This window comes from Podarcis tiliguerta (assembly GCF_965153285.1).
Source record: "Podarcis tiliguerta genome assembly, chromosome: 3".
In the NCBI taxonomy this organism is placed as follows: Eukaryota; Metazoa; Chordata; class Lepidosauria; order Squamata; family Lacertidae; genus Podarcis; species Podarcis tiliguerta.
This window is the reverse complement of record NC_139536.1, coordinates 78,461,540-78,533,628: the sequence shown is the minus strand read 5'-3', so window position 1 is coordinate 78,533,628 and position 72,089 is coordinate 78,461,540. Positions and strand designations below refer to the sequence as shown.

At 42.3% G+C, this 72,089-nt stretch overlaps 1 protein-coding gene across 1 annotated transcript; it reads right to left on the bottom strand.

Annotated features, from left to right (window-relative positions):
* Positions 1–32,116: 32,116 nt before the first annotated feature.
* TBX18 (T-box transcription factor 18) lies at positions 32,117–67,443 on the bottom strand. The gene is made up of 8 exons (XM_083434371.1): positions 66,739–67,443; positions 64,160–64,355; positions 60,864–60,965; positions 56,200–56,371; positions 44,979–45,146; positions 44,283–44,347; positions 42,134–42,228; positions 32,117–36,244 (listed from the first exon to the last, which is right to left on the bottom strand). The coding sequence occupies exons 1-8, from the start codon at positions 67,016–67,018 to the stop codon at positions 35,520–35,522; spliced, it is 1,803 nt and encodes a 600-aa protein (XP_083290497.1). The 5' UTR covers positions 67,019–67,443; the 3' UTR covers positions 32,117–35,519.
* Positions 67,444–72,089: the final 4,646 nt, after the last annotated feature.

Sequence of the window (72,089 nt, the reverse complement as noted above, 5' to 3'; positions counted from 1 at the left end):
ACAACTTTTAGAAGACATTTGAAGGCAGCCTGGTATTGGGAGGTTTTTAATGTTTGACATTTTACTATGTTTTTATATGTGTTGTAAGCCACCCAGAGTGGCTTGGGAAAGCCAGCCAGATGGGAGGGGTATTATTATTATTATTATTATTATTATTATTATTATTATTATTACAACAATAAAACAGGGACTGCAACACAGTGACAAACGGTAGGTCACACCCACAGCATATATATGGAGAACTATTATACCACTTCAACAGTCATGAAAAATCCTGAGAACTGTGTTTGTTAAGGGTGCTGGGAATTGTAGCTCTGTGAAGTCAGCACCCTTAACAAACTACAGTTCCCAAGATTATCCATGTCTGCTAAAGTGGTGCCAATATTGCTTCACATGTATGGCTATGACTTTACACACAGTGAGAAGAATCAAATGGCTCATATTTGTAGGCCAAGACTGAATTCCTTTTTGCTTTCCTGGCTTTAATAACAGAATCCAAATCTAAGTGGCAACTTTGCTTCTAAAGGGAGGTTGGTTCCCCCTCTCTACCACCAATTAAAATATATAAAGCCAAATCACTGCGCTTAGCGTGGAAAAACTGTAGTCTTTCATGACATACTTTTTCAATTCCCTGAGCAGAGGAAATAGCATGCTTTTCATTTTCTTAATTTCATTTTAATACGTTGTTACATTAAATCCCAAAGAGATAGACAAGCTTACCCACTAAAGCCATAAATTACCTTTGTGAGAGCCCTTATCATTTGAAGTTATAGTTTATGTAAGAATTTCAGCTGTAAATAGGGATTTGTAATCTAAGCAGAGAGTGAGAGGTGCCCTTCCAATTATTATTTTTTTAAAAAAATAATTTAAAAAAACACCCTGCAGCATTTGTTCGTAACTGCACAGCTGAGTGAATAGTCAAGAGTGGTGTAAAATATCTTTGCTCTGTTTACTAATTACTACACAGCTGCCAAAGAGACAAGCTCAGAGAGATATAACTTCAAGGGATGTGCTAGTGGTAGACTGCAGAGTCCTCTTTTGAAATAAGTGAACATGAAAGGAATGTGTTGTTGTGAGCACCTATCTCCTGTTTATCTCTGAGAACCGAGCAGATAGTGAGCTTGACAGTGAGATTCGAGCCCCCAAACTGACGAAAAGCCAATGTTTCCTTAGCCCCTGGGACCACACGGTGTATCTTTCCTTGCTTCAGAAGGGAGTGACTGGTATTTGAATGCTGATAAGAACAATCTTTCTGGTGGTGCCAAGTTAGGAAAAGACATTCCACAAAAACAAACAGCCTGCATAAAATGGGAGAGGGAAAGGGGGAGCACAACCTATGAATGGCATTCTCTCTCTCTCTCTCTCTCTCTCTCTCTCTCTCTCTCTCTCTCTCTCTCTCTTTCTCTTTCTTTCTCCCTCCCTCCCTCCCTCCCTCCCTGGAGCTTAATAAAATGTGTCAGTCTTTCGAAACAGAATGCATCAAATTGACATCTCCAAGCAAGCTGCTAAGGGGAAGTCAGTCAAGCAAGCCCATCTTTCACTGTCAGGACATTCTTTGGATGCAACATATGAACTGCTGTACCTATGCAGCATCATAAGCCATGATGCTATGTTGACACTGCAGGCATATGCAGTGGTTCAAATGCTTAGGGTCAGGGTGTTTATGTGCTTGAAGCCTGAACTGCTTATATTGAAGAAACAGCTCAATAAGCAGCAGGGAGACGATGAGACTACCAACATCAAGCTGCTAGCTTGCCATTCATTCATAAATACTGGAGAGCAGGGTAACGTTTCTGGACTTCACATCAGCCCCTGCCAGCATGGTCAATGGCCAGGGATGATGGGTGTTATAGTCTAGCAACAACTGAAGCATATTGCCCATTACTGAAGATCAGCTGCTTCAGATGTTTTTGTATTCATTGAGATTTGGTAACCTTCAGAGTAAGGTTTTGCCTTTATATATATTATGCATTTATTGTCTTCTTTATATGGTGCCTTTTAGGGCACAAAAAGCCTCCAAGGTAGTGTATAAAATACAACACCAGCACCCTCATCATTATCATTGCAGTGAAAGCACATTACACCCCTGAAACCTGAACAGTTAAAGCATCAGAAGCAATTACTAAAAAGCTCACAGAAATAAACATGTTTTAATAATAATAATAATTTATTATTTGTACCCCGCCCATCTGGCTGGGTTTCCCCAGCCACTCTGGGCGGCTTCCATAGAAACGAAAAATACACTAAAATATCACTCATTAAAAACTTCCCTGAACAGGGCTGCCTTAAGATGTCTTCTGAATGTCAGGTAGTTATTTATCGCTTTGACATCTGATGGGAGGGCGTTCCACAGGGCGGGCGCCACTACCGAGAAGGCCCTCTGCCTGGTTCCCTGTAGCTTTGCTTCTCGCAATGAGTGAACCGCCAGAAGGCCCTCGGCACTGGACCTCAGCGTCCGGGCAGAACAATGGGGGTGGAGACACTCCTTCAGGTATACTGGGCCGAGGCCGTTTAGGGCTTTAAAGGTCAACACCAGCACTTTGAATTGTGCTCGGAAACATACTGGGAGCCAATGTAGGTCTTTCAAGACCGGTGTTATGTGGTCTCGGCGGCTGCCCCCAGTCACCAGTCTAGCTGCCGCATTCTGGATTAGTTGTAGTTTCCGAGTCACCTTCAAAGGTAGCCCCACGTAGAGCACATTGCAGTAGTCCAAGCGGGAGATAACTAGAGCATGCACCACTCTGGTGAGACAGTCTGCAGGCAGGTAGGGTCTCAGCCTGTGTACCAGGTGGAGTTGGTACACAGCTGCCCTGGATACAGAATTGACTTGCGCCTCCATGGACAGCTGTGAGTCCAAAATGACTCCCAGGCTGCGCACCTGGTCCTTCAGGGGCACAGTTACCCTATTCAGGACCAGGGAGTCCTCCATACCAGCCCACCCCCTGTACCCCAAAAACAGTACTTCTGTCTTGTCAGGATTCAACTTCAACTTTAATATTGTTACTTACAATTCCAAAGATTTTTTCCTAGGGGGTGGTGTTCCATAGCTGTGGGGACACCACTGAAAAAACCCTGTCCCTGTAGTCGTTCAGTTCAATGGGCTGAAAGTTCTACATGGGCCAGAGATCACGGTGTCAGTAGCTGACTATAAAACTGAGGCAGGCTCTAATGAGAGCAGGCAGTCCCTCCGATAACCTGGTCCCAAACATGTTAAGGGCTATTGAGGTCAAATCCAGCACTTCAAATTGGGCCTGGAAACTAACCCACAGCCAGCGTAACTATTAGAGGAATGATGTGAAATGTTCTGTTCTGAATTGTTTGGCCTCTACCAGCATTTTTGCTGCCATATGCTGTACAAACTGTAATTTTCAAAATATATTTATAGGCAGTCCTGCATGAAATACATTACAGTAATCCAGCCTGGATGCAACCAGAGCATGTATAATGGAAGTGAGGCCAGTAGCAATGTGTGTGTGTGTGTGTGTGTGTGTGTGTGTGTGTCAGTCTAGCAGAATTGCCCTCCCGCCACTGGTGTTACTACTACATACCAATATACCAGGCTTAAAAGGACTCCAGAGTAAGTGCATGGATGCCTCTAAGAGTCAGAGTAAAAATGAAATCACATTGTTCTTTGCTGCAGCATGGTAATTAATGTCTGATATCAGAAGAACAAAAGAACCTAAGGAAAGCCAAAAACTGAGAAGAAGTTAGTCAAAGGCCCTTCCAATCTCCTAGCCCCAGTGCATTTGGCGATGTGCTCTGTTCCATTTGGAACAGTTTCATGTGTTTCATCATTGTGATGATTTTATCTGTGTTTCTTTTGTTGTTGTAACCCACCCTGGGACCTTATGGTGAAAGGCGACAGAGAAATATTGTAAGTAAATAAGTAAGTAAGTAAGTAAGTAAGTAAGTAAGTAAGTCTAATACTGATTTCCTACACAGTCTTGAAAGTGGAGTTGGAGAATGACTGAAGCAGAAAATCTGAAGCTTATAACCTAGGCACTGACCCAAAGCCCAGTTCATTCCTTCATTTTAACATCATTAAACAGAGAAAGCTAGTTGGTGCAGGACATCAGGAAGGAGGTGGGTGTCTGTAGTAAACTTCACTTACCATCAATCAGTCCTTTAAAAGCTAAGTCCCAATGGGCAACAAGGGAAGCGTTTTACAGCATCAGGCGTGATATGTGAGGCAACACAGGAAAAGTAGTCAATATCTACAGAATAAAACAATCCGGCTATAGTGTCTTGTACACAACTAAGAGGCGAGATATAACTTAAAAAACCAAGAAGGGAAGGTGTTGGGGTTTTTGCCCTGGTGTCTTTAATTTCTGCCAACTGAAATTCATTTGAACTCATTAAAATGGATCTCCGAAGTCAGAAGTGGTTGAATAATTAGGGGACAGCCGTTGAAAGCTTAGACACTGTTCTGCAGTCTGTCAGTGTCCGACACTGGTCTCTTAATGAGAAAACTCCCAGGAGTTTGGCAATTATGGTATAAGGAAGGAAGTGTTCAAACTGCCAGCCATAATAAAGAATTTGCAGAGCAGGTATGGGAAACCACAGCTGAGTGGTATTCAGTGGTAATAATATAAACAAAAACTGATAAGCAGGGTATTGATTAACGCTCCTGTCTCCTGGCCATTTTGTTTTGTTTTGTGGAACACCTTCATGGTTTCTTTTAAAATGTGCACGTTTCCCCTTGCATACCAACCTGATCACTGCAATCTGCAGAGAATGCCTTGTTAACTGTACCATAGCCCACAAATGTCCACCTCTACATTGTTCAGAGAAGGGCTTTTTCTACCTTGTAGAAAGATCTCCCCATCAAGATCATGTGGGCACTGACAATTACAAATTGACCTCTTTATTCAAGCTTTTCTTGATGGTTAATACCAGTTCCTTGCATTTCTGACTACTGGTGTTTTATTATTATGCCTTTTATTGCTATATTTTGTTGTATGCTGTTTGTTCTGTACACCTCCTCGGTGTTTCTTTGAAACAAAAGATACAGCCCTTGCATTCATTCACTAGTTTCCTGTACAGCTCTGATCTTTTTGGAAATGTCTCTTGACCAGACCAATCCTAGCTCTATTTACTAGTGCAGCTGCCAATATTTGTCAGATCCTTGAATATACACATGCATTACTGAAAGGTAAAATTAACTGGGTTAAAGCATCTTTAACAAAGAAGAATTAAATAAACCAAAAAATAAATCACTCATTTTCTTTTTCTTTCTTTTAGTTTGGAAACATCAGTATGTAAGTCATATGGGCTTCTTAATGGAAAAGGGCTCTTGTATTGAAAAGTTAAGGAAAGCAATCTCCCTGGATCCTGTCCAATGTTTCATCCTGAATCAGACACAAACTATCACATCTGGCGCAATAGAAAAGCTTTAGAGATTCTCTGCCTCATAAAACTGTGTAGCCCCTTAAGAAATCGAAGGGTGTGTGTTCTCCTCTATGCCCTCACAGTGTGTCCAGAATCATTTTTTCCATTTTGTTTGAAACACAGTTGCTGCTTTCTTACCACATGCACCTCTGTGGAAATAGGAACATTCAACCCTTTTGCACTTCTGAGACCAACTGTCCATGTACAGTTTCCAGAAATTTGCTAAGGGTTACATAGCAGTGGGTGGAATCTGTGGTCCATTAAAATGTCTGTGATTCCTGAAGCACTCTAAAGGCCCCCAATGCACCTTGATTTATGTATATTACATATGTATATTACATGCATAGTCTCCTAAACCTGTAGTGTCAGTGTAACAGCCCTGAAGGAGCTACCAAACTCAGTCTGCCCTCCTCTGGGTAGTATTAACAGTCACAGCACATAAAGTACACAAAAAATAGATGTTGACAACCTGTGTCTTTGTGTTCTCTGAGGGTTATTTCTCAGGTCTTTTCTAAGGTCCTACTCAAAGGGAATTCTACTACTGCTTCTCGATAAAAACAGGTTCCTCGATTTCCTTATTACACTCTTGTTAAAGTGTACAGGTGCAAAACACAAACGGCAACATCGAGCAACAGTTAATCAGGACCTTCTGAACTGAAAGCATTTGAATGGCTGCAATTAAAATCCAATGGATTTCAGTGGGATTTCGCTTCACCGTGGCTAGCCTCTGCTGGATAGTGGCCAATAGATGGGGGAGGGGGGACAACAACACCAGTGTAATATGTGCGCACAGGCAGCCAAATATCCTTAACTGCCTGGAAATACAACAGAACAGCCAAAGTTCCATAGCAAAGCACACACTTGGAATGCAAGATGTTCCTGGTTCAGTCCTTGCCTAGGGGTGGAGTGTTCTGAAAACAAACACTTTAAGGTACATTAATACTGAGAGATTATAACTAGCCCAAGATCACTCAGAACACATGGTGTCTGAGCAGGGATTTGACCAGCTCCATTAGGTTCCTCCCTCAACTAGCACTGGGTAGCAGCCATTCCATCAGGCTGCAGCAGATTTGGGAAGCAGGACTTCATTAGATCTTCTGAGACATTGGGCTTCTCATCTCCCTGAACTCTTTCCATTCAGTATGGTTGCTATAATAATTTTGTATTTTTAGGAAGTGGTGTCTGAGTTTGCTTTCTTCCTCTTCCTTCCACATCACTTTTTTCTGTCATGTCATGTCTTTTAAATGGTAAGCTTGTTGACAGAGGTGGTCTTCTTTCTATAGATAATATGTAAGCTCTTCTGAGAGCCTTTTCAGCTAAACAATTCATTAAAAGGATTGGTTACATTCTACTGATTACAACTCCGTGACTCCTGAAGTCTTCCCCAGTGAATCTAGGAATGACCATGGATTCAAACCCGTTTTCCACTGGCTCTGATATGGTGATGGTATAATATTGCTACTATTGTTCTTCTCTTCATTACATCTCACTGCTGTTCTCTTTCACACACTTGCCCTGACTCGATAACTCCCAAATACTTACATGTCACATCCCTAGATAAACGAGCTTCACTTTTAACATAATTGTTCTTCATGTCAAAAACAGACTTCCAATAATGATGAATTTTGACTGCTGTCACCCACCTATCTCAGTGGTTGGCTTGAAATCAGTCCATGGATAAGAAAATGCTACTTCTCGATAAGCTTATTTCGGTCTGGATTTGCAAGGATTAGCATTCGGAAGGTGTCAAATATGCTACCAACTACCATTGGCAAAAGTAGGTTGTGAAAGGAAGCAAATTTATTATTTTTTAAGGTGTAAACAGGCATAAACAAAAAAAAATCTTTAATTTTTGAAGGGGTTTTTCTATGCACTGTAACTTAGCCTCCACCTTGCATCTTTCTGCTATTCGCTGCATTCACATGAACATAAGCAAGCAATATTAGACAATCTGTGTGGGTTATTTCTGCACTTTTCACACACATTTTTAAATCGGGATCACATTGGCACACAAATTTCCATTGGGTGGGTGGGTGTCATACTGAGCAAAGATTTTAAGAACAGGAGTATACTTCTCTCTTCAGTGAGTTATATTCAGAGAAGTAACTGGGGAATATCTGCTTCCTACAATGCAGTTATATTTTCAATGGCAGGTGGAACCACTTGGAAAAGGGCAGACTTCCTGCTTGAAACCCCAGAGAGCCACTGCTGCTAGACAACACTGAATCTGATGGACCAATGGTCTGACTTGGCCTAAGGTAGCTTCCTGTGTTCTTATTAGACAGGATGTGTTACAGAATGAGGCAGCCATTGCAGGAGGGGAAGCAGTGTTGGGAGAAGTGGCCATGAGGAAAGTGTTGTGTGTGCCACACAGCCTGCTCTTCACCCCTAAGCAACTCTGTGACCCTTAGTTGCTGTCAAGAAAGTCATATTGGCCCCAATGAGGGAGTGGGATCCAACTGCCAGTTGTGCCAGCTTCTGTACATACTGTAAGAGGATGCCACCTTGTCCTTTGCCTCAGACAGCCAACTGCCTTAGGCCTCCCCTGTTCCAACTAAAACAGCACCTAAGTACATACATCATGATTGGTTCATATCCATCCCTATTTGCCTTCCTTTGCTATCTTCATCATTGCCAAAAGTGAAAGCTCACTGGGGCCGACCGCTGTCTTTTTAGAAATGTCCTTACTTGTAAAATGACTGAACAAACAGAAACAATTATAATTTTTCCTGCTCTTATGATTACAGCCCCATTCCCTGAGCAATCTCCCCCCCCATGCAATATAGCTATAATTTAAACATGGTACAAAGAAAATCAGGGTTTGAAATATGCAGCATTTTGTGCTGTGGGAAAAGCATGCATTTCAAAGTGCAAAGTGTGCAACAATTGTTAGCACACTAGAAGAGGAACTTTTTTCCAGCATATCTACAAGAGACTGTTTTTGTTTCCATTAAAGGAAAGAAAATGGGATGCTTGTTTTTCCACCTTCTATTACTGACTTGTTAATTGCTAAGAGAGCCTCAAAGGTGCCATCAATTAATTGAACCCCTGGCCTTCCACAATTTGATTGATAGGCAGGTGACTGAAATACTGGCTTACTTTCATTACTCTTTACCCTGCCTGAAATGCTGTCATTTACTCAGCAACTCAGAAGAATAACCAGAGACGATAAAAGGGCGAGTCTGCTGTTTGGTAGTGTTTGTGTGAACCTCTTGTCATTCACTGAAATCTTTTATCTTTGAGACTATGGTTTTAAGGAGAAGTAGGGTGGTCATAAATCCACTTCTTCAGGGGGGGGAATGAAATCCCCCCCCTCTCAACATGGATTTCTACAGCATTAGTTTTGCTGGAAACAGGTCTTGGGTCCTCTCTGAACATCTATGAATGCTCAAGATGCGACAGGTAAAATTCATTCTGTGCATTTCCCCATCTCTGCAAGTGGCAGCCATCCGAATGGATCAGGGATGGCAAAACTCATGTTGTACACTAATTATTTCCACTTAACAGGAGAAAGAGAAAACTGCAGATAGATATAAAAAGAGAACTTCTGTCGTGCCTAGTTCAAACCTGGCATATGTCAGAAGAGTGGTTGGCTACTGTGGCGATCACACAGGGTCCCCGGACGTTTAACGGTCTATTGATCTCTGTGCCACCACTGTGCTCATTTCCCCACTGTCACCAACCAGTTACTCTCTGGTAAAACACTGAGTCCAGTCAGTTGTTAAAAGTGAACAAAAAAAAAAAAAAGAGTTTCTTTTACAAACATTAACAAGTTTATGGTTTCTCAGACAATATTCCTGTCAGTATCTTAACTTTAGTTTCTTTACCGGCCTATTCCTTCCTAATACCTTCTGACTGATTATCTCAACTGTTTGACTGACTCCTCTTAACAAATTCTCTCCCTCTCTCACACCAGACTAGCCCAACCCACAGACTTATCTTCTCTGTGTCTCCTAACTCCAGTCTGTCTTCTCAACAACCCTAACACTAACTCCTCTTAGCAAATTCTCCCTGTGCTTAAACCTTATACACAGTTAACTCTGCCCCCTTGGGTTCCCATTGGTTAGTCATTTTACAATAAGTTAATCTTTTCCTTATGAACCCAGTGTGATGTCACACATCTAGGAGGGCAAACGTCACAGCTACCAAGGGCTTTGCGGTATGGAGCTAGATTGTCTAATAAGCAAACCAGTTGCACTGGGCCTTGTATCTCATACATCTCCACCAAAGGATTTTTGACGTACCAAGCACAGGTTGTATTCTGCAAGCACAGATACATTCCTGGTTGCTACTGTCAGCAGATGAATGTATTATAGCTGTGGAAATGGAGAAATAATGGAGATCAGTGATGTGGTCATTGCTACACAGGAAATATTCAGTAGAACAAAGCCATAACATTTAAAGCCAAGCAGTAATTTAACTCGCATTCTTCTACAAAATGTGTCTTCCCTTTCCTAAAATGTAATTTCACTTCTATATATAACTTAAATTAATGTGTTATTTATTAATCATATCTCTAGTATTTATTATGTCTGTCCTCACAGTAATTCTGCCAGATAGGTCACTAGGATTCCCATTTCACGGATGGGAAACATGGAGGAAGAATCTTGCCAAATGTAACTGATAGTCTACATCTACAGGGGTACTTGAAACCATAATTTCCAACTGTATATTTGATAGGCCAGTGTGCTAGCCAGAGATCTTAGGAAAGTTTTAGCTGTAACTATAGATGATACCATCCATGGTTTTGCTAGCGGTGGGGTGAGGGAAGAGTCATGGAATACATAATTCCAATAAGCAAAATCCCTCTGAGACACCGTTCAGAAATCAGGAGCAACTGAGCCACTGTAAATCATCGGATGCAGTGGCAGAACTGAGCTGTGCACACAAGGAGCCACCACTGATTCCTTTTGCAAGATTCTAAGTGTGCACTTTAGCCCCCAAACATATGAGCAAATTTTGCCACCTATGCAAGACTAATCAGGTCCAGTGTCTTCCCTCTGCAAATGAATGTGCAGCCAAACCTTATGCATACTCACTTGGAAAAATACTTCAGGCAGGTGTGCAAATGATTGCCACCTTAATTTATTTAATTTATCAAACCCTTTGTATACAACTTTTACATCCAAAGGAATGTTTATTTTGGAATTGATGCTTCTCATGCATGCAGTGAGGTTTTCGCAACATCCACACAATGTCATTGCCATCAAAATGCCTGTCCACCATTTCCCCCCATTTAACCCTGATGTACCTTTGCTGAAGGAGAGCCTGTAAGTTAAAAACAAAACCTGTTGCCAATGACTCATTTGCAATTTATCAATTACCGGTACCCATTTATAATATTAAGCCTCTGACTGGAAACATCCTAAGTTTTCCCAGGGTAGATCCAGGAACTTAGTGGATTCCCAACAAATATAGCTCTCTTACATTTTCTCAAATGCTTTAGAAAGCATTTAGGGATGAAACACCCAATGCACGCATCCCAGAACCTCCATACTGTGTATTTATTACCCGGGTCAAAGGTGAAATCATAAACCTCTCCAAAGGCCTTGTATGCAGCAAAAATGGTGAGTGAGAGATGACTGCTGACCTCTCATTCACATTAAACACACACTCCCTCATCTCATCAAATGTTGGCAGGAGAACATAACTCAAAATGGTGGCACAAACTGAATGGAGCCCCCTGTGCTAAGAATGTAAAGGGGCTCAGCACAAGCAAGCACAGCTTCTGGAAAGCCTCTGTTTCGTTTAATGAAAGGGAGAAGCAACCACAGCAGAGAGTTCTTGGTAGTTTGTACTGTACAGCTGTTGTGGCCAGTCATAAAGATCTGCTTTAGCTGTAGGGTAGACAATGGCTTATACTGCAGTTGTTGAAGAAGTGTCCTATTTCTGGCAAGTAGGGCAGTCCTATGCAGTGATGCCCGTTTTCTATTTTAAAGTCACTCGTGTCGTGATCCAAAGTTCCACACAAAAAACCTGATGTATAACTGGACCTACGTAAGAACCATCTCCTTTCTCATGGGTGTTTTGGGAAGCTATGTCACTATGGTGGACATGAAGCATATCTTCCCTCTTCCTTCCGTTTGGAGGTGGGTTTCCTGCCCACCTCAAACCATTCCCACTGGCTCTCTTCACACCCCCCACAGCTCTTTCTGACTCTGAAAATATACCCAACTGGGGAATTGGGAATGGGGGTCAGGCTACATCAAAGAGTTGCAGGGGGGCGGCAGTGGAATGACAGGTAGGGGAAGTTTTCATTGCCATCCCTCACTGGTAATTGTTGTTGTTGTTGTTTAGTCATTCAGTCGTGTCCGACTCTTCGTGACCCCATGGACCAGAGCACGCCAGGCACTTCTGTCTTCCACTGCCTCCCGCAGTTTGGTCAGATTCATGTTTGTAGCTTTGAGAACACTGTCTAACCATCTCGTCCTCTGTCGTCCCCTTCTCCTTGTGCCCTCCATCTTTCCCAACATCAGGGTCTTTTCCAGTGAGTCTTCTCTTCTCATGAGGTGGCCAAAGTATTGGAGCCTCAGCTTCACGATCTGTCCTTCCAGTGAGCACTCAGGGCTGATTTCCTTAAGAATGGATGCATTTGATCTTCTTGCAGTCCATGGGACTCTCAAGAGTTTCCTCCAGCACCATAATTCAAAAGCGTCACTTCTTCGGCGATCAGCCTTCTTTATGGTCCAGCTCTCACTTCCATACATAACTACTGGGAAAACCATAGCTTTTACTATACGGACCTTTGTTGGCAAGGTGATGTCTCTACTTTTTAAAATGCTGTCTAGGTTTGTCATTGCTTTCCTCCCAAGAAGCAGGCGTCTCTTAATTTCGTGGCTGCTGTCACCATCTGCAGTGATCATGGAGCCCAAGAAAGTAAAATCTCTCACTGCCTCCATTTCCTCCCCTTCTATTTGCCAGGAGGTGATGGGACCAGTGGCCATGATCTTCGTTTTTTTGATGTTGAGCTTCAGACCATATTTTGTACTCTCCTCTTTCACCCTCAATAAAAGGTTTTTTAATTCCTCCTCACTTTCTGCCATCAAGGTTGTGTCATCTGCATATCTGAGGTTGTTGATATTTCTTCCAGCAATCTTAATTCCGGCTAGGGATTCATCCAGCCCAGGTAATACTCTCCCACAAATATCCCTTGGTCCACATTACTGTTCCCTTTTTGTGAAACAGATATTTGCCAGTGTAATGCATAATTCCAGCCTTGAAGCATCGAACCTTCCAAATTTTGCCTTTTAATGAATTTTTCAACCTAAATTTCCTTCGGGGTATTATCAGTGCTAATGAAAGAAGATGGTGGATCTTTACATACATAGAAGTGACCCTTCCTTCAACGACTGCAAGCAATGAAAAGCCAAAAGCCAGATCTATCTAAACACTTCTTTCCAGAGGACGAAAGCAAGATTATTACAAATATGAAAAGGTGCATTGTTTAGCTTGGGTGGCTCTTTAAAGGAGGATTAGACAAATTCATGGAGGATGGTGCTATCAGTGGCAACCAAGCTTGATGGATAAGCTTCTGGAGACTGTATGCTTCTGACTACTGGTTGCTGGAAACTGCAGGAGGGAAGAGTGTTTTTATGCCCAGATCCTGCTTTTGGGCTTTCTATAAGCATCTGGCTATTTTTTGGATCCTCGTCCAGCAGGCTCTATTTGTTGTCTTATGGTATTTCCAGTGGCTCAACAGCAATTTATTCTCAACCTGAGGATTTGGTTCTGGACATATTTTTCTCATCTTTGAAGAGTTCTGAAACCAGTTTTGATGCACACTAAAAAGGCACTTTGATATTTGCTAAGTGTTCACTCCTAGGCCTGTCAGCATGCTCATTGGAAGTACATTCCCTTTCCCCCATCGGGTTACTGTTTCACGCTACAGAGAGACAAACATATTGCTGTGGTCATGCGCAGCTTGCAAAAGATCACGGGAACTGTGACTGTCAAACATATTTAAGATACCAGCCCGTGCAAAAGCAGTTTATGTGTAGCCTCCTGTCCTGAAGTTGATGGTTTGCATTAGATTGATTACATGCAGACCAAGAAATGTATCATATGTATCCACTATGCACTGTGCTGAAAGATTAAAAAATCCCATTTGCTGGCTTTGTATTGGTGGACTTTGACACTGGTAATGCAGATCTGTATGTTCCTTGTAAATCACAGATATAATGACTGCCAGAGAGCATCTTTCTTATCTATGGAAAAATGTGGTTCTTTGGTGCTCAAAATTTGCAACCTTACCATATATGCTATCAAAGATCAAGGATGTAGCAAGCACAACATTAGGAGGAATGCCTGGATTTCCAAAGCGCTATCTATGCTCCCACCTAAAAATAAACCCTGAGTGGCATTTTCTCCCCCACTTTGGGCCAGGACTCCATGGCCTACCAGCGAGGGGCCATTTTTTCCTCAGGGATCTCTGTGAATGCAGAGCCTGAGCATTTCCATTATATTCTGTGATGGAAACATGGGATACCCAGGATCAGACTGCAGCTCATTGCCAGAAGGCCATAAACAGTCCCCACATCTGATCTTTAAATGTATGTGCTCCCACGGACTGGCCCCACTCAACAGTGGGTGGAGCCAGAGCTAATGATAGGCAGAATCAGAGCTAATGATGGGCAGCATCACTCTCTGGACTAGTTGTAAGGGGAAAGGTACGCAGGTGAAGTGAAGATGAATTTGGTGGGGCAATACCTCTTTCACCCTAAAGGACCAGCCTCTGCTGGCCTCCAGCAGACATCTTCATGTTCTCCTTTACACTCTGATTTGCTTTTTACAGCAATGAAAGCCAAGCTAGTTTCTGTGCTCTGTGAGGAGCACCCATGCATTGTGTGATATCTCAAATGTGCCTTTTAGGGGCCTGTGATGGAACCGTCTGAGGGACGCGGGTAGCGCTGTGGGTTTAACCACAGAGCCTAGGACTTGCTGATCAAAAGGTCGGCGGTTCGAATCCCTGCGACGGGGTGAGCTCCCATTGCTCGGTCCCTGCTCCTGCCAACCTAGCAGTTCAAAAGCCCCAGTGGCGTAGCGTGGGTTGTCAGCACCCGGGGCAAGGCAAGTAATTTGCGCCCCCTAACCCGTGGATTTGCGCCCCCTAACCCGTGGGTTTGCGCCCCCTAACCCTAACCTCCAGATGTTGCGCCCAGTGCGGCTGGCCCCCCCTGCACCCCCCACGCTACGCCACTGAAAAGCCCATCAAAGTGCAAGTAGATAAATAGGTACTGCTCCGGTGGGAAGGTAAACGGCGTATCCATGCGCTGCTCTGGTTTCGCCAGAAGTGGCTTAGTCATGCTGGCCACATGGCCCGGAAGCATCTTAGTCCGACTGAGTGAGTGTGGCTTTTATTTGGCCTTCCTTTGTGTGCATATGAGAGTGAAGGGATCGCCGTATGTCTTGCTCTGTTCCTGCAGCAAGACTCTGGATTGTTTCTAATGCAAAGGAAAGTATTTTATGAACCTACCTATCTCTTCTGAGTGCAGACCTGGCAGCAGAACCTATGAGCCTGAGTCAGCGCTTCATCCCTGGGACCCAGCCACAGACAAAGAGGAAATATGTGCAGGGTATAGGCTCTGCCCAGCATAATTTTAAGAGTGCTCTTTCTTTACCTCCAGAGGGCTGCCTGTTGAAAACGGTAATACATTTTTGTTCCACTTTGCTATAATTACACTCAAGAGCTTACTCTTTCCCAGTCACAGATTGAACCCAGGTTTCCTGCTGTGCAGGGAATTGACGCACACTATTTCTAGCACACCCAGAAGCTTTTTTGGAATGATTCCCTTGGATGATAGAAATTACAGCCCCTTTCTGTTTGCAACTCTTTTCACTCCTTCCCTCACCATATCACAAATTTTTCTCGCGACCTTTTTCATTGGGGTTCTTGTATGTGTCAAAACTACAACATATCCACCCCAAACAGATGAACTGCTTAGATTTATATACCAGGTGAACTTGGGGAATTCTTGAATTTAAAGAACATTTTTTTGGCCCCTCGAGGCAAGCTTAAACTGATACCAATAGAATCAGTTGGACGTGCCTGCAATAGATGAAGTAACATAGTCATAGAATCATAGAATCATAGAGTTGGAAAAGACCACAAGGGCCATCGAGTCCAACCCTCTAGTCATTCAGTTGCTAGTTTCTAAATTAACAGCTTTGCGTCAAATGTCAATGAGCTGTGAGCAAGCTGGAATTCTGGTCACTAAGATCCAAGACAGTACTTAGGGATCGCAGAGCAGTGATACATCTTGTTTCTTCCTTCTTTCCTTAGGCTTCTGGACTATAACAGTGAGTTGGGATGAGATCCAAATAACCAGAGCAAGTAAGCTGAAATTGATTTCTTTGTATGTCTCCATCTGCTGCCAGTATTGCATGAAATGAAAGCAAGCACTTAAACCTGTAATCTTTCATAAAGGAATTGTCAAACAAAAACATCCATTGTGCTGATTTTAGGCCCACTTCCCAAATTTCATGCATGTCAAATATGACTGACAAGTAGAAAGGCGGGGAGCCTGTTGAGAGCTCTAAATAATTGTTGGATTCCATACTTTTTCTGCCCAGCACATGAACCGAAGTAACAAAAGTTTATCAGGATTAGATCTTGTACAAGCAAGACAGTGATGCGTGAATCAGCTGTTATTCTATCTTGACTGGTGTGTAGGGGAACTGGCAGCGCAAGGAGTTAAGCACAACAAGCTTCCTGACCCACATCAGGGGGCATGTGGACACTTGGCTTATGGAGACAGGCTGCCATGTTTCGATGACAGCCCAGGAGAATGATGGCATTCCTTTCACCACCCTTGTGAGTGACACATAAATTGCCTCAGTATTTGGGTGCTTTAATATATCTCATGAAACCACCCTTCCTTGACCTTGGTTGGTTAGTATTTGGCCAATGTACTCAGCCCAGACTTTTTCATTTTGGGGGGGAGGGAGTTATCAATTGCCTCAGTATTCGGGTGTTTTGATACAGCTCATGAAACCATCCTCCACCTTGGCTGGTCATCCAGCATTTTTCATTCCTTTTCAGGTGTGAGGGGGGAAGTGCTTGAGTATTTGAAAACTTTAATATATCCCATGAAACCACTCTCCATGCCATTGGTCATTAAGCATTGAGGATTGGGCCAAAGACTTGTCATTTCTTTTCAGTGTTGAATGAAAATATCCTCCAAGGTTGAATTCATTTTGGGAGGTAGACTTATCTTGAAGACAACATGGCTTTCTTAACAAAAATGCTTTGTTACTTGCTGAGCCTCAGGAGCTGCACAGTGGAATGACCCGTGGGAACGATGCTGAAGTAGACTCTGCTTCTGCCTAGTTTCAAATCTGCCATTTAAGAGCAGAGTGCTGGAGCAGGTGGTAGCTTCCCTCAGCTTTGGGTGGTTTGGGGTGATGGAAATTGTTTGAATTCATTACAGTTGAGATTTCTACTCTACGTCTCATTTTCATTCTCTGAGCTAAAGTAGGGTGGTTCTGGAGTGGATGAGGGTGAAAAAACTGAGTTCAGAGTGCTGTGAGTTGGGAAAGCAAATGGTGATTTACTTGTGGTCTTATACAGAACTGCACCCCCACTTGAAAGATGAAGTCCACAGTTCAGCAGTTCTTCTGTACTCTGCCTTACCACATTGGTAAACAAAGATGGATAGATATCAACCTACAACAGCTGTATGTGACAGCCCAGGGATCTTGTTCCTCTGGGTCACTAGGTTTGCTGTGTCTTAATTCTAAGAATGGGACGCCTTATTTGAACTGGATATCTGTTCCAAAATACAGGGAAGTTTCTTCCTTGGGTGCTTTAATGCCTTATCCTTAAACCTTTAAGAGGGCAGATATAATGAAGTTCCTGTAAACAATAGGTACCGTGCTTGGAATAATGAAGAGGTAGAGTCCGTTTTAGTGCTATTTTAAAATGCAGTTTTTACTCAGGACTGGAGAACCTTCAACATGACCCATTAATTGCCATCTTGATCTTCAGCAGTGCTATTTTTCTAGGGGGAAATGGTGCTGGAGCTCACAATGAACTTCTCCCTTGTTTTCTTTGAATGGCAATTGTGCCCACCTGAGAGGTGCCAGAGTTGAGTTCCAATGAGCTCTGGCAAAAAAAAAAAGCCTTGATCTTCAGAGTCTCGGTTGATTATTTTATAGGAAGGCTCTAATTTTTTAATCGCAGAGCAATTTGCAATATTTCCAAAGGCTCTAATTTTTTAATCACAGAGCAATTTGCAATATTTCCAAATGTATCCATTTCACTTAGAAAATAAGAACATAAAAAGGGTTTGCTGGATCAGGCATGTCCTATCTAGTGCAGGATCCAGCACTAGCTGCATTGAACATATTTTACTAAAATAATAGTAACCCTGCAAAAAGTAACGACCATATCCTCATCATGTTGATGCTGAAAAAGAGGTGCTTGTAAAAATCACTCCAGACATGGAAGCAACTGACAGTAAGCAACACATTTCAATAGTCTTAGACCAAAGAGCTGGAAAAATAAAGAGAGAGAGAGGAGGTAACTTCTCGCTTCAGATAATTTGTGGTAACTCTTCCCACAGCCGTGGCCCATCTCATATTTATGCAGTTGTTGGTCATCATGCTGCCACAACCCTTGCTGTGCTTTGGACAAGTGCCTGGCCCAATCATTCTTCATATCATCCCAAGGCTAAAATTAGTTGTCTCTACACAACCTGCAAAGGATTTCTATCCTGTTCTGGCTCAGATTTTATGTCTCTGATTGACAGCCAAACATGGTAGCTGCCTACATGGGTGGCCCTTTGGATATTTAAAAAGGATATGGGGGGAGGTAGAGGGGGGGGTATTGATTATCCTTTTCCAAAATGAGAAGGTGGTGCTGCAGCAGCTCTGGAATTTCTGCTGCTGCATAGCTTGACAGGACAAAGTCATCCAGAGCTCTGACATCTATGAGTGTAAAATACCCACAATCTATGTATTCAGGTTTTTTAATGTCAATTTTTCCCCATAAGAAAACAGTAAGCTAAGAATAAGAAAGAAAGAAAGAAAGAAAGAAAGAAAGAAAGAAAGAAAGAAAGAAAGAAAGAAAGAAAGAGTTGATTCGAAGAACGAAACTCCACTGGCTTGTAGACCACCCCCACTCTGTTCTGCTAACCTAATTAAGAGTTTTACCACCTTAACTGGCAACTCTTTCTTTCTGACAGAGCTCTTGTGTGTTCTGCAACCCTTAAAAGGAAATGGCATTCACAAGTGTAAAAGGCTTAGGCTCTGCCATTTTGGTCTTTAGGGTTTTCTTAGCTTATGCACCATTTTATCATACAATCCTAGCTCCACTTCTTTGGGAACAAGGCTCACTGATCTCTTAATTTCAGAATAGTAGGCATTGTGCTGTCAGTAATTCATTAGGCAACCAGAACTAACTTCAGGGCCACTTAAATATGCCATCTGGGATTGCATGTATCTTGCATGGACACTTTGCCAAAGCTGCAATGGAAAAAGCAGGAGTGACTTGCTGCTTCTGGAGCTCCTTCAAGGAAGCACAGCCCTGCAGGAAAATGCCTATCTGTCCATGCTTTGGATAATCTCCCCATATAATGCTACATAGTGTGCTACATTATACCAAGTCAGGCTAATGGTCCATCTAAGGTCAGCCTTGTCCACAAACACTGAGTGGCAGTGGTTCTCTAGGGGTTTCTCCCAGCTCTGTCTCCCAGCGCTGTGGTCTAAACCACTGAGCCTCTTGGGCTTGCCAATCAGAAGGTCGGCGGTTCAAACTCCCACAACGGGGTGAGCTCCTGTTGCTCAGTCCCAGCTCCTGCCAACCTAGTAATTTGAAAGCATGCCAGTGCAAGCAGATAAATGTGTACCGTTCTGGTGGGAAGGTAAATGGCGTTTCCGTGCGCTCTGGCTTCCATCGCGGTGTTCCATTGCACCAGAAGCGGTTTAGTCAGGCTGGCCACATGTCCCGGAAAGCTGTCTGTGGACAAACACCAGCTCCCTTGGCCTGATAGTGAGATAGTGCCAGAACCCCATAGTAACCTTTGACTGGACTTAACTGTCCGGGGTCCTTTATCTTTTACCTTATGCTAGGACTTTTGCATGCCAACACAGGCTTCAGGATTGAGCTAAAAGCTCTTTTCCTGAGCTACAACCACCCTCTCCGGACACCTTTTTATTGTGGGTTCATGATTGCAGTGGTACCTTGGGTTAAGAACTTAATTCGTTCTGGAGGTCCGTTCTTAACCTGAAACTGTTCTTAACCTGAGATATGACTTTAGCTAATGGGGCCTCCCACTGCCACCATGCGATTTCTGTTCTCATCCTGAAGCAATGTTCTTAACCCGAGGTACTATTTCTCGGTTAGCGGAGTCTGTAACCTGAAGCATCTGTAACCTGAAGCGTCTGTAACCTGAGGTACCACTGTATTTGTACTCATAGTGGTAGTTATATCTTTAGAAAGGTTAAGCACTACCCTACTTTCAATACTGTTTGTGCTTGCAAAAGTTGGAGGGTGGATATACTACATTCCCTATGTTCCTGCTGAAATCCTGTAACTGTTTGTACCACAAGCATTCTGGATTTTTTGTTTCCCCCTCTGCGTTTGTTGACCGTCCTGGTTCCAATAATGTGGCAAAGCTGGGGGAGCATCGCTAATGCAACTAATAAAGCATAATGACATTTGAATGATCCAGTATAAATCCACCACAATTGCACTGTTGTATCTGTGCCCTGTTGCAGAATGCACCCACCAAAACACCAGTCTGCAGAGGTCCCTAGATGCTCCAAAAAACTCAAAAGCTATTTGAGCAAGGAAATGGACACCTCTCTTGAGATATGCTTCTTAACAATACATGCTGTTAACAAGCAATACTGGGTGTCACTCTGAAACAAATTGCCGAAAGATAGTGTCAAAATGGAATCTTTCAACTGAATCATGAAATCTTCACTGTATCTTTACACATTCATCTAGCACCAAGTGAGTTGTGCTGAAGTCAAAAGGCAAGGGAACTGCAGCAAGATGAGTGGGCTGTCTGCAGAAGTTTCTATTTCTGGTGGCGACAAATCTCTCCACATTAGTGTATTCTGCTGCTCAGCTTGCTAAGAAGCACATCGCAAATCATGCCAGTTATCCACAGAGTCATCAGCAAATGTCGAAGTGCTTGAAGCAGGGCAGGGAAGAGCATTGCTGGAACCTATCAAGTGACATTCCAGGCAGGGACAGCGCATCCTAATCTCAGTATGAACATGATCTCTCTCCAAATGTTGATGAGATGTTGTCAAATACATATGCAGACACGAGTTATATGAGAGAGACAGAGACATTATCTGCACAGGAACATTCAGAGTTCTGAAATGAACCAATGTACCAGGAAGCCAGAGCCACTGATTTCAGTGCCTCTTGTTCCATGTAGATGTGTTAAGCATAATTGGCTTAGATTGTAAGAAAGCATGCTCCTAAGAATCTACTGTGGCTCCTAGAAGTTGTTAGCATGCAACAGCGGCTGCACCCTGGGAGATGACTCCGACTGGCCAACTGCACCAGGTGAGGGAGCCAATGGGTCTCAAACGCTTGCATTTCCCTGCATGCAAACATAGGCTCTGGCAGATTGAGCAGATGAGACCAATAGTGAGTCCAATGGTCATTAAGGCAGTTTCTCTACATGCTGTAGAGGGAAGTGAGGGGCAGATGGGGCTCATCAACCTGGAAAGGTAGCCCATCTAGGAGAAGGAAAACCCTGACCTTCACATTCATTGCCTTGTGGGCTATCCTTGGTAGAAGAAAAGGCTAAGGAATAAACTCTACACAAATCCATAGTGGAGTTTCTAAGGCTCCTACAGCCAAGCTTGTGCCAGACATATTTTTCTACTGTCCTATGGACCACATCAGCAAGGCCGAGAGAGGAGTCTTGTTTGGGTAGCCAGGACCTCCATACACATTACCCAGGCTTGCACCTCGGAGAGGTCACTTTGGCGCTGCCAACGCAACAGTTTGGCTTCACCCCCAGAGGCACACTCCATTGTCTTTCAAGACAGACAGATGCCAGCAGCAATCTTTCTCCCACATCTTTTGATGGTTAAAATGTCTGACAGTTTTTGAAAGACTGTGGCCTTAAGAATTCGCCCATTCATGAAATAAATGTGCTCTCAATGAAGGCAAACAAACCCGTGTGATACTTTCGGAGATCTTTGGATTCCTGTGACTGCATTGGTGTAATGAAGTAGCAAGAAGGATGGCGCAAATGTGCACATCTTTTGCACATCCCATGCACACAGCTGTCATCTTATGTGTATCTATGAAGCCACACATAACATTTACTTCAGTATAACCAAGATACAGAAGAACATGCAGCCATAGCAAACATGCTTTGTACTATGACGTGAACTGTATTTATGGGGGGAAACATTCATGTCCCTTCTGTGTTGTATTTTAAATTGCTGTAATCCACCCTAGGCCCTTAAGGTGAAGGGTGGGCAATAAATTAAAATAAGAAAACAGGTTCTCCTTAGGTTTTCTTTATTTTCTATTCATGTAATGTGGCATTGATTGCTGACTGGTGCCTGGATTCTGTCTAATTATCCGCCTGCTGAGAAATTCTTTATCACAGCCAAAGATCCTTTTGTGTCTAACAGCTGCTCTGGGTTTCTTTCTTTTCTCTCTCTCTCTCTCTCCTCACCCTCCTTCTCATGTGGAAGTGTTGTTATCTCTTTAGCAGACTTTAGCAATCATGTCTGTCATTTCAACAGCTCTGCTTTCTTACTTCTGTCAGACAGCATAGTGTGTTGCTGTTCCCTTTTGTTGCAAACTCTGGAGCATGGCCAAGCTATTCTTACTTAAGTGACAGTCTCTCCATAACCCCAAGTCTTTTAGGCACTCCACTTTCACAAGCAGCTCATAGGACTGGGTGGGAGAATCCCCCTTGTGTCGTAAGTGGAATCCAATTCAGCTCTAGTTAGTAACCCAGGAACAGCCAGAGGCACATGCCTTTCCCTCTCTGTTCATCACATCTATGACATATGAGGTCTTTTGCCACTCTGAAGTGGGACATAGTCAATTCTGTGCTTCATATGTAATGCTCAAGGCTATTAGGTTGAGCAAGGGTGATCATTGCTGCAGACTATGGCCCTTAATTTTTGACAACAAATGGTATGAGGTGGTGTTCTGGCATACAGCATATAACTATACAACTCTGTGCAGCCCTTCCCACCTCATTTAAGGTTCAAGTTTAGCCTCAGTGTCTTAAATTTAGAGCAACTCTTGCTGTTCCAATATTACTAGAACCATTTATAAGTCTGCACATCTATTTTATACCACAACCACATGAACAATCAAGTTGTGTTACTGTAAACAGTGGAACAATTGCCAGCAAGCTAACACCAAAAAGTAGCTTTGTGTTTATTCTCCAGCATGGAAATTAGGCCATGAAGTGTTGGGGTCATTGAGTGTGAGTGACTTCCATGTACATAGTAAATTTCAATGATTCTGTCAGTGCTATCAAAGTGCACCGTTTTCAGTTTGGTGGCTTGGTTAGAACACACACAGGCTGAGTACACATTCCTATTTACTCCAGTGTGCTCCTGATACTGATTTAGGAAGTGGTGTACATACACAATGTTAGTCACAATTCATTTCTTCCCTTTATCTGTCCAGGTGTTTTATATGAAAAAATGTTTTGATGCGCTCCCTCTCAAACCTGTTCTGATACAAGTTGATAGAAAGAATGCCCTAGCTGAATTTTAAGTCAGTAATATGTACACAATCATTGGTAGGTGAGCTGTGCAGACATTTGCAGGATTGTCCTGCCGAAGCTTAATTAACAAAAAGGTCAACTCTGATATTTCCTTTCAGTGAAGTATGTTAAGGGTGTAACTAGATAAGACAGTGGGAGTTCACACATTTTTTTTCAAAAGGGCAAGGTGCGATTTGGATCAGGGTTGTGCTGCTGGGGGAAGGTTAATACGTTTCTCCTTCTAGTTTTCCAGATCCAAATCAATGCCCACACCCCGTGAGTACTATCTGCCCTCTAAATAAAAGTGGGAGGCATGATAATAGATCTCCTGTCATTTTCTCTCTTTTGGCCCTAAGATGTAAATTGCCCTTTACATGCATGCATGTATTAAAGTCCCATCAGTTTTGGGTTTGTTTGTTTTTTTACATCAAAAAGCACACTCAGAAGACTATGGATTTCAGTTGAAATGCAGTGGTGGAAAAGTGTCTTAACCTTTTTCCTGCTGGTAATCCCCGCCCCCCAAGAAAATCACACCTGACACTGCAAACAAACATCTGGAACCCTTGCAGGGTTTTGGCAGCTTGGGGGATGATTTTGAGAAGAAATCAGAAGAGTGGTTAATTGGTATTCAGTTTTACATAATTTTGACCCTGGGACCGTAATAGAATTTTTACAGAGGTCCTGTTGTACTTGCGAGTGTCTGCTTCAGGAAACTATGCAAGAATCAAGTGCAATGGTGCAAGGGCAAATTAGATAGATGCACCTCTAAAAGTGAAATGAATTGAATTAGTCTCCTGTCCCAAGTCATTGGACACAGAAGCATGAGAACAGAATAGCATCCCAGAATAGCAGGTAGTCAAGCAGTCACAGATATTGCACAGGCCAATGTCAAGCAGCACAGAGGAAAAAGCAGCCACAAGATGTGAACCAAAGCCATTGCTTTGCAGCTGCCACAAAATATTGCCTTGAAACAATGCTGGCATTTGCCACTCACCAGTGCTGGTGAGTGGTTGATGGCTTTTTGATGGTGCTTAATGGCCAGGAAATGATTAGACATCTCTCTGGAAAGTTCTGAGTGCAAAAATATCTTTCAAATGATGCTGATACAATGGTGTGCATGTGCTTGTGTGTTGCCACTAGATCACTTTAAAGAAGAAGGCCATGGTTCACCATAAAAAGAACTATGCTGGAACAGAGGAAACACCCATCTAATCCAGCTTCCTTTTCCCCACAGTGGCCAGCCGTTGCCTATTGGAAGACCACAAGCAGAATATGAGGGCAATAGTATTCTCCCCCACTATCTTACTTTTAGAAGACATCTGAAGGCAGCCCGGTTTAGGGAGGTGTTTAATGTTTGATGTTTTATTGTATTTTTAATATTTTGTTGGAAGCCGCCCAGAGTGGCTGAGGAAACCCAGCCAGATGGGTGGAGTATAAATAATAAATTACTACTATTACTACTCTTGTTCCCCATCAATTTGTATTCATGGGCATACCATATCTGATTCTTGAGGTTTACATATAGCTATTGTGACTAGAAGCCATCGATAGCTTTATCCTCCAGGAATTTTTCTAACCCTCTTATAAAGCCATTGCTACATTGAGTGGCAGAATGCCAGCCATGCCCTGCGACATCCTGGATTTCCTCCTTGAAGTGACAGAATCGTCTGCTGCATTTACTGAAGCCAGCCACAAAAAGCTGCAGGTCAGTACAACTGTGCCGCATGATTTGTGTATTAGTCCACAGTTACCTCATCGCTGATTTTAATTTAGCAAGATAGACTACAACGGAAAGTGGACGTCAGTGCATCAGCCACAGCTGTGACAGATGTTGCACAAAACCTGCTTATGCAAAACATAATGTTGAGCCACGTCTTTGAAAGCACCTCCCCTCCCCTCCCCTCCCCTCCCCCACCTCCACCCCCCCCCAGCCCCAAATACACAAGACTTCAAAGAAATAAATTCTGGCATCTGTAGCAATGACCAAAGATTGTCAGTCAAAGCCAACGCAGAACAGGCTACATTGGAGCGCAGTGTAAGTCATACAGTTACAGAGGTTTGTAGTTCCAGTTGATGGAGGAACATATGGCTGACAGGACTGGGGCCAGGATGCCTTAAAGGAGCTCCAGCCGGGTTTCAAACTTTGATTGTACAGAGGTGTCAGAAAAGAAAAAGGCTGCGTTCATGCCGTGTATATGTTGTCATTTTGGTGATTGAAGGGGCACCTGCGGCACACACGCCACTTATGGGCACCGATGAGTGCAATTAATTTACCCTTCACTGAGGTCATTGGAGAAAATCTGTAGGTTTGATTGGTCCTGGATCAAATGGATCGAGCTTCAGATATGTGGGGAAAGTCACAGGAAGCCTCTTTTTGCCAGAACTTCCATTCCTTTGCCAGACAAGGTTAAACTGTAACATAACAATTTACTTGCGACAAAGAAAATATCCTGTAAAGCTGCATATGCCTTTTTTCTAAATTAAAGACACCCTATTACCTAAAATGTTTGGGGGTTTTCTGTTCTGTTTTGTGCTATATTGCTGTAAGTTGCTTTAAGGTACTTTTCTTTCTTAAAGACTGGCTTATAACTTTAATTACTAATGATACAAAAGCTATGCTCAAATAAAAAAGTAGAATAGACAATGGTAAAATATTAAGTCACATTCAGTCAAAGAAAAAGGTGAATGGGACTTCTGCACCTTTGCTGAACTTGTTGACTGGGAGAGGAGGCTTATCAGTAATTTGTATTACTTATGTGTACCTGTAATTTCATCCTTCTCTTGTCGCATGGACACTGTCCAGATAATGTTATAGAGTAAATAAATGGACGGCATGAGGCCCCACGTAATTCGCAATCTGGGTGACCTTAGGCCAGTTGCTATGTGACTTCAGTCATACATATATGGAGCAGTGAATCTTATTTCAGAACAGGGGCTGCATTCCTCATGGCCAGTCTTCTGAGGGCTGCATGCCAATATTGCGTGGAGCCGAAGACGAAAGTGGGTGGAGAAACAGATGTGACTCTTACCTTTGTACAGTAAGGTCATGCAAAAGTCACAGGTTGTCGTTGTTTTTAAATCCCATATGCACACCTCTACATCCAGGCAAACAAAAGGCATTGACAAAGGTCAATGAGACACATCCCAGCCAGCCAGAGGCACTCAAGGACAATGCAGAACAGACCAGTGGAATCTGTAGCCTGGGAGAGGGGCGTGTGGCCAAGGGAGAGTCCTGAAGTTCAGATATAGAGGTCTGGAGGGCTGCATTTGGCCCCAGGTCTGAGGTATACACACTCCCTGGAAGTAAGCCCAGTTGAACACAGTGGGATTTGCATCCAACTAAACATGCAGAGGATTCCATGGGAATGTAGTTATTTTTGCATTATGCATTTTATTGTATGAACATATTGTGCATTTTTGGATCTTATTCATATTTCTCTTTTATGTTTGTTTGTTTTCAGTGTCTTTGGGCGCGCTTCTGATTTGCTGTGTTCCTTTTTCTCTCTCCATGGTGGTAGAGGAGGAAGCAACTCAGAGTCTAGAATAATTACAGTGGAGTTGAAGATAAAATAGCAAGCATCTTAATATGGTTAATAAATCCAGAGCATGCCCTTCTGTTGTCTTCTTAAAGAAGGGGGCCAGTTACAAACAGACACTTTAATTAATTATTAAATGTTAAAAGGAGGGGGTGGGGAATGGGAGAGCCTAGTATTTTATATGGGTGGACCATGCTTCCTGATAGCCAAGCCAGATGCATTTGTTTGCTGCTGTGCATATCTGTGTGGGGGAGCTACTATGGGCAGCCGCGGAGTGCAGTAGTGCAGGCAGCCACCGCATGGAGTTGTGCATTCATCTGAGCTGCTGTTGTAGATGTGTGCATGGGCAACACCTGTGCCTGATTCTACAGGCAACTACTGTAGGTGGGTAGATGCTTGTGGGTCACTGTGTGCATGTTTCTGAGCGGCTGCACCACACCTTGGGGTGGGGCAGCTGCTGTGTGCATCTGTCCAGCTGGCTGCCAAGCATGTTTGTGCAGCTGTCTATCACGGACGCTGTGCTGAGCAGCATGCTGTGGTTGGTTGAAATAGGTGTGGGCATCTTGTGTGCACATATACGTAGTCTGCTTCTGTGCACACCTCTGCATGTAGGAGCTGTATGCATGTCGGTGATCTGCGTGTCGGTGCTTGCGTCTCTCTGCAAAACTGTGTTGTGCAGGCTCCAGGCTGGTGAGCAGTTGCAGTGTGTGGGCCTCTCTTTTGCGTTGCCTAGTGGGCAGCTGCTGTGAATAGTTGCCATATTTGCAAGTCCACCCCTGTGAGCAGCCATTTTGTAGCTTGGTGCTGGATGCATTTGTACATTTGTCCCGGCCACAGTTCTGCTTTCTGTGGGTAGCTACTGTGTGTCAGTCAGGGAAAGGGAAATGGTTTGTGGAAAAGCCTGCCCAAGAGCTGGGACCATTGAATTAAACTAATGTCAGCTTGGGTTAAAAAGCCTGAGCCTTTAACTGAGCTTTGGGTGCTGTATAAACCAACAGAGCCAATTTCAAGCCAACTCTGGCCTTGGGAAATTCCTTTTTGTGATGCTTCTGGTTGATATTATTGTTCTTAGGGAGCTTATCTACTATCTTGCTGGGAAGGACAGTCCACTTTAATAAAGTGCCTAAAATATCGTAATAAACACAGAGCTTATATCAATAGCATCGGATTTCTCCATGTTGTATTTGTGTGTGGTTTAATTAGAGGGAAGGCTCACAGGAGACGTGTGTGTCATAATGATTCTTTAAAGTGAAACCATAGATCAAAGTTCATAGCTGCCAAATATACAACTTTCAAACTAGGCTCAAGTGCTGCTATTAATCATGGCTGCTGGAGGATTTGATGACAAAGATTAAACTGCTGTAAAGGATACTGCTGTGCATCGGATTCTTGCAACTGTCATCAAATACTCTGCCAACCATTAACAGGCCAGGAAAGCTGTCCAGAATCCATTCCTGGTGCTCCCCTGCTGGACTCACCTACTGTAAGCCTACGCGACAGTCAGCAGCATAGGAAAAGTAGCTGCGACCACCAACTTGATTCGGCTCAGAGGTTCTCTGAGCATGAGGAAATCATCACATTGGAGACCATTGGCTCAAAGCAAGCTTGCCAGAAGCACAGTCCATTGGAGCATGGTTGTGGAAAATTTAGACAGTGTGTTCTGTTCCCAGTTCTTCGCTTCACAAGCACAAGAAACACGGCAAGGGCGATGAGTGTAGCTGCCTCATGCAATCCTACATGGATCACTTTGTAAAGCTGGTGCAACACACGGGGGTTCCTCCAGTTGCCCTTCTACTGCAGATGCTTTGGACTACGGTTCTCATCACTCCTGGACAGCACAGCCAATGGTCAGGCAGTTGCAGTCCATGACATCAGGGGTGCAGCAGGATGGTGAAACCTACTGAAGAGAACCCCTCTGTTGTGACTGTGTAATTTCCTGATTACCATAGTCTACAAGAACCACCACAATAATAGTGCAAAACATGATATGTCCACAAATCTGTTTATTTGTACACCTCTTCCTCTTAAGCTGCTTTACCAAACCTGGGCAAAAATGTTAACGTTTGAGAGGGAAATAAAGTAATAGGCCAATTTGCTGAACTCTTAGAGAGGACTCTCCCCACCCTGATGTCTCTTTTCCTAATGCATAGGCGAAAGCAACTTCAAGGAAACCTTCCATTTTCTGTGACAGTAAATAATACACACTATCCATCCCATACACTCATGAAGCAGGGAATGGAGCGCTGCAGCATATGATAGATAGTATATTAAGGACTTGGTGATACAGGGCAGAATCAGAACAGCTACCATGGGGGATAAAGGTAGGTAGTTTATTTTTACGCCTGCCTTTTGACCAAAGGGCCCTTTGGCCCCCAAGGTAGTGCACCGACACACATACATAATTATTATGTCAGAAACAGTGCTAGGCAATAAAAGACTTGAGGAAATACTGTCAGAGCAAAGTGATCTCTGAGGAGATTCACTAGCTGCCTTCTATGAGACACATGATCATGTGTAGAAATTCCTATCAGAATCAGGCCTATTTACCCAGTGTGGGATACCTCTACTAGCTATTAATTTGTTAAATTATTTAGATACATCCCCCCTGATATGCCCAAAACAGCTTACTATAAAAAATACAATTTGAAATCTACAGTCTAATATTATAACTCAGTAGTAGCAGACACAAAAAACTAAATGGAAAGATGTGTCATCAAAAGACCAGAAGTTGTGTGCTGTATATTACACTAGAGACCACAAGATCTTGATTCAACACTTTGGGAAATGGCTCACCTTGATACTGAGGACTTTGGAGGCTGGAAAAATTGCCTTGGGGGCCAAGGCCAATTTGGGGGGTGGGGATGAAGTTTCACTTTCAGTATTTGGTGGGTTTTTTGCAGAAGTAGATGAAATTTGCAGGTCATCAATTAGGTAAGATAAAGCCTACAACCTCAGATATACAGATGACACAACCTTGATGGCAGAAAGTGAGGAGGAATTAAAGAACCTTTTATTGAGGGTGAAAGAGGAGAGCGCAAAATATGAAGCTCAACATCAAAAAAACGAAGATCATGGCCACTGGTCCCATCACCTCCTGGCAAATAGAAGGGGAGGAAATGGAGGCAGTGAGAGATTTTACTTTCTTGGGCTCCATGATCACTGCAGATGGTGACAGCAGCCACGAAATTAAGAGACGCCTGCTTCTTGGGAGGAAAGCAATGGCAAACCTAGATAGCATTTTAAAAAGTAGAGACATCACCTTGCCAACAAAGGTCCGTATAGTAAAAGCTATGGTTTTCCCAGTAGTGATGTATGGAAGTGAGAGCTGGACCATAAAGAAGGCTGATCGCCGAAGAATTGACGCTTTTGAATTATGGTGCTGGAGGAGACTCTTGAGAGTCCCATGGACTGCAAGAATATCAAATGCATCCATTCTTAAGGAAATCAGCCCTGAGTGCTCACTGGAAGGACAGATCGTGAAGCTGAGGCTCCAATACTTTGGCCACCTCATGAGAAGAGAAGACTCACTGGAAAAGACCCTGATGTTGGGAAAGATGGAGGGCACAAGGAGAAGAGGACGACAGAGGACGAGATGGTTAGACAGTGTTCTCGAAGCTACAAACACGAATCTGACCAAACTGCGGGTGGCAGTGGAAGACAGAAGTGCCTGGCGTGCTCTGGTCCATGGGGTCACGAAGAGTCGGACACGACTGAACGACTAAACAACAACAAAAAGCCTACAAAATTACAAGCAAAAAGTCCAGGCTTTTTTTGTGCTGGCAATCTTTAAAGAAAAAGTTTGAGATTAGATATAGAGGAACAATCTACCTGTATACCTGTATTTTTGGCAGACTTGTTTGAAATTTGCAGGCATATTCACCCTGCCTGATGGGGGGGTTGAATCTTGCCAGATTTCAGGAGAGCTATATTTAGTGTAGGGTTTACGCCTTAGCCTTTTCTTCTCCTGAAGATATTCCGCATGACAAGAGAAGGATCAGAGCTTTCCTTCTCCAGGTTTTTGAGCCCCATCTGCCCCTCACTTCCCTCTACAGCATGTAAAGAAACCACCTTCTGGACCGTTGGGTCCACTATTGGTCTCATCTGCTCAATCCATGGGAACCTAGCCTAAGTCCCTAAGTCACTGAGAATTTGAGAGCCATTGGCTACCCCCACCTGGTTTAGCCAGGTGAAGCAATAGCTGTTTTCAAGGGGTTTCCAAGGACCACACATATTATAGCAGATATTTCTATTGTGGTTGCCACCATGCCATTTTCTACCTCCTCACCTCAAGTGTGGTGCAACCATCAATTACTTACATTTGCCAGTGAATCAATATATTCTGCAACATTTAAGTCAGGGGTAGCCAACATTGTGCCCTCCAGATGTTGAGGACAACTTCCATCACTATTGACCATGTTCTTGGCCTGATGTGACCATGTTCTTGGCCTGATGTGGTCTAAATCATCTGGAGAGCAGAGTAATATCTTTCCCTCCTTTTATCAGGCAGCAAAAACAGACCATATACTTGGGGGGTGCAGAGAGAGAGAGAAGCCAAGTGGAACATATATGTAAGTGTTAATTTTCTAGATCTGGCCGATAAACAGCTCTCATCCTATCGTCACATCTTTTGGAATGAGTTCAGGCATGTGGCAAAATAGCAAAGGTCTGTCAGGGGCTAGTTCAGCTCGGCAAGCCGTTCATTCCTGTGTTCCAAAATAAAAACGTCGCTGGTTGGCTGCCTGCATTAGACTCTTCATGTGCTCAACATTTATCACAACCTTCACCTTCAAATGACAAGAGGGGACAGATAGCAACAGGTTTAAATTTAAGCACGTAAAAGAACTCCACATATATTTCTAACTCCGCAAGCCTACTGACTGTGTGCATAATGACATCCAAGTGGTACTTATCTCCTCAACTTTTACACCTGGGACAAGTGTTTTGAGGGAAATGGATGGTGATGAGACCTTTAATAATGCAGCCATTACATATTCTACAGCAACATGGGGGTTTTCCTGTCTTGTGTGACTGCAAACCCCCATTCCTCTGCAACTTGCAGCTGGGTTGCATTTATACCCTAATTTTAGTAGCATATTGAGACCGGATTATGAAAAAAAACCCTCTCCCATGGTTTGCTGCATGGTTTCTTTACACCAGAATTTTCCACTGCCCATGCCTAGAAGGCTGTAGAGTCAGACCATGATTTCCTTGTACATAATTCCTGTTATGAGTTCCAATTGCCACCTCTGAAGGTAAGCTTGTACCAGGTGCTTAAGGTTTTGTTGTTTCACGCTATGTTAAAGATAGCTAAGGAGGCGGGCAGTTCCACTCCTGTATTACGTTTACCATATTAAAATGTTAACACCCTGCAGGGAGAAAGTGACAGGAAGATATATCACATTGAGAGTTCCTCAAGAAGAAATGTAACACGCAATCAAAATGCACAACACTTTTCTGAAGAGGACGGCTGTAGGTTTAGGGTTGTTGTTGGTTTTAAAGGATTTTTATTTTCAAAATTTAATAAAAAGTGTTTTTAGGTACACACTTTAATATCATTTCTGTGGCTTTAAAAAACAAAATACAGCTATATATAATTACAGATATACTGCATATTTGGCATTCATTATATTCCATGAAAAGCTGGACTTTGTAATCATACACCATTTACTATGTACAGCAGCAACTGCATTTTAAGAGAAAAGGTGTTTCAATTATAATACCATGGCTTTATTAATATATGAGGGGGGAAATGCTGCAAAAAAGGCAGGATAATGAAAATCCAGTAGAAATTACAAAGCAGATACTGTTATAATTGTGCATATATACCCAGGGGGTTCGGTTGTGCTGCATTTTTTTGCTACAAGACAGCATGACCTTGACCTTCACGGTCCATTTTGCCCCATCACTTCTTAGCATAGTTTCCTTTAAGGTGGCAGCATATAATTCATTTGCGTTAAAAAATTAAATATAGCATCATGTCCATTTAAGATTTCGTGTAACTTAAATATTAATGTTTTCAATTATAGCAGGATTCCTTGTAACTGTGTTGGAATCACAGAATTGTAGAGCTGATCATCTAATCCAAGCCCCTGCAATGCAGGGATCTTATTTAATATATTTTTGTTATTTGAAACTTCACTGCCTTTGTAACAGCATTCATGCAACAAATAAAACAATTGTTCAGGATATCTGACAACCTTAGAATAGAAACGTGTAAGACACTGATATGAGACATCCAAACTCAAGGAGAATCTCATCCAGAATCCTAAATTCAAATTTTGCAATTCAGATACATGTTTAACATCATTTGCGGTGCCATATTTGCTTCCACTTATTGGCACAACCATTTTTGTCATGCCAACACTTTTAAAACTACGATCCTACATTTTCAGTAGGAAATCCTACTGAAACAAGGGTTTGCTGCTACAGTAAGAGGGTCCAGAACTATAAACCTAATGTGCTTTTATAACATTGTGCTTGCTGAGTGTTCACACAGTATACTTCAAGATTTACAGTTATGCAGGTTAACCAAGTAGACTTCTAATGCGTGAAACATAAACCTTCACAAGCAAGGTTGATATTATGGGTTTAAGGAACCATACAATATTGGCCAGGATCCAAAGAGCCGTGCATAGAACACTGTGCATATTTCCTGCCCTTCCCACTGTAGCCACTCACAGCCTTCAGAAAGCCAATCTTGGAAGCTGGTGGTCTCCCCAGAGTAGGGTCCAAAGTGTTGTGAAAAGATGCTGCTGAAAGGAAACACCAGCCCTATGCACCTGTGGAAACACTTCCTCGTCATTCACAAGGCTTTTTGGATCCCAACCTCTTATACCAGAATGTGGCTTGAGTTTAAAATTGGGCACTCAAATTCAAAATACCAGGTATAAAGGATACAAGAACTTCTCAGAACTTATCTGACAAGAGCCGCTGCTTAAGTCTGAACAAATCCTATCTGCAACTGGAATAGCCAGACACAATATTTCTGGACCTGAATACTTCTACTCTCGTTTCACCGCTCTGCAGATGTAAGATTGCTAAAAGGATAACGGACAGTTTATTCTGCAGTTGCAGTTCTAGTATTCTATATAGCACAGCGGTGTAGTTATTTTAATTGTGTCTTGTTGATGTTTTTCTTCCTTTTAAGGTCTACGGGCAAAACAAATATTCAGAAAACAATCAGGAGAAAAAAATTATAATCAAGTGTTTGTTGGGATGGGGGCAGGGAAATGCTAAAGTTTTGTGTATTGAAGGGGAACAACTGTTGCCCATGGTGGTGCAAGCAGAAAATGTGTACAGTTTAGGTTTCTTACCCCACAACTAAAAACATCATACTTGTAGGGTTTCGAAGAGGTTATAAGAAATGTACACTGCCGCTTCTGCACATCTACTGAAGCATGGCCATTTTCCCATTCTGACTGAAGCTCCTTGCATTACACCAGTTGCCAGTGTCACCACAAGATGTGGCAGAAGTCTGTCAACACACTGCCAGGCACTGTCCCTGGAAAGAAGAGGCTTCAGATGACCCAAATCTATGCAGTATGTTCTTCTGCTCTTGGGAACACACTCAAAACAAGCTAGCAGTAAGGTTTATAGTGGGATATCATGCATGTCTACTCAGAGGTAAGCACCAATGTGCAGTGGAACTTCCTTGTAGAAAAGGGTGTACCATATAGGATTGCAGCCTTAGCTATATTGTGACAAAGGTGTGTGAGCAAATGATTTGTAGAACTACTGAAACAGAAAGGGTGATTTTCCACAGCACCCTACCCTGGAGTGGATGGTGGGAAATAGTAGTGATGCTTACTTGACACCCCGGCGGGTAGATCATTGCTGCTTACCGGGAGGGAGGGGCAAGGCAGCAGGCAGGTCACTGGGCAAATGCAATGGAGGAGCCAATATGGTGTTCCTGCTGATACAAACTGCAGAGTGCCAACCTGCCTAGCACCTTGCCCCTCCGCTTCTCCTTCCTCTTAAGCAGCAGTGAGCCACCTACCAGCTCAGGCAAGTGCCACCCTCCCTCTCCACCATTCTGCTACTGTTCCTAATACCATTCTTAAATAGAAAGCTTATGGAAATATGTAGAAGACCTGCCTTGTCTTTTATATTTGCAAACATATATTTAATATTTTAAAATATAAAAATCTCTATCATCTTTATACTCTCTTCACATGGAGCAAGCCTCCTTTAAATTCATTCTGTACAGAAAAATAGGCTGTGTTGCTTGTTCCAATGCTTAATTTAGGTCGTTGTCTCTTCATAGTGCTCCTAGGTGTTCGCAAAGCAATGGTGTGCCAATGAAAAGCCATACACACCACAAAGATTGAGAAGGGAGATCATCCTGTCCCTTTATTTAGAAGATTTGACAGACTTCTGAACTAAGCCTAATGCAAGCCCACATATGTTTATTATCTCTCTTACAACAGAGAAGTAATGCGTGCATTGTGGCACCAGCACGTTGTGGTAAGAACGCTTTAAGGACAGCTGTTACAAAATGGTAGTTATATATATTTTAAAAGTGTTTTTTGTTTCATCTAAATCAGACCTGAGTGTTGTTTTGTTCTTTAAAGAGGGAAAGATGTGGGGGGAAAGAGTGCTGCAGGAAGCCCTTCTTAATTTGTTGCATATGGCCAAACGTGTTATAAAATGAAGTCTATTGCTACCAGGAAACTAAATGGGCTGCTCTGCAAACAAACTCGGCTTAACTCTGAACACGAGCACATATTCAAATATCTGCCGATAGGCAAGTCAAAAGATTAAGTCAAACTTCCCTTGATGACTTTTTTTTTAAAGCATAAACACCTTACTAGGCACATTAATCACCTTAGCATAATCCCGAAAAGGAAATACATTGTAGAAACCAATGTACTTTTGTTTTAAAAAGGCTTTATCAAACCATATGTGCAGATACTTGAGATGATGACAGCGTTAAGCTTCCTAGGGTCCTGGAGTCAAAGAAATTCTGCTGCCCCCCGCTGCTAAGTAAGTGCACTCCTTCTACAGGGGGCAACATCTGCCGATCGGTCATGGTTCCACTTGGCGACGACCCCAAGAAACTTCCTTGGGAAGAAACGATTTTCTCAGGACTGGCAGCCAGTTTGGGGGACGTGGAGAAGTTGTATCCATACAGAGCACAGGGGCTGTGCAGCCTGAAAGTGTTGTAGGAACTCTGGTGGGTTTGATTTGCAGCGAAGGCGTTGCCCGACGGCGAGGGCATGATATACTGCAGCTGCGGAGACATCCCTGAAATCTGCATCGATAAGCCTGTCTGAGGGCAGCCGAACGCATCGCCGTCACTGCCTGCCACAGGCATGTTCACGGTCGAACTGCCCGACACACCAACATAGGAGGGAGTCCTTGGGGTTGCAAAGGTCTCGCTGGATTGGTTTGTAAGCCTGTTGTAGGTTTCGGCCAGGGAAGTGCTGTATCTGTTAAGGGCTAGACCGGAACGGGCACAAGCTGTGTAGTCAGCTGGAGCGAGGCTGCAGAGCTGGCTAGTGTTGGGAGCAAGGTGGAAGGCAGGAGAAGAACAAGGGGACCCTGGGAGCAGGTGGGGGTGAGTGGTTGGTACTCCATTTCCGGTTCCCTGGAGCAAAGAAGAAGAGCCAGCGTTTCCTAGAAGAAAAAACATATCCAAGTATAAAATGGCATCCTAGGAAAAGAGAATTATTTATTACATACGTATTTGAACCTCATGGTGGCTTGAATAGGATTACACTCTTTTCTTTTGACAATACCACTATAAGGTAAGTTAGACTGATATAGATCTGTCGAAGTAACCCATCAAACTTCCTGGCTAAGGGTGGATTTGAATCCAGATTTCCCCCCTTCAAATGGTACATCTACAGTACAACTATACTTTAGCACATAAGTATTAGTTACTTTCGTTGAAGACAACCCATTCCCCCCCCCCCCCGCAGACCCACATATTTCTACAATGCAATTCTCAAAGAGCAATACTGAAGCTCCAAGCAAGATGACTGATAATAAGCAATGGAAGAAGGGTCCTGTTGGTTCACACCAATCTACTTCAGCATCTTCTTCTCACAGTGGCCAACCAGAGGTCTCTGGCAAGGCCACAAGGAGGACAACCTATGGGTCCCAGAAATTGGTATTTGGAGGCATAGTGCCTCTGACTTTTCTCTAACTCCCTCTGAACGTCATCCAAGATGATGGCCATCGCTATGTCTTGTAGGAGCATATTCCATAGTTTAAAAATGGGAAAAGTTCTGTGTGCCCCGAACCTTCCAGGATTCAGCATCTTTGGGTGGCTCAGGTACTATGAGAGGGGGAGAAAACCTCTCTGTTCATACATAATTTTATACACCGCTTTAAGTCCACTAAAGGCAAGGTGGCGAGTGGACTGCAGTAAGTTTCTGTTTAGAGGAAGCTTCCCCCCTAGGGGTAGCATGCATTTAAAAATATATATACATATAGAAGAATCCATTAATCCAAATAGCAAATCCAGATTTTAAAAATTATTACTATTTAGGTACACCGCTTAGAAATTCTAATGATTAGGTATAGGTAAAGGTAAAGGTACCCCTGCCCGTACGGGCCAGTCTTGCCAGACTCTAGGGTTGTGCGCCCATCTCACTCAAAGAGGCCGGGGGCCAGCGCTGTCCGAAGACACTTCCGGGTCACGTGGCCAGCGTGACATCGCTGCTCTGGCGAGCCAGAGCCGCACACGGAAACGCCGTTTACCTTCCCGCTAGTAAGCGGTCCCTATTTATCTACTTGCACCCAGGGGTGCTTTCGAACTGCTAGGTTGGCAGGCGCTGGGACCGAACAGCGGGAGCGCACCCCGCCGCGGGGATTCGAACCACCGACCTTTCGATCAGCAAGCTCTAGGTGCTGAGGCTTTAACCCACAGCGCCACCCACGTCCCATGTTATCAATCAATCAATCCTGAGGCTGGAGTGTTTGTCAAGCAGGGTCACGGAGCTGTCCAACTCTTGCTAGTCACACCATTTCACACTGCTGCAACTATGATGCATTTATAGGGTTGGGTGGCTTTCATGGTGCTTCTCAGCACAATCCCACACCCACAACACACACACACGTGTGATTGGACTGGGGGAAGCTTCCACTAAACAGAAACTGACTGCAGTCCACTGGCCACATTGCCTTTAGATTGGTATACAAGTCATTAGCAAGCTGTTGTCAGTCTCCTCCCCTTGTGCAGTACGGCTGGCCAGTTTTGGAGCTCTGTGCTGACTCCAATCTGTAGCCACTCTGATATCTATTTTTAGTTCACACGTGTAATTCATACCAAGGTGTGTTTACATGGGTTCTGCTAGGTAACCTGCCCTTGAGCAAACTTTCCGAGTCTTCTGCCAGACCAATCAGCTCAATTTTACCTGGCCTCAGCTGGTGAATTTCGAAGTTCAACACGGAGTGCCCATTCACAGGCGACACATTTATTGTTGCTAAGGACAGTACTTTTTAGGAAAGGGGAATCCAGTTGTTTTGGGAGGTGGCAGAAATTATTCAGAGGGGGATACTTCCTACGGCAGTGGCGGGTACTTTTTTGTTTTAATTTACTTTTTAAAAGCCTTAACTCCACTTGCATCTGTCCACGTCTGCCTTAGGCTACACTTTGTATCAGCTATGCAAAGTCACATGAAGCACTTAGAACTAATTACATGAACATGTTTTTCTCATTAATTTTGGAATCCGGATCAGTGCATCTCATAAGGAGGAGTCAAAGGTCCTTTCCCAAGTCCCAATGCCTGGGCAATTAGAATCCCCCCCCCCATTTCTTTTAAAGACCACAGGACACCGGTACACTCTCTAAAGGGGATGTCAAGCCAAGAAGATGGGGAAGTGTATCATATGGAAGAGTTTTCTTGGGCTCTCTTTCTAATGCTAAACACCTGCTAACACCAGCTTGTGTGGCCCTAAGCAAGAGGAGGAAATACAGAGAAGATTCTTTTTCACAAAGCCATACATAGCTAGTAGGAAACTTATTAAAATGGTATCTCTCTTCTAACTCTGCTCCTTGAGGTATTAAGGAGGGGTATTTATTTTACATCACCATAATCCCTGGCAATTAATATGGAATGAAAAACACCAAGCAAAGTCCTAAGGGACTTCTACATCAGTATCTCTATAATGCAGATTTCAGATCCAAAACTAACTTCCTATCAAAAAAAATACTTCTGGCACACTCATTTTCCCCGCATAGTTTTCACAAAATTGAATCACCCTGGAGTTTTTGCCTATGCTTACATTATAGTGCAGGATTTTTATGGAAATTCTGAAGCAAATGATTTTAGAAGAAGAAAATAACTTCTTGCCTTATTGTCTATTATTTTGCTGTTGTTGAATATAACTCTGAAATGACTTAGCATGGAAAGCAGAAGATTGGAGTTCTGGTTATGTTAAAGACTAGAGCATTGTCTTTAAAAGGTGTTGGGGGGGTTGTTACAGGGCTAAAGAGTATATGTATGTATATATGTGTATGTATATATGTGGGTGTGTATACCACAAATTATCTTGGGATGCTCTGGGACTGACACACTATCAACAAAAATGTCTGGTGCCAAAACAGCTATCAACAAAAATGTCCATCCAAAGTTATCATTTTTAAGTCACATTAATTTTGATGAGGAAAAAATTGAATGTATGCTAGGTTAATGCATGTAGGGTTGGGTGAATATGCCAATTTTGGTTTCTCTCTGTTTCACGTTTTCCCATCTTCAGTTTTTAACAGATTGTGGCTCTTTTATATAAACTAAAATCCACATGAATATTTATCAGCATTATAGTACTAATTCTGCCCAATAGTCACAGTTTTGCCAGGCAACTTCCCTTAAAATATTGCATTCTGGTATGTTATTTCATAAACAGGTACATTTTTGTGGACACTTTACCCATGTATACACGTTTTTCTACGCATTACTTGACTGGAGAACTGCACTGCAAAATTCATAGAAAGGCCTTTATAAGATTTGCAGTACATCAGTTTTTGCAGTTTACTGAAGACACATTTACTAAAGTTGAACTTTCAGCTCAGACCCATTTTTTAAGTCAATGTGTAATATCTGAATTACGTAGCAATTCAGGCTTAGAATTGGCAAAGTTTCGTAATTTGTTCCACTAGCCAGCAAGCTAAGCAGGACATACTAAATTGAGAATGTTAAAACCAGAGTGAAATAATACTGACTCTGACACCTAATCATAAATGCAACAAAAAAATTAAAATATCAATCAGGAATTGTTTTGTTTGCATCTTGAGTCAACTGCTGGCAAAATAAAGGTAACCTTATATCTTCCCCTTCTTGAGGGAGGTAAGTGGCTCAATATGACTAAATGCTGATACCCATGACAAAAAAACTAACCCAAAGCACATGGAAAACTCCAGGCACGGTACAAGTTACCAGTGCAGTGAAGCAGTGCTCTGAGTGCTCCCAGATCAATTTTCAGCATTTGGTATGGACAGCAATTTTTCCTGCTCATCTCATCATGTTCTGAACATTAATCCAGAGATGCCTCTAATGAACTCTGAACATACCATTTGCTTAGGGCCAGTTTAGCTTTTTCACTGTTTTGTTTAACTGAAGAGGCTCTCAAAATATACAAATGGATATTAGAAATCCATGGTTAATTTATTTGTGTTTTTATTCTACCCTTCCATCTAAGAAAGCTCAGACTGGTAAATATGTCTCTGTCTCTCTCTCCCCACCCCCCCACCCCGCTGCTGCCTTTTAGTTCTTACAAAAACCCTGAGGACAGTTGACAGAGTTTAGGGTAAAAGAGAGCGAGCAGCTGGCCAGGTTCACTCCATAAGGAGAGGTTTGAACCTGCATCTCTCCAAGTTCAGCACTAGTCTAGCATCAAAAATTGGGTGAACCACATCTGTATATAACTGGTCCCAATTACAGTGGTACCTCAGGTTACATACACTTCAGGTTACATATGCTTCAGGTTACAGACTCTGCTAACCCAGAAATAGTACCTCAGGTTAAGGACTTTATCTCAGGATGAGAACAGAAATCGTGCAGCGGCGGTGCAGAGGCAGCAGGAGGCCCCATTAGCTAAAGTGGTGCTTTAGGTTAAGAACAGTTTCAGGTTAAAAACGGACCTCCAGAACAAATTAAGTACGTAACCAGAGGTACCACTGTACCTACTGTCCCTTTTTCCTTCTTTCTGTTTAGTTTCAGATTAAAAACTGCTTTTGGGCAGAGACCTGAATTAACTGTTGTAGAGTACTAGTATGTAAGTAAGTAATAGTATAGATCCTCCCCCCCCCCCCCCGAAGCGTGAGGTGTTTAGCATTTTACAATGGAGCAATGAAGCCTGGGATTAAGTTGCATATACCTGGCTTTCTTGTACCACCACAGCTGTAGCTGTAGCTCCAGGTATCAATTGAAGAGGCAATTGCAAGACAGAGATGGAAGAAACCTGACATACTAGATCCATGGTGCAGGGCAGAGAGAGACTTCTTGCACCAGGTGTAAATAAGTCCACAAGGCTTCAGTGGCTAGCATTCTGGGCTGTTTTGGATGACTTGCACCAACTTTCCCATGCCTGGCATCATATGCTGTCAGGCCCAGGAAAATTTGTTACTTGCAAAAGAAGAATCAGGAGTGCAGCTGAAGTGTACTCCCAATTCTTCTTTTGCAACTGCAGCTTGAATTTTAAATCTCGTAATATCCTATGTCAGGTGACTGACATGTGGATGAGGACACCCAACTGTCAAAGTGGCCCATGAAGGGTTGGCCACTTCTGGTACCCTACCCCTGAAGTAGATGGGACACACTGCAAGTCATGCTGTTTCTGATTTTCGCCATAACTGTAGCCTTACATTTATGTGACTTGCAGCTAAGCTAGCCATGGATTGAGATGAGGTTATGTGCAAGAATGCAATTTGCATGGACCGTTTTTTTGTGTGGCTTAAATAGCCGCTAAGGAAAAGCATGCAAACCTCAGAGATGTATGAGGTGGCCTGGAAAGGGAGAAGTTTTCTTCCTGCCACAGTCCAGAGAAAAGTCATCTCCTAGAAGGTACTATTTGCAGTTCAAGGAATGTTTTCACCAGCTGCCATGTACAGAATGTGACTGGTTGACTCTGGTTTGGCCCACATGTCAAGAGTGATGCACGAGCACATCAGTTAGTAAGCCCTGCAACATGGATTAATAATTTTGAAATTAAATTATAAGAGTACAAGCTATATTTATGCCCATAACAGTGAAAAGAGCACTGTTATTATATTTAGGCTGAGGTCCTATGCACACTTGCCTAGGAGTAAACCCCATTACACTCTATGGAGTTTACTTCCGAAGATGCACAGAATTGCATTGTTAATGATAATCACAGATGTTTTTTTTCATGTATGAAATTGCTGGAATTGCTGAGTATTGTATTATTGCGCCATTGTGCAAATAAAGGTGGAATCTGTTCAAATCAATGCAAATTTTTCCAATGACCAAAATGGGAGGAAGACTGCACCCTCAGTGAGTAATCATTAGCATTCTTCAGGTACCCAAGTGAGATTCATACCTTGTTTTGCGATCCCAGGTATATCTTCAAATGTAAGTGTCCTCAGTGAAGGTCTCCAGAATGCATAAGACTCTACTAAAGCTTCTAATCCCATCCTAAACAACATAACAAAATCATGAGTTAAATAATAATTTCTTATTATATTTCACAGTACTTTATGATTGCTCTCTGTCTCTGTCTCTGTCTCTCTCACACACATATAGTAGAAGGATTACATTAAAACAATCTGGTTCCAAGACAATATTTTCAACCAAACAGCAGCCAAACTGTGGTTGTTTGGACCTCACAGCTATTTGCAATGAACTTGCTTGTGACCCGCAAAAAATATGCCAAAGACACATGATTTTGGCTTTCTTCCTTGTTGCTGCTGCTAATCAAATATTTTAAAAGCTAAAAATACATTAAATTCTTCCCTAAAGTTGTGTCTTTATGTAAGCACTTGCTGAAATTGCCAGAATGTCTATTTGCTATCTTTTGCATAGAGGCAAACAACAGTTTTCCCAACTCAATAGACATAGTCATAGAAAAGAATGGGACCTGGATCTCTTTTGAGAACTATGGACAGGCATGCTGAGAGTTCTCAGACACATTCTTTATAAATTTGATACAAACATTTTCTCTTGGCCAACATATCCTTCCCCAAACCCAAACAATTACAATTATTTAATAAATAAATTTATACCCTGCCTTTGAGGGAAACTTTCATTCCAAGTAGGCTCTTTGAAAACAGATTAATAATAATATAAGAACCAATGCATTTAAAACCAGAAGCATAAAACCACAACACAAAACAACTACACCCAGCAATAAATAGCCTTTTTAACAGTGCAATCCATAAAACTATAAAATCATAAAAAGAGCAAAATCAGAATAACCACAGCCCAATTAAAATACTTACCATTATTAAAAGGAGTAGTAATTAAATAATTTTTAAAGCCCACTTAAAAGCCTGCACAGATGGCACATGTGAGTTAAGTATACAAGTTTTAAACTATTTTTGAATTTTATAGAGCTGGGGGAAGTCCAGAAAGTGGCAACTAAAATGATAAATGGTTATTTGGAGCACATTTCCTATGAGAAGAAGTTAAAGGATTTTTAGTCTGATATAAAGATGATGGCAGGACAGGCATGATAGAGGTTTAGAGAATTATGAGTGATGTGATAACAGACATACTGTTCAATTTCTCTAATACACCTGCAGCTTGGGGCTCTCTCAATTAAACTGATTGGCAGTAGACATTGGGCAGCCAAGACAAAACACAACACTTCTTCATACAATGCACAATTAATGTATGGGATTTGCTTTCTTTAGTTAAATCAGTTAAATCAAAGTTAAATCAAGATGGGAATTGCATTTCAGCACAGCAGTTAAAACCAGTCCAATGATGCTGCTTCTCTAAGGTTTTGTTGCCAGAAACATTGAATAAATTTTGCAGGAAAGAGTTACAGAAGTATTAGCTAAATGTGGATTTAAAAAATAGTCTGCCCCCACCCCGTGCTAATGGAGGCTTTTCATTTGTAGTTAAAGCAGAGATAAAAGCCCACCTCCTGGAGGAGCGTAGCCAAGGTGATAATTTATACAAGATGCTTTCAATCATTTTCACATTTTACCACCATTCCAATTTATATTACCAAATGGCCAATTTTCTTTAACTAAAGCAATCGTATTTTTCTCCTGAAGTACTTAAGAAAGAGAAATGTTCATATCCCCCAAGTAAAGATTTTTGTAGGATCATTTTCTATGACCTATGTGGAGAATCTAAGCTATTCTCAAGAATATAAATTCTAACTCTGCAAGTGTTCAACAGGAAGAGAGAGCTTTTAAGGCACAAAGCCATTGTTTCTCTTACAAAACAATTTATTTTAAAGCCAGCAGTTGCTTTGGGTTAGCAAACCTGTGATACAAAAGTGATTCAAATTTGCATTGTAGATTTTATGTTCCAAATCTCATAAAATCTCATGAAAGCAATGCAACAAAAGCACATGCCAAAAAAACCAATGCACACAGCACTCTCTCCAGTCATAAGCAAGGCATTATCCCAAAGGAAGTGCAAAGTATTCGGTGAAACTTCTCCAAAGCATTTAAAACAGTCTAGCCCCATCACCAACGGCAAGAGTTATGCAAATTGCAAGGTGTTTCAAAGCTCACCTGTTGCGTCCAGAATCTCTAAATCCTTTGGCAAATGGATTCCTATCAATCTTGAGTCGGGTAATCTGTAAGGGCAACAGAATATGCTGATGATGAAGGTCCAGAGATATAAACAAGTACATCTTAGAAGCCACTCTGTTAATACTGAATGTCTGCTGCATTGCTAAATCACAACTATATTTCAAAGCACTAAGATGCCATTAAATAATTTGAAACAGGGGTTCCCACAGTGTGGCCCATAGGACCATCAAGGGTCCATGGCATATCTGCATTAAATACTCATATTGTTATTTAATTGTATTTGTATTGACTCTTGTATTTTTATAATATATTTTTACATTACAATTTGCATTCGATGAAATGCTAAATGTAATACAATAAAATGCAAGATAAGAAATAAAAGAAGCAGCAAAAAAAAACCCCAACAATTAAAATAATACCATGACTAGTACGGCATGTTATAATTGCTACAACAGGCAGAAAAAATCATCAAGTGATCTGCCAAGAACATCAGTAATTCTGAAGTGGTCTGGGAGGGGGAAATGGTTTGGGACCTACTAGCTTAATAGACATTAGATGGTTTTCTTTCTCACCTAGTGTCAAGACAGAGGTTCCTTCTTCCCCAGCCATTTGCTTGCAATTAAATGAAAATCCAGTAAATCAGGAGCATTAAAAAGGAAGGAGAGCAAAAGTTACCTGTTGGTTCTGGTATGCCGTGACAGTTGTGAAAACAGTTTCAGGGAAGGAGAATGCCTTCACTCCTTCTCCCGAAGGAATGGGTTTGACTGGGGAGAGGTCATCCCCACAGTCCTTCCGAATGACATGGACACGTGGCTGATATTTGTGCATAGAATGGAGGATAATCTACATCAAAAAGAAAGAGAGAAAGAATGGGTTTTGCAAGAAAAGACTCCCTGTTTCTTCTATGCCAGTATTTTAAACACTTCCTGTTTTGTTCTATCTGAGGACTATCTCAAAACTGGTCTTATACCTGATATTCGTCAGCTACTCTTGGAGCCTTTTTCGGCAAAAGAGCAAGGGGGAAATGCTTTAAAGAAATAAATAAGCAACCTCAAAATTAGCCTGGCTTCAGTTCAACAAAGTGCCCATGAGAGATAGTTTTGTAACCATGTTACCAGAGGCTAAAGGGGAATTTATGTGGCCAGATTGCAGATGGATTCCCTCCAGATCTGTCCGAAGCCTTTAAAAAGTACTCTGGAACTTTCTGTTTCTTGAATCATGAAGAAATACGAAAACTCAACCGCTGAATACGCCCAACATATAAATAGTTACAAAGAATATTAGTTACGTTTTGTTTTTCATGTATTGCATGTGCACAATATTTTTCTATTTAAATCCTTACTACGGTTATTATTGAAATATGTAGCATGGATATATTTACAGAAGGACAGCCAAACACTGGCCATGGACAGAGCAATCCTATACTGCAATTATACCAACTAGCAAGGGGCGACGGGGATACACCATCACTATGTAGGCCCAACAGCTGCTGTATCCAATATGAGCTCAGCCAAGAAGGGGAATGGGAAACATGATAGAAACATTTTAAAAGGCCTCAAAAATGCCAGTCACACCCTGGTGTCCTTGGCAACTCCACCAATGGCTGCCAGTTCCCAGGATGGGGCAGAGATAACACCCGCCAACTGCACAGAAATGAAAGGAACCGAGCCAACCCACTGGCCCCCAAACCACCACAGCATAGAAGCAAGTGCACACCTTTCCCTACAGGAAAAAGATTCAAGTCCCCAAACACAAAGCTTGCCATGAGCTCAGGACTCTCTGCCCCCTTTCTTGTGATGCAGGGTTTTGAGAGAGCTAAAGAATGAATACTGCAAAGGCTGAGGGACACTGAGATGCAATCACAAGTGGCCGAGACCGACATCCATCAATCTAATAAATTGTATGCTCCTTTTATCCCATTATCCCTGCCAAGATATCTGGTAGATTTACCAAATGCTAAAATGAGGATAGCCTTTACACAGGCAAGACTAAACGTCCTTTCATTAGCAGACTGGACAGGCCAACATAAAGGAGTTCCTAAGAAGGATAGAGCTTGCGGCTGCAACTCTATATCAATAGAAGACATAACTCATATACTCCTTTCTATGACGATTTCAGAAAGAATCATATCCACCCATTGCTAAGATCACAGAAGGGAAGGTTGTCTCTTGTTTTTTGCTGTCTGATGTTGAGAGAGATATACCCTTTAGAACAGGGGTCAGCAACCTTTTTCAGTTGTGGGCCAGTCCACCGTCCCTCAGACCATGTGGTGGGCCAGACTATATTTTTTTGGGGGGGGGGATGAACGAATTTCTATGCCCCACAAATAACCCAGAGATGCATTTTAAATAAAAGGACACATTCTACTCATGTAAATACACACTGATTCCCGGACCATCCGCAGGCTGGACTGAGAAGGTGATTAGGTTGCCTACCCCTCCCTTAGAACATCTAAATTTCTTGTTACACATATCTGTAAAGCCTTAATAAAACTCGAGGGGGGAACGGGAAATGATTTATCCACTAGGGGTCGGGGAGTAGAAATGTCAACTGTGATTAGTAGCAGTATTCCTATTATTATTATTATTATTATTATTATTATTATTATTATTAGTGTGTAATGGCTGCTTGCTAAACACAATAAACCAAAAGAAAAAGGAAAGGAAAACACAATGCTGTTGACCACAATCACCTCAGGACCCAAGTAGTTTCTCCCTAGGAACCCACAGGACCAATCCGCACCACCCAAGTTCACCTGATATGCTAGGGCAGTATAAGGTGTCGTGGCAAATGATGTAACTGGTGCTTTGCTGGTCGAGTGGGGATTTTGCCAAATCCTAAAGCTCCCCACCAAGTTCAGCTGCACTATAGGATTAAACTTAAGACATACCTCATTCTAGAGAGCAAGCAGAAAGAACTTCCACTTGTGCAACAGGCCTTTTTGTCCTCTCCTCCTTCCCAGAAACCCTCTGAACACCCTCAAATTCTGCTCCAAATGGTTGGGGGACCCTCTTGAGCAGATTATGCAGGACAAGGGAGGAAATGAGAGGAAGGTGGCATCCTATTGTGTAAGTAGAAGGAACACTGGATTCCACCCAGAGAATGAAGAACGGCCATTGTTCATTTGTATATGTGGGTTTGTCTATATGTAGGCATATGGTGATAATCACTGAGGCTGAACAGAACAAAAGCTAGCTAAATGGCCCCAAAAATGTTTAGTTACCTTGTTTAAAACTGGAAGTAGAAAGAGCAAGAGAAGATCTCAAAGAGGATCAGAAACATTTACACTGCCACTGTACAGAAGACAGTTTTGGTTAACCAGAGTCCTGAAAGAAATAATTAAAACTGGAAATGCTTTGGACTAAATAAAACATTTCCAGTGAATCTGTGAGGTCTCCTCTCTCATTCCTGAATTAGCAACTTCCACTCTTTCCTTCTCCAATTCAAAACGAGTCACGTGCAATGAAGCAAATGCCTAAATATTTTCATAATGCTGCATGAATCATGATTTTCAAACTCACTTGGAGAAAGCTTTGCGTTCATTCTATGTTGCATATGAATTGACTGTGAATAGTTCAGAATCAAAAACATTAACTATTACTTTTGGAAGCCCATGGGGAGATTATATATAAACAGTTCCATGGGCACCAGGCGATAGAAAATCTAATTAAAAAGGAGGGAATTTTTTAATTTCCTGTTTCATTATTAGCCACAGAATACTAAATTCAGAAGCGTATGTCATCCTTCCCGCTGCCCTCCTTTTTTGGCATCACACTGGACGCCAAATACCATGAAACCTAATTACCCAAATAAAAGAAAAAAAATGAGGTATTGTCTATCTGAGATGCTTTTATATGAATTAATTCCTCACTGGGGAACACGACACTGTTTTGGATAAGCAACTTTCTGGATACTTGAACTTTCGCTAGACTGAAGTCAGACCATTACATCAGAAGAAAACCAAAAAGCATGCTTAGGTAAGATCTCCCAACTTCTGCCCTAATACAGAGCAAGATACAAGAAAGCTTTCTGCTGGGTTAAATATTACATTTCGAGAAAGGTTTTAATCTTTACATTATGCTTTGTTAAAGGACCCTGAAAAGTAAGAAATTATGCTGCAGTCCTGAACACACTGGCTTCGACCCAGCATGCCTTTTTGTGTATAGTCACATTCACACCATGCATATTATTATTCTTATTATCATTTATATCCCACTTTTGCCCCCCAAGAAGCTCAAGGTGGCCTAGACGGTTCTCCCCCTCCTCATTTAACCCCCACAATGACCTTGTGAGGTAGGTTGGGCTGAGAGGCAGTGACCAGCCCAACGTCACCCAATGACCTTCATGGATGAACACGGATCAGATTACTTGTCGACACAGGACCTCTTTGGCATTTTTTGAATAAGAAAAAAACTAGTCCAAGAAGGGGGCAGGGGATATATATATATATATATATATCCCATTCCTTTTCCCCAAAGGATGATATCATCTAAGTAAGTGTATGTAGCGGGGAGAGAGAAGGAAACACGAGATTGAGAGAAGCAGGCGAGAGTGAGAGACAGATGAATACAGTGGTACCTTGGTTTAAGAACAGCCCTGTTTATGAACTATTCGGTTTATGAACTCTGCAAAACCGGAAGTAGTGTCCCAGTTTGCAAACTTTACCTCGGTCTAAGAACGGAAGCTGAACGGTGGAAGGGCACTAGCAGCGGGAGGCCTCATTAGGGAAAGTGTGCCTCAGTTTAAGAATGGTTTCAGTTTAAGAACAGACTTCCGGAACGAATTAAGTTTGTAAACTGAGGTACCACTGTACATTGCTTCGGCAGCTGTCTCTCTCTGGATAGCTTCTATGGGGCTGTGGGGCACTGTTGCTTTCTACCTCACCTACAATAAAGGACAGTGTGGTGCATCACTGCCACTCACCTGACCTCTCGCTGGCTGTATCACTGCTGCTTGCCAGGAGATGGAAGGGCAAGGCAGCAGGGAGGTTGTTACGGTGCAAATGGACTGGCAGGAGTGCCAAATTGACTTGGCCAGTGTGTTAGCACCATGCCAACCTTCCCAATGTGCTGTCCCTCCCTCTCCTGGGAAGCAGCAACAACATGACTGACCAAAGGTCCCATGGCTGGTGGCAGCACACCATCCTTCACCACCACCACTCACCTATGCATATTTGCAAATGAACTCAAATACTAAAAAACGTATAGCAAATTATTTTGAAACAACGCCAAACCTAGGAAAACGTTGCATCTCTGGAATTTCTCACTGCTCAGGGAAGTGGAGAGCAGATAGCTTTTATCTTCACTATGAAATTCAGCAATGGGAGATGAATTCCCTGACTGAGGTTGCAACTCTATACACGTTTACGTGGAAATATTCCTTACCGAACGCAGTGTCTAAGCATAGCGTTGTGCTGTAAAGCACACAGAATTTTTTCTTACACTGATACATGATATAAATGATATAATGCAAGATTAGAAAATCAGCTGTGAGTGGCCGGATGGATTCAAAATCCGAAATTACAAAGAGTTTCTATTAAAGCATACAACATTTTTAAAGTGTTTGTAAAGCACCTGTAAAGCTAGATTTCACCATCACTTTCATAGCATCAAGAACCAGTCCCCCACACCTACAGTTTTACAGACAGGCAATCTTTAGTAAACTTCAGAATTGAGTACACAGAAATGTGCACACAGACACATGCACACACAGAGACGATAATTTTGGATTAGCAACAAAGACAAGAGAGAAATATATTGTGAATCTTTGTGTTCCCTCTTCTACTTCTCATTCCAGTGTTCCTGTCTTGTAGCATAGAGATGCACCCTTACTGTAAAGAAAGCTTTGAAATCAGTGGGTCTGCGAGTGCAAATCTGTATGTTCCCACTCAGAAGTAAGCTACATTGAGTTCACCAAGTTTTACTCCAAGGTGAACGAGAACAGGATTGTAATCTGAATCAGCTAAAACCTAGCCAATCCAGTGGTGTGGTTACAGATTACTATAGATATTCTGCAAAACGTACCCAAAATATCCATCACCCACAAACATTTAGCTTTGCAACAGTAGATGGTCAAAATTGCACTTTACAGCTCTATAATTTGTGGTCAAGATCGAGAGGATTACATGCAGAAAAATACTGCTCTCATTGCTCTGCTTCAGCTAAATTGTGGGTATGTCTTGTGCAAGATATATAGAAGGGGATCTCTGTTTATGTCTTGAAATAGAAAACAGTTAACTCCAGTTACAGTTGCCAGCTTTCCCATGCAGGAGTTACGGTAATCTTTTGATCCTGGCCATAATTTCACCCCCATGTTGTAGCCTCCGCGCATGAAAAACCTGATGGATCATTAACAGTTAATCCACATTTAGAACCCCAGTTGCACCAGGAAAATTCACCTATATATCCAACCAGCTGGAGCCAATGACAACCAACAGGTGTTGCTATCATCAAATGTTGTCAGTTTATATTTTTAGCCACTTAAAAGCTGAGGCAACAGATTAGTAAGCTTAGCCGGACTAGTTTTGTGCTGGATCACAGACTTAAGATATTGCAAGATTTTAAAAATGCAAATATGTTGGCAGGATTTTTTGTGTTCTATTTAGTGATGCTTTCATGCTTCCTAGCTGTAATTTCATAAGCATGACGAAAAGAGGCTATTTTAGAATACTGTTGAAATTCTTGGAACAAGTGCAGATACAATATATAAAAATGTTTTCTTTTGCAGTTCTCAAACTTTCTTTTATTAAACGACATGATAAAGTATATATACTATACGTACAGAGATAGTATCAATAAAGTTAACATAATTCCCTGTTTTTATTTATTATCTTATCCATAAAACTGTCTTAAAAAGAAAAAGAAAACTAACAAATATAGCAACCAACCCTCCACCTAAATTCCAAATCTGTAGATAAAATATAGGCATACAAGCTTCCCATTCTGCCCTTGGTTTTAAATAACAAGAAAACACACAACAGGTAGTCAGCAACAGAAAATAATACCTAAGTAACAGTCTTAAGAGTATGTAATGCTTGTGAAAATATGGGGCCAATACATAGTGGAGTTTAATATTAGAGAAGGCATCCCCAAACTCGGCTCTCCAGATGTTTTGGAACTACAATTCCCACCATCCCTGACCACTGGTCCTGTTAGCTAGGGATGGTGGGAGTTGTAGTCCCAAAACAGCTGGAGGGCCGAGTTTGGGGGTGCATCTGTGACCTTCAAATGTTGAATTTAAAGTCTTAAATCTAAATTTTAACTTTCCCTATTTCCCTTTTTGCAAAATAACCTCATCTTCCCTGTGTTCTGTGATGCTGCTATATCATCTGTGAGTGGACGGACGTATATAATCGGTGGGCTTCTTCAGGCAACTTGCTGTTGATTTGTGTAAGCAATAAAGTTATACCAAACAGATATCTATGTGTTTGTTTTGAGTGGTTGCTAGTCAGCGCTTTTCTGTCAATTTTTCAAATAAGGCCAGATTAGAGTATACTACTTTTCTTTGCTAAGCCCCTCTAAATTGTTCAGAGTCCGTGCTAGCATTGTTGCCTATTAACTGCTGTGAAGACAAACTAAATCTTTGTCTTGCAGAGCTTTATTTTCATCAGTGACTATATTAAGAAGGGCTAACTGCTGCATTATTTTGATTTTTTTAAAATTCACTATTAATTGTATTCCCCTAAAAACCAGTTCAGAATTCCTGTAAGTTGGGCACGCCCACCACTCAGGCATATATGTTCCTACGCTATGTCTGGTTCAAAGAACAATACAGAGAAGAGTAATACTTAACAAATTGATTACTTATTTGAGGGACTGTTTGTGCCACAGATCTGCCTTTTTTAAAAAAAGCAAGAAGAAAAAATAATAATGAAAACTGGAGGCACCTTTTGTATCAAAAAGACTAAATTATCTGTGTTCTGCATCTCTGGTTCTGTACTAAATTAGGGAAAGGAGCAACTGTAGTAATGAGTAGGGTAAGTATGGTGATATTCTTTGTCTCATCCAAATGTGAGCAAGCAGGGTGCCATCCACAAAATATTTAGGCATCCTTACTCATCATTGGTTCAACTGGGAATAAGCACTGTGCTAAGAATGTTTCAGTAATTTATTTTGCAAGAGTATAACAGTTCTGAATACCAGCTTGTATAACTCTACCTCCAACTTTCCTCCCTGCATTTATAGAAGAAAAATTTTCCCCTGTGTGTTTCTACATGGGCAATCTTTCAGCCATCTCAAAACACTTTTTCATTCTGCTGTAAAGCAAAAGAATGAAAGTATACACGTTGGAACAGCCAGTTCTCTGGTTTATATTTCTGCATTTTCTGGTAACAATAAATGACATTCTTTGCAAACTTTCCAATTTTAGAAAGATGAATTTCTTATAAAATCTTTTGTCTCCAAAACCTATATTTTAATTTTCAAGGCACATTTCAGGACTGAATCAGTTCAATGTGTATTTTGAAATACTCTAGGAAAAAGCTACTTGACTTTCCTCCAAGCTGAAGTACTCATTAAAGTGGAGTGCTCAAATAATTCCAACCACGATAGAGTTTTCAATTCAGAGGGGAAAGAAGTTAAACCTCATTATCACACAATATGGAAACTTGCTCTTTCCATCCTGAGACTTTGTTTGTAGACTACCATTATCTAACTCACAGAGGTTTGTCTACCTGCTGCGTCCAATGAAAATAATGATTATAAGCAATCAATTCATGCATGGTCAACTGCAAACTCCAGAACCTTTGCTGAATAAAACTCAATTTTAGGAGTCTCCCATGTTTGGCTCTTAGAGGTTATTTAAAATGACGGGGCCTGATATATTGCACCCTATACCCTACTTTCTTTCTTTACAAGTGGCCTTATTATTTAATATCCAATCCTATTACAGTGGTATCTCAGGTTAAGTATTTAATTCGTTCCGGAGGTCCGTACTTAACCTGAAACTGTACTTAACCTGAAGCACCACTTTAGCTAATGGGGCCTCCTGCTGCTGCCGCGCCACCAGAGCACGATTTCTGTTCTCATCCTGAAGCAAAGTTCTTAACCCGAGGTACTATTTCTGGGTTAGCGGAGTCTGTTACCTGAAGCGTAGGTAACCCGAGGTACCACTGTACTCCTATTCATAGTAGCCGTAGGTATGCAACAGTGCTCCTGAAATAGAGTTAATTCACCCGTATCTATTGCTCAGCTTTACATCTCTCTTTCTAATGATACCATTGAGGTTGTAGATGTTCTAGACCAGTGCTAGCTCAGATGTCAGTTATGGGCAGGATGAGGACTAACAAACGAAAGCTAAATCTGGGCAAAACAGGTTCTTCAGTACAAAAGGTATCGGTTTCAGTGTCCAACTGGTGCCATAAAAGAGGCTACACTCCCACTGATAACACAGCCTTGCAGCTTGAGAATGTGTTTGGACCCAGCTTTGGACCTGGGTTGTCAGGCTTCAGTCAGAAGCACCTTTGCAGAATTAAGATTGGCATGCCAGCTGCATCTCTTTTCTGGGACCCCTCAAACTTGCTATGGTGATCTGTGTATTAGTCACCTCTCATATCTTGATTTCTACATGGCGCTCTGCCTTTGAACGCAGTTAAGAAATGTGAACTCGTTCAGAATGCAACAGCCAGACTTGATATGGGGATGAAATATAGGGTTCATGTTTTTCCCACTCCAAGCACCACTTTTGTACTTACAGGCTTGGATTCCTATTAATTTCTGGATACGATCTGAAGTGTGAGTTCTAAAAAGCTCTAAGTGGCTGGAAACCAGTTTGCCTGAATGTCTTTCTCTATATAATTCTGACCTAGAACTAAAGCATTCCAGACAGTTCCAGTCCCTACAAGTATTCTTAAGGTGACCATGCAGAAAAAAGCAGACCTCAGTTCCGAAACTCTCTCACCCCACCCCAAGGAAATTCATTCAGATCCTTGCTGATTATATTCAGGAGAGAAATTAAAGCCTCTCTTTTTAATAAGCTCTCTCAGATATTTTGGCTTGCTGAACTGAAACTGAAATAGTCTGCTGGGTATATATTGCCTGTTATATTTTACTGTTTTTACTTTACACTGTTCCGATCTCCTTAGTGAGGAAGAACAGGATATATATAATTTTTAAATAAATAAATATTCCTCTTCCATCTAATTCACCTGATGATTGCAGCATCAAACCCCAGCAACCTAGGGACAAACTAGTGCTCAAAGTTACAGAGACAAAAAGTTAAAATTAGCTTTCAGCTGGCTTACAAAAATGTATTATGGGATGCTTCGTTTATTTTCTAAAACATCATATTGACGTTTAAAAAACAATTGGCCAGGCATTCCAATTTTCAACTCCTATCTCTGAACTCATGGAATGCCGGGGGGGGGGGGGGGGACTCAGGCAAAGTGCAAAACATAGATATGTGCATCAAAATTCCATACAGCCTTGACTGAACTAAAGTCAGCACCGCTGTATTCCTAGACATTCTAAAAGAACTGACCATTTACCTTGTAATTTCATCCTTCCTTAGAACTCAAAAGAAGTACAAGTAATTCCCAACAATTTAGCTGACAACTTGCTCGTGGAAAAAGAAGTAGCAGATTCATTCATAACTTCATTAAACAAAATTACAGACTCTAAAAGTGCTTAGACTATTCAGTATGGATCAGGGCTACAAAACAGTCAGAGTTGGCCTTGAAGAAATCATAGCATGCAAATCCTTCTCTCGTGTGCCCAAGAGGGAAGAGTTCTCACAAGAATGTGGTCACGTCTGTAAGAATATTAGGATGGCCATCACATCCCTCAGTTTTTAGAAATCCACCGCAATGTTCTCTTTAAAAGAGGTTAATGTATTCCTTTATTAATGAATTTTCAAAATGCTCAAAGAGTCCCGTCTCAAAACCATTTCATATAATTTTTTACCAAAGCAGGAAACGTGGATATTTTAAGGATTAACTGAAAGGTATTAGTTCGCCTGTCTATCTTCCATCTCATAAGCATTGAAGAGAAAATGAAATATTACCATAGTGTATTTTGTCATGTGAGGTGTTGTCATAGCTAAACAATCTGGAGCTTGCAAACAGAACACTTAACTGCACAATTCCCTGCCAGTGTTGCAGAAGTAATGAGCTTCAGCTGTGAAAAGGTCTTGCTCCATAAGGTAGGTAATAAATCACTATCAGAGGGAACGTAGCTCTCGTGTTGCTCCTTTTAAATACTGTTATTAACACCTCACGAGGCTTTCGCACAAATGATTTTATTTCTAAAAAATCATTAATTGAATTTTATTTTGCCCAGTTAAGGCTGCTAAATACTGAAGATGTTCACATTAGGTACAGACATATTGTTTCACCTTACAGAGGGGGATCTGAAGACTATGAATACAATGCCAATGTGTTCAGGTAGATCTGCACTTTCAGTTAAGTTAATTTAGGGCCTATCCATACTTCTGCTTGTAGGAAGCACAGATCCAAGCGGTTTTCTAGGCAAGAATCCAAGCAGTTTTCCCCTTGCCCTGTTCCTTTCCCAGGGAAAACCCGCTCTTTAGCTTTAAATCAGAATGAACAGAAATCCGCTGAAAACCCAATTTCATTTGCTCTGATTGAGCGCTAAAAAGCAGTTTTCCCCAAGGGAAAGGCAGCTGGAAAAGCAGAAGTACAGATGAGCCCTTACTTAGGAAGCTCAGTTCTGCTTCTCCAACAGTCCAAATTATTCCACAAGGGGAAATGGCACACAGTTACTGATGAATTGTTGTAGCGGGGAAGGGAAACATGTCTGTATCTAACCTGCCCTAAGCTTCACAAAATCAATCAGTTTTTGCTAATGTGAGAGTGCAGGTCAAAAAGAATTGTGCTTTTTTAAAAAAAAAAATACTGTACAATTGATGATTAAATGCACATTGTAGAAAATAATATACTCACGTGTCCCTGGTCATCCAGTTCATTATTTGTAAGTTTCAGTTTGTCAAAGCTAATCACCTGCCTCATCCAAGTCTCTCCTGAGGCGGGTGAATCTGGGTGGATGTAGACACGGGGAGGAACCGGCGAATCAGCATTCCCAGCTACCATCCATTTGGAGCTGTGATAAACATACCTGTAGAAAGAAACCCAATGTGCATGAGATACAGAATGGAAATAATGTGGTGGCATTGCTTAATCGTTGTGAAGAAGCAAGAGGAGGGAGGAAAAACAGACGAGGGAAGAAGAAAGAGCGACTCACTTCTAGGCAGCAGTATTTATTTATAAAGGAGAAAAACAGTTTGGTACCGACTATTTTTGTTTTATTTAGCCCTTTCCCCCAAATTAAACTAGCTGTCGAAAATCTTCAACTGGGGGTTGCACAAATTAGCTAAATATCAGGAGGAATTCAGGAAAAGTTGTAGCCTAATATTTAACATTACAAATGGATTGTTTCAACTGAAAACAAAATTCTACGAAGATCTCTTTTAAAGGCCACAAAATTACAATAATTCTGAGCTTTATCTTATAACCAGAATAATATTTTCACTTATAGGTCAATCCATTTAAAATAATTTATTGAAATCTGAGCCAATGAATATATTTATGAAGTATTTTCAGCCGTTATAAAAAACCTCTGTAAGGTGAAACTTTTTATAGCATTCTAAAACAGCCTTAACTTCTTCGTGTGCATTTTAATTTTAGGACATTTAGTTCTAAAAGGGAGTAAGCATCATAAGTGCTATTTGCTCTCACACTGAAAATATAATTGTTTAATTGTAATGTGGCACAAGTAATCACAGCTGACACAATCAAAAGTATTTTAAAAATCTAAGGATGTCGGAGAATTCCGACAGAAATGGGAGAACTTGGCAGTGCTCACTTATTCATCCCATGACTGAAACAAAAATCAATCCAGCAATAATTATCAGTATTCACTGTCGCTCCTGTTTTCAGTCTGAAAAGGATACGTAATTGATAACTCCCCTCATCTCATTTGCACCGTGTTTCATTTGCATTGAAATGAACGGTGCAGAGTAATGTAAACATAACACAATTATGAAATTAATTGCATAATTATCTACGTAAAATTCTACGACAGAAGAAAGCAAGACGAATAATGAAGCGTTTGTCAGAAGCCGAACTACAGCAGACTGGAAACAGCACTGCCCCCAGCAAACACAGGTCGGAATGGAAATCGATGCCTTCTTACACCTATACACAAGCCAAAGGCCCATCTATATGCAACTGCAAACACAGAACTCTTGCAAGTAGGCTGGAATTATGTGCTGGGCTGCAGTGAATATTAAAACACTTCAGGGCACTAGAACTGGGCACTGGAGCCTCACAATTACTGGAATGGGGAGATCTAGTGCAGTGATGCGGTCATAACCTAATCTATTTTATTACAGAAACTTTTTAAAAAATCGCTGTCATTTTTCTATTTGCAAACTATACTAAGTATTATCTCAACATTTCATTTCTTATATTTACAACAGCATTAAACATTAACTGGGCTTCAATAATGAATTATTAAATATCAGAAATTTATTTTAAACTGTTTACAGTTGAATAATGGCCTTGACATCAAGAGAAGCAGAACTGGGATCATTGGCTTGAATTCCAAGTGCCCCTTCTTCAAATGGAAAGGCTCATGCCGTTTGCTGAAATGTTGTAGTCCTAGCAAACACTCCTGCTGGCTGATTCATCAATTTCCCTTCCCTTTGCAGATCCAGCACCACCACTACCTATTCCAGATGGCCCCCTACCCCACAGAGCAGATGTTCAGGAGGTGAAGGGATAGCAGGGAAAAGGGAGAAATCAGTGAAAAACACCTATCTGTCTCGCCCACCCACACCACAGACAGAGGAAATGTCCCATGCTCTGCTCAAAAGAACTCGGAATCTGATCCTAGGGACACAATCTACAAAGCACTGGTCCCATTTAAGCCATTTAAAATGATATTAGTCATTTTAATTTTAATTAAATCCATTATATGAAAAGCTTTCGACCTCAGTTCAAGAGGGAAGAGGGGGAGGAAATGAGTATGCCGTTGACATATAGAAAGACTGAAAATCATCTGCGTGTGTGAATCGCGGACATAAAATTCAGTCAAACTGGTGATTTAATTTCATTACTAATTTCAATCTTGAAATATGTTGTTGCTAACTTTAGAGATATGCCATTGCAAAAAATATGCCAAATGTATGAGCGTTCATGAATACTTATCAAGTTCAATGGGATCTCCTCTGAGGAAAGCCTTATTTAGGTTTGTACGCTTAGACTAACTCATCAAATGTTATCTGATTCCAATTCAGACCCAAGACACTGATCTTTAAAAAACAATCTAATTTATGTTGAGCCAAAGGAAAGATTACAGACTACAATCCAGCCAGTTATAGAATTTTAAGACTAGCTAAACAGTGTATCCAGTGTTTTCCTTTTATATACAGGGACAAATATTTGATGGAAATTTAATAACAATGTGGCAAGGGCAAACAAATTCAACTATCCCACAAAGCAAGCGTAATTATGCCATGCTCCTGCTAGTGCAAGGCACAAGCTAGTTAAAATAAAGTAAAACCATAATGATCCTAATTTTTCTGACACAGTTAAATTAACCATTTAAATCCAGATATTCTGTCAAAACGTAGAAGTGAACCAGGCCATCTGAAAGCAGCAATATTCCATATATTAAGAAAGTATCAGAGAGCTGCATAGATTCTTTCCCCAAATTAATGCTGGAGTCACAGCCTGGTATTACAACCATGAGAAAATTATGTTGGAAGCATGTCTCACGGGTACTTTCATGAAATGGCTGCAAGCAAAAAATGGTAACACTCTCCAATGAATATACAGTGGTACCTTGGGTTACATACGCTTCAGGTTACAGACTCCGCTAACCCAGAAATAGTACCTCGGGTTAAGAACTTTGCTTCAGGATGAGAACAGAAATCGTGCTCCAGTGGCGTGGCAGCAGCAGGAGGCCCCATTAGCTAAAGTGGTGCTTCAGGTTAAGAACAGTTTCAGGTTAAGAATGGACCTCCGGAACGAATTAAGTACTTAACCCGAGGTACCACTGTACACAGCTCTGTGTAGCACCTTCATTTTGCATCTGTCACATGCTCAAGACACACTTCTTCATCTTGGCCTATGACACCTGAGATATTTTCAGTACCTCCCCTATTCTTATAACAGTAATTTGCTTTAAACTGTTTTAATGTTACATTTTAAAATTGCCATAGCTCACTTATGTTGAAGGGCAGATAAGAAAGTCATCAACAACAAAAGAAATCATCCCAGTTTTCACAACACTTGTGGTAAATGCTCCATAAACCCATGAGGTATGAGCGTACACAACATTCTTTGCCAGGGGAAAAAAATGGACACAGGCTTTGATTATACAAAATTCCATGTCCATATCAGCGCCTGGACCAAAAAGCATTCTCTGTTCCTTAATATCATTCAATCTGTAACAGAACTGCAAATTTGCCCTCACTTTTGAAATGTCAATTTGCTGAGAAACTTGTCAAATGTAAAACAGAAATAATAATGGCACATAATACGTACTGTACAGTAGGATGACTGGTTTAAAAAAGGACCAAAAACTTCAGACCATGTACAAGGCATGACTGAACCTATTTATACAACAAGACTGAGAGGACTGGGAGTAGGAAAGTTAAGCATAAGGAAGCTATCTTCCTTAAGTTCGATAACTTGGGCTTCTTAACAAAAGAATTTAAAAAAACTGTTCTAATGATGGTATCATTAAAAGTGCTAATAGACAAGAACACGGAGAACCGTTTGGGCAACCCTTCTTTAATGCAACAGCAAATATACTTGGGATGCAGATCTGTCATCTCTTAAATTGCTAAAAGAAGTCACTGTGTTCCCATTCCTACAAATTCATGCCAGGAGTTCTAGAGGGAAATGATTACTTAGATGTGCATTGCCTTGGTCGAAGTCTACATGATCAAGACCTTATGTTAAAGCATTTAAGGAGTGATTACTGATAGCTACTAGCCAATTATTGCAAATGGCTGCACAGACAGAAATGCTGTTAAATAACTAAACAAAGAAAGCCACCAAAAGTGCTATTCTGCAATTATACTCGAACCTGTGCCTCATACAAACACTCTCTTGAAATAATTTGATAGTTCAAGTAAGTTATATGTTTAGCACAGAATTTAAGGTTTTTTTGCACTTACTTATTAATGTTTAATAACCTTATGCAGAGAACTGGTATCTGAATAGCCACTGAAAATACACAATATTCTCTCTTTAACTGGGTTTGAATGGTGGTTTATACAGGTTATGGACAATCCACCCCAGTCTTCCCAGCTTCAATAAGTATTTCCAAGTAAGGGGGCTCAAGGACAGCAGCTTGTGATGGGGGGGGGATATGATTTGGATAATGTAGAATGTGTTCAAAATATGAGCCAATGTACAAAGCAGTTCAATAAAACAAGCCTTGATTGTTCTCACGTGCTTGGCACAAGGCACTTATTTTTCATGCAGTGAGATGAAGATAGGAATTTGGGAGTTAAGCACAACCTTCTGTTAATTTCCAAACTAGCAATATTCTTTTGCAGTTCCTGATATCCCAAAGTCTTATATATTGCAATTACCTGTATCTTTTGTTATCCACGGGGACAATGTCCATGGCAATATAGTATTGCTGATGAGGGTCTAGGCCTGAAATTTTCACTCTCATTGCAGGAAACATCCGTCTGAACACAGAAAAAGAAGAGCATTTAATAAAAAACAGACATGGAATACAGAAACAGCAACATGTTTGTGGAATCTACCTCCAACTCTTTTTCATATAAAGTTATTTGTTGGAAGCTTCTCTTTTTAAATAATTATACTCATTCACAAAATAGACTTACGGCACACACCTCCATGGATTTAATTTTTTTTGCTGAACAACACTTGTGTTTTCCCCCTGAAATTTCTTCAAAGAGCAAACTGCCAAATCATTCAGATGCTACTGTTAAGCATTTTTTAATGGAGATTTTCTTTTAGCATTTTTTTTTTTTAAAAAGGTAATTCTAAGAAAACATGTGCTTAATTTGGAACTGTAATTCACAAAAGAACAGATTTTTCAGAGATTGAAGTTTGGATTCTAAGCAAATTGAAGTAATTTCTAAGCCGCATAGATCATTGCATCCAGCACTGGCTTTGTATGCAATGAGCATCTTCCCCATGTACACAACTGTGTATTGAAATCATGAGCAGGACCACGGGCAATGCTTGTTTCTTATTTCCAGTGCAGGCTTGTACTGATTACCTAGATCACATCAAAAATATTTTTAAGAGAGTATTAACCATGAATCAGGGAGAGTGTCATTGTGACCATTGCCTGCTCAGGGGTTTCCCAATGGCATCTAGTTGCCCAGCGGGAAAACAGAATGCTGGACTAAATGGTCTATGGTCTGATCCAGCGGGACTTTCCTTATATGCTTAAGATGACATTAGAAACAAGTCCCATTCAAATGAATGGGATTTACTTCTGCAGAAATGCAATCAGGATTGGGCTACAATTTAAGTCTAAGGTTGCAGTCCTATACAAACTTAACTGGGAGTAAATCCCATTAAACTCAACGGGGTTTCCTTCTGTGTAGACATGAATAGGATTTCACTAGAAGGTGAATTAGTTACTTGAGGTGCAATCCTAAACTGTTTTCTCATAAGAAATCCCCACTAACTTCAAAGGAACTTACTCTCTAATAAATATACTCTGGTTTCTCTTTGGATTGCATAAATATGCTTGGGACTGCAGCCTTTTTATTATTTAACAATATCAAACAATTAGCAATTCTATAATGGAATTCTATGGAATGACAGTCTAAATATAGAATCATGACAATGCCATAGGATTTATTATACTAGTATAGACAAAGTACAATCAAAGAGCACAGCTCCCATTCATTTCAATTGGGCTTGCAGAGGGATCGTTTAAGCCAAGGGGTGTGTTCTATGAATTCAGAAGATATGTAAAATCTTCATTTTTAGATATTATAAAGTTCATTTTCTTAGGGACAGGAATTGATATCAAATCTACACTAATACAAAGGTGCACATGTGAAGCTTTGCTAGAATCACACTGAAGTGGTTATAGGTTGTAGAAGTTTAAAATACATTTTATTTTCAAATTAACATATACCCGATACCTGTCTCTATTCATCTGTTTTGAAGGATATTTTTCACAAAGGCATGCTATATTTTTCTTTCTATACAAATGAATGCGCAATGCTATTTTCTTGTATTACTGATGTTGTTGGAAATGCATGAAATCAAAGTTAGATTTTGGAAGGGGGAAAGGAGTTATTGACATCATGGCTAACTAAAAAAGAGGGCAAAACTAGCTGCTGCTAACTAGTTCTTGCTGTTATTTCAGTGCACCTGTAAGATAAAAAAGAAAAATTTTGACAGGACAACTTTTAAGACAAATGTTGCCTTGTGCTGTTTAAGACTGCACTTCAATCATTAATAAAGCCCCTCTGAAAATGTAGAAGGTAACATATGGATTCAATAAAATATGTTTCTGTAATTTCTAATAAGTTCAGATACTTTTATACTGTGCAGGTTTTTACCATGTGTATCCTTTGGAAAGGGAAGAAAAAAAGTTCTTTTAAGAACCTAGCATTCATGCCCTTTAACATAATGAACAGGAAACCTAGAAGTCCACATATTTCTATATCATCTGAAATGACTGTGGCCTATCCAGCTTTATAAATCAATTTGCTTAATTCATTTTGACATATTGACAGATTTGGGATCGTATTCTCAACTTTAAGCATTACAGAAATTAAGAGGCAATTTAAACATCCAGCTTCTGCAGCATAAAGACTTTGTATTTAATTAAGATGGTGGAGAAAGCTATCTTGTGAAACAACATGCTGCAACATATAACATCTTAAGCCATCCACATTGCAAAACCAAGAGAGATCAGTGGGTTCTCCTGTATATATGGATTTGACTTGATCTTCCGCAATAATCTACTCAGAAAACATCTAGTAGAATTTTAATCATGCTAAAAATGTCAGGCACTGTACAGTGGTACCTCAGGTTACATACGCTTCAGGTTACAGACTCTGCTAACCCAGAAATATTACCTCAGGATGAGAACAAAATCTTGCAGCGGCAGCAGGAGGCCCCATTAGCTAAAGTGGTGCTTCAGGTTAAGAACAGTTTCAGGTTAAGAACAGACCTCCAGAACAAATTAAGTTCTTAACCCGAGGTACCACTGCAATTATACACATGTCTTATATTTATTTCTACAGAGTCAATACAGACTTCTTAAGAGGCAGATGGCTCACTTCTAAAATGACCCCATCACTTGTAAACAATTCAATTTTAAATCAAGTGATTTTATTTCAAGTACTCCAGATCAGGCTGTTAGTTTGCAAAGCCTTATTGCCACTTACTTTAAAATCAGTATCTCTAGGTCAGGGGCAGAATGGCCTATCTAATAACCAAACCTTAAACAAACGACACAGAATTCAACAGTTTACAAAGACCTGCTCACAAGTAGTTTAGAGTAACAGCTTGGAAATAAACCACCTTTTAGGATTGTTAAGCAGATAAACTAAGGCTATTAAGAGATGAATGGTACTGTTTTGAGGCAACCCCCTCCGGCTGAATGTGAGGGAGAGAACTGTCAAGAGTGCGCAAAATGGATGCATGGCATTCGCAACGAAATTTCGCGGGGAGGCAAATCCCTGCCAGGAGAGGAAACGCAAAACCTCGGCCCTTCTCCAAGCGGCGCAGCGCCGTTGGCGAAAGCGGGAAAGGCGCCTAAGGGCGCTGCGGGCCTGCCGCTCCTTCCAAAGTGTTTCGGCCAGTCTTTCCTACGGCTGCCTGCCTGGCTGGGTCCGGGAGGCCTTGCTTTGCTCGTGTTGTTTCGCGTTTCGTTCCTTACCTCCCCGCCTTGGTGATGATCATCTCGGTGCCGATCTCGTGAAAGCGCTTCCAGAGCTCGGCGCCCTGCAGGTCGACGCGAGGCACCGGCGGGGCCAGCAAGGGAGAAGCAGGCCGGGAGGAGCCTTTGGCCTTGGCGGGGCCTCCGGGGGACAGCGGCGGCGACGTAGCGCTCAGGAAGCTGTCCTCGCAGCCACCTGCAGGAGGGGGAAAGCGGGCGACGGGTTAGAGAGCGCGCCGGGCAAAGAAACGCGAGGCCCGGAGGCGCCAAACCTCGAGAGGCGCGGGGCGCAATGTGCCCTTATTGCTGCCTTAACGCGTCTTTGGCTACTCGGGAAAGGCCGGCGCTTCTAGGGATCACGGGCCAAGCCGAGAAAGGCCCAAGCCGGCGGCCCCTTCCTTCTCCCAGCGGCACGTGCGTCCTGCGCCTTCCCCCGCGCCGCGTTTTTGCTCGCTTCGGCGCAGCCTGGCGCGCTCCTCTGCGCGGGGCCAGAACGCACAAGGAAGAGGGCTGGGAAAGGGATTCGCTTGCCGAAAGGCCGCCGGGCTCGGCCGAAGGCGGGAAGAGAAGAAGTGCCCGTTTCCCTCACCGCCACACCAGGGAGACGAGCCCGGGGGGGGGGTCGTTCGGTAGCAGGCGCGCGCGTCCTTGCGAAAGACGTGGCCCTTCCTCCGAGCAGAAGGAAGCCACGGTTCGGGTCAACGAGGGCGGCTTGGAGGAAGCCGGCCACCTCGGGCCCGTCTGCTGGGAGGTCGAGGGCCTTCGCTTCGAGGAAGGCCCGTCGGTGTCAGTGGAAGTCCCGAACCAGGGTCAGGATCGAGCTGCCAAGCTAGGTTCATCTTTTCCTGCATTATAGCGCAACTCCGCGCAACAGCAGTTTTAAGATCCTCGGTTTTTCTGCATGTTTTAGAGTCTTGCAGCATCTTTATGATGGCATGCATTTTCATAAACTACGGCTATTTTTCTTCGCTGAACGACGAACATTTTCGCTGGGGGACTTTTGGGCAGGTTCTGCAATTCTCTGGGATTATGAGGTGCAAAACTGCGCAGGCCCAAATGCTATAAAAGTATACATGATCGTAGCAATAAAATCGGCGTTTCAACTGTACAGTAGAGACTTTCTTAAGATTTCTGTGGGTTACACCCATTTTGCCCGGTGCGCCCCTAGACGCTACTCAGCAAGATCCACTGAGTTCAATTGAATTTACGCCAAGATAAGTGGGCATAGGATTGCAGTCTAAAATAGAAAGCCAAGCATTCCAATCCAAAACACATTTGAAAATAAACCATAAGGATTTGAAATGGATTAAATATAAAATGGATTAAATATAAAAGGAACTGGTTTCTTTATTTTTATAAAGGATGTTAATCCATTTTCTCGCTAAATAAATCCCTAAGATAATATACTAGTCATTTTAGTTCCATTTTTTTGTGGGAAGGCACCAAAATAATAAAAATGAATGACTAGAAACAAATTATATGGAATGTATTGTTCCGTATAATTATTATTTGTATATGTTTATTTGATATTTAATAAAAGACACCCAACATCTTCTGACTCTGGGTGCACTTAAAAAACCTCTGTGTTTCTAATTAGTTAAAGCTGAAGCAGATATGAAAACAATAGTGTGGAAAAAAGACCGAGAATGTTATTAAAGTATCTGTTCATTAGTTTGGCACCTAAACAGAACAATTAAGACATAAGTGGGTGTGCTTGAGCATTCCTATTAAGAATAAAAAATATGTCAGCTAGAAATCGTTAAGACTGGATTTTGTATAAACTGAATGATTTATTAATGGATATTAGCTCTAAAATAAAATAGGATGAGCTATATATGTCAGGCTAAATAAGGGTTAAAACCATCTGCAATTATCTGATAAAGTTAAGAACATCTAATACTACTATCACAACCAGTAATTTAAAGATAAACCCCTCATGTATATAATTCCTTTCGGTACCAGTAAGATTTACGCAGGCCTGATTTTGTGCCCACTGTCTGAAACCAAGTACTGTAACCCGGTTTGGTTTAGCGTCACAAGACTCTTGTGTTCGCATGCCTTTGGGCGCTTCTTTGGGATCAAGTCCCATTGAACTCAACCAGGTGAGGAAACCCATAGGACTCCTCTCATAAGGGAGAGGAATCGCACAGATATTGCAATGTGCATAAAATTAATGCTAAATAATGACAACGATCGTTAGGGGGGGGGTGTTATTCTCACGCCATCAGAAGTATTTAACAATAGCGGGTTGATCTTGCATTTCACCCCCACTCGCCCACCCACTCAGACCTGGGAAAACTGCAGGGGGGGGGGGGACACTTGGGCACAGTCAAGATCGCCTGGTTTTTAGCAGGGTACCGAGGGCAAGCTCTGGGCCATGACAGCTGTCCCCGGAGAGGCCACTCGGTTTGGGTACAAGGAGAGTACGATCGCCCCCCGAGGGGGGGGGGGAGCCTTCGGGAGCGGGGCGCCTGGGGAGACGGGCTTTCGCGGAAAGAAGGGGAGCCCGAGAGGGGCATTCCCCACACCCCACCCCACCTCGCAACAACACAGGCCGGGGCGCTACCTCGCTCACTCACCGGGAGGCAGAGCCCGGACCCCGCAGCTCCTCTCGGCCGCGGCCGGCCCCGTCTCGGCGCTGGGCGCCAAAGCGTCCGCGCCTTCGGCGGCGCCCTTCCCGCAGCTGCTCGCCCCTTCGGCGGCCGCCGGTGGCGCCTCTTCCCCGGCCACTTTCCTCCGCTTCGGCGGCTGTTGCTGCTCCTGCTGCTGCTTCTCGGCACCGATGAGGGCTTCCACCGAGAAGGCGTGCGCCTTGAGGCTCAGCATGGCGCACGGGGACGCTCGCCTTTTCTCCGCCATGCCCGGGCCGGGCTGGGAGCCCTCCGCCACTCTTCCCCGGGCGCCTGATCGCCTCCTTCCAGGCCGCGCCGTCCGCCTTCGCGTCGCCTCCTTCTCTTTTACATCCGACTTCAGGCAGCCCAAAGAGGTTTGGGGTTCGTGTCCCCCCTCCTCCTCTTCTCCCTCTCCCTCCTCTTTTCTTTCCAAGCCCGATCTATTCCTTTTTGGAAAAGCAGCGCTTCTCTTCTTCTTCTTCTCCTCCCCCTCCTCCTCCTCTTCTTCTTCCTGCAAGCTCTGCTTCGTCTGAGGGGCCAAACAGCTCTGACATGGGTAACAAACGCTCTGCGGACACAAATTAGGGCTTGTAATTGAAATTTGTTGCCTTGATCTGTCAGCACTTCCAGGCAGGAGACCGGTGGGAAGAACTTGCTCATTAGTGTCAATAAAGGGACGGCGACGGGGCGGAGCCCAAAGGACCGGAACGGCTGTCAATCAGGAGGTGCCCTCGGCCAATCAGAAATTACGGGTCCCCTCACCCTCCCCCCCAAAAAACCGGTTGCTTCTTCCTTAGAAGGTTATGCAAGTGGATGGGGAGCGTGGGAGCAATCTAAGGGGTGCCTGCCACCCTCTCTTCCGTTCCTAGCACCCCAAAGCAGCCTTTTGCTTTTACAGCCCTTTGCTCTCTCCAGGCAAGGTGCTGGATTTATCTAGCATTTAACCAAAAATCAACTAATCAAGTGGATTTAGTAATCCAGATCTGGGTGGTATCAGGGGGAAAGGGGGGAGCTGGGTTCTAGTTCCACCTCCTTGGGGAGACCCGTTGGGTGGCTCTGGGAGAGTCCCGGTTTTTCAGCCTCAGTTCTCCATCCGTAAAATGGAAATAACCGCGACTGGGTAATGTGTGCTCAAGCAGTGTAAATGTTGCAGAAGAAGAAGTCTCAGAATGTTTTACAAAATTACAGACAGCTCAGGCTGGTATAGCGCAAGCCGTTTGCAGTCGTTTTTCACTTTGCTCCCCACAACCCCAAAATAAACAATAAATAAACTGAGATATAAATACTTATTTAAAGTATGGCAATTTTTTAAATTTAGAGGCGGAGAGAATAATTAATGCATTCTTATGGCTATATTTCCTAAGGACAATTGTTTTGTTCCTTTCCAGCATAAACTGAGCAGTGAACGTTTAGTTTTTTAAAATATTAATAGTAAAAAAAATCAATGTGTAGAATAAGAGTTACATATTTAATCCTCCATATAGAGGGATCTTTAGACATGTTTAAAACTGCACCCGAGCACTGAAGACGTAGCGCACCATTTATTGGGAAATTCTCCTGCGCAAGAGCAGAGACCGTTGTTCCTATATTCTTTCAAATGTGAATTGAACATAAGGATTTTTTTCCTCGGTGAAAGCAGGATCCTTTTATTTCCATCAGTTATATTCCCAGGAGTCTACGACTCCCATAAAGTCAATGCGGGTCTAGTGCCACCCACTGTCTCGCTTCCCCTTATATTCCTCCTCAGAGTCTAACTAATGACCTAGGACTGAAAAGTTTAATCAAATAATAGATGCAATTCATCGGATAATATACCGACTGCAAGGTTAAAATATAATTTTAATCTCATATGAATTTGTTTCTGATGGTGCCTGGTAAATAAATATTAATCCATGCACCACCTCTTCTGTTTTAACCTCCCCCCCCTTTTTTTTTGCGATTCAGTTGATAATTTCCCAAACGATTAGCATATAACCTGGGGCAGATTATACAAATTACCCACACTGTATACACTTTCCAAATTGAACTGTGGACCTCGGTATGTTTATTCAAAATTATGTACGCTATCTTTGCGAACATTCTGAGAAGCGAAGATAAAATAAGTTTTTTTTGTTATATTGTCATTTAAAAAGTTATTTGTTTATTGCCTCTGCAGAAAACCAGTCGGATGAACAGCCCTAGGATGTGTATTTGTGTGTGTGTGTGTTCTTTTCCTGCTTAGTGTGTTTGTAGTACCAATTTAATTTTTTCACTAAAATTCTTAAAAGATAAGCAGCAAGCGGGCTTCATCCCAACACTGCGAGCAGACTTCAAAACCATCTCTCTCTCCTCTGCTCTGCTCTTTGTGAACGTGTGTGCCTTTGATGGCGGGTAGTTTGCATTTTCTTAGAAGAAAATACTTCTGATTTCAGCTGAGCCTTTTTTCAGGTACAATCATCACACCAGAGAGAGAGAGAGAGAGAGAGACGTCCCTGACAGAGCTTGGGGCATCGTTACCTGATTTATTTCACCAGTAATCATTTTCAGATCCAAACTGTATTTATTAAATATTTATTTATTGCTCCCCCGCCCCGCTGCCAGCTTGGCCTTACGTTGTTATTTACTATTGTGATTCCTTTATTCGATTTCTCTCCCTCCCTTCCCCGCAAAGGAGACCGAGACAGGAGCAAATATCACCTCTCCCTTTGACAGATAAGGCTACCTTTGCAGTTGGGCGGACATCTTTGTTCTTTAACTAAGCAGGTTATAATACTGGTCGCCTGGAACTAGAGGTATTCAGACACAGTGACTTGCCATTCGCATACTGTGATCATTCCGAAGGAGCCCCAGGGTTGTTAATGGGATTGCTCTGGAGCAGGTAATCTCACAGCCTAAACACACTCAGTTGGAACCCACCGTGGAAATAATCTAGGTCGGTTTTGGAGTTGTTGTTTTTAACTCAATTTATTCTACAATGAATTATGAACTGCATAGTTTGATCTAGGAGGGATTCATGTTTCAGTTTTTGTCCCACTTTTAAGCCACAGCGGAGGAGCAGTTTTCTTACACGGTGTGTCGATGTACTGTAGTTATTTATTTTACTCTCTTTGGGTGAGCAATCCTTTCCCCGAGCACATTTTGGAGAGTCTGAAGTTGAATGCGCGCGCGTGTGTTTCCCTCCTGTTCGTTTATAATATTGTTCTTATTGTTGCTCTTACTCCTCTTAAAACGATGCATCTCTGGAGCCTGAGGAACAGAGCGAATGGGAACGTTTGGAGGATGGAATTTAACGTGTCACAAAAAATGGAAATCCATCTGTCGCTTCATTGGCGGCAGGGGCAGTTGGAGAGGTCAGCGTTTACAAGAAGGGGACTCTGGAAGTTCAAAAGCTTCGGTGATCATTCGCTCCCCATCTATACACATACACACATATATAATCACTACTCTCCTGAGCAAACCTGGTTAAAAGTCAGCGCCACTGATTTTTAACGTGGAGCTTCCTCCAAGTTATGCTATCGGGCTGTTAATACTGCTAGCCAAGCAACGCTCCAAGCCCTGCCCCATAGATTTAAGCCCGTTTGGCCCTGACGCCCAAGGAGCGCTAAGCTTTAAAGCTCCTGTGAGAGTCTTAGAGAAAAGAGGTCGCTGGTGGGTCTCGGTGGGGCGGCTCTTTTCGACTGGGGTCACCCAGGCAAGCAGTTGCCAATGGCGCTCTGCCCTTTCCACTGGAACCTAAAGCAGCAACGGGTCTCCTGGGGGAAATACTTTTCCTCCTCGGTCTTGTCTTGTGTTCAGAGGGGTAAATCGGGGGGTTGATCATTATTAGTATTTTCTTGGAGAAATAAAGGGCCGTTCTGGAGGGGGTGGAGCGGGGATCAGCAACAGAGTTTATCTGTAGAGGCTGCAATTCTGTGCACGCTTCCTTGGGAGCAAGTCAAAGTGACTCTTAAGCAGACAGGCGAGTGCCAAGGAAAGGCTTCGCTTTATGCAGGAAGAGAGAGACAGAATAGAAATAGGATACAGATTACATCTTCTGAAACTTCCTGCCTTCTTTCTTTCCTTCCTTCCTGCCTTCTTTCTTTCCTTCCTTCCTTCCTTCCTTCTTTCCTGGGTCTCTCTTGCTGGTGTTAAAGGGCATCTAAGAAATTCTCCACCCGTTTAACCACTCTCTCTCTCTCTTAAGTTGTTTGACTTACCAAGACCCCTTTAACAGGAAAGGGAAGAGGAGAAGAAAGGGAAGTGGGAGACAAATAACTTTGAAACATATATATATATAGTTACAGTGGTACCTCGGGTTTAGTACTTAATTCGTTCCGGAGGTCCGTTCTTAACCTGAAACTGTTCTTAACCTGAAGCACCACTTTAGCTAATGGAGCCTCCTGCTGCCGCCGCGCCGCCGCTGCAAGATTTTGTTCTCATCCTGAAGCAAAGTTCTTAACCCGAGGTACTATTTCTGGGTTAGCGGAGTCTGTAACCTGAAGTGTATGTAACCTAAAGCGTAAGTAACCCGAGGTACCACTGTATTTATATATAGAGAGAGTTACTAGGTGGGCAAAGCATTTGACAGGGCACGATTAAAGCGAATTTCCGTTCAACAATTAAGGCTGAACTGGCTTCTTCACCGACTTTGCCCTCCAGGGCTGAAGAGGCGCCTTGTTCCGAGATATGAGGCTTCGGGGTACCGTCCTCCCACCCCACCCTCCCCCCCAAAATAGCAGGACCCCCTGCACCTTGTACTCAGCGAGGCAGGTCAGTGTGTCCCGGCGTGTAATGCGGCGTGTTAGTGTGACAGAACGTAGAGGATCTCAAAGGAAACTGCGCTGAGCAAAAAAGAAGGGGAAAAGGCTTTAGAATAGACCATCGCATCTCACCACTGTGGTCCTGGCCAGAAAAGGTGGCACGCGGGGGGGGGAGGGGGGCAGGCAGTCCCACGCACACTTATTTGGGAGTTAGCCTCCTCCGACACAGAAAGGCTTGCTTCCAAATCCACACGCACAGGATCCGGCTGCGCGGTAGTACGAAATGCAGCTTGGCGCATCTCTCGCCGCCACTAAGGAGAGTCCCATTTCGCCAAAATAAAATGCTGGGATCTTTCAGTCACTTGCTCCCTCCCGGAGCCCAGATTTTCCACCCGGTGCTCCGCAGCTGTCTGTCAGTGTCCTGCTTGTCTTTATAATAATACGTAGATAATAGATGCTTGGATTCGCCGGGCTTTCTACAAGTGCAACGGAAGGTGAATTCTGCCTCCGCATCTCTTTGAGGGAAAAAAACTGGGAGAGTGCGCAGGAACCAAGCAATTTGTGCAAGTACCCGCAAGGTTGTCATTCATTCCTCCGGAC

Bases quoted from the DNA above. Each gene is read 5' to 3' on its own strand.
- TBX18 (XM_083434371.1), bottom strand. From the start codon at position 67,018: ATGGCGGAGAAAAGGCGAGCGTCCCCGTGCGCCATGCTGAGCCTCAAG. The intron at 60,966-64,159 runs GTAAGGAACGAA...TTCTGTGTTCAG, and splicing joins ATCATCACCAAGGCGGGGAG to ACGGATGTTTCCTGCAATGA. The intron at 56,372-60,863 runs GTAATTGCAATA...TTCTTTCTACAG, and splicing joins GTGGATAACAAAAGATACAG to GTATGTTTATCACAGCTCCA.